The following is a 72,089-nucleotide window of genomic DNA, read 5'->3' as shown; positions in this document are numbered from 1 at the left end:
TTCATCCAGTCCTTGTGTTTGCAGAGGTCGCTGGTGCTAGGCTACTGCTTGTCAATGGCCATAGTTAGCCTGCCACTAAAAACAGTCTTACCCACTCCACAAAACACCCGAGGCAAATCTATTACGCCAGACTGTCGATGTGAATGTCTGCATTGATAGAATAATGTTTGAAATAAAACTAACCTTGCATCGCATGAATCATTGCATGTTGAGGGACTATTTTCTCATATATTAATCCGCTGCTGCCAAGCTTTCTATCAGGAAGTACAACTCGCTCAGATACAAATCCTTCAAATGCAAGGCTGGTTTTACTTCTAAAATTATTCTGTCGACACAGGCATTCACATCGACAGTCTGGCATAATAATAGATTTGCCTCAGGTGTTTTGTGGAGTGGGTAAGACTGTTTTTAGTGGCAGGCTAACTATGGCCATTGGCATGCACTAGCCTAGCACCAGTGGCCTCTGCAAATACAAAGACTTGATGGAATATTTAAAAAAGTGTCTCAACGTGTCTCCAACGCTCTGGCTAACTAGAAAATAAGGTCCTGTGTCCAAAATTCTGGACTGTCCCTTTAAATCCAGGCTCAAAACGGTTCTGTTTAAGCACTTTGAATTACTTTGTGTATGAATTGTGCTATACAGATAAACATGCCTTGCCTTAGCTACGCAAGAAAGAATAACTGAATGAAGATAGTACATTTAATAGTTTTTTTGGTTCTGATATCAGTAATTGTGAATAATTATAAAACTGTGATATTTCCTCTTAATACTAACACTAAGATTTGATATTATGGGGGAAGTTTATAAATACAGCCTTGTCAACAAATGTGAGGCATGCTGAAATAAGTTAAAATAAATTATTGATCCACTCTACACTGATCAGCTGAACAAACAGTAATATAAGAGTTCTGACAAGGCCACTCCACTCTCCCTGGCTTTCTACTGCTCTCAGCGAAGCACAAGCCAACCAAAGCGTACCCCTCAAAGTCATTAGTCCTGATGTGATGAACTCATCTAAGAGCTCATAATGGCGGGGAGAGATGCCCTGCTCTTCCCCATATACGCCACATGATAAAGAGTGTAATGAAATCAAAATAAATTGCGAGAGTGTGTGTCGGCGGCAGGATGCGTCCACAGAGGACAGGGGCAGCAGCTGTGCATGTTTGGCCCAGGTTCTGTTGGGGCAAAGCCAGCGTCGCAAACACATGACATAGACACACAGGTACACACACGCACACACACACACAAACAGGTGAGGGCTGGAGGAGAAAGAGAGACAAGAGACACTGGGCTGTAGATAAGGTGAACCGCTAACACAGTGTAAAGGGTTTAACCTGAATGTGCACTGGCCTAAAATAATACAGGTCAATGCATGAAACTCTGAACCACATGTACAGACAAATATCATTACATTATATTGTGCTTTTTTGTTTTAAAGGGCTCATATTACACTATTTTCTGATCTATGTTATAATGTTGTTTCCTCAACAAATTGAACCACCAAACTTTGCTATAAATATTCTTCCACTGGGTACTTCTAGAGATGTCATTTCCAATCTCCAGACAGATTCATTATTTTCCAGTGAGCCTGACGCATACCATTGTGTCTCCATTGGGCGGTGGTGGGAGTACAATTTTCTGTGGTAAACACATATTTGATTATTCAGGTCTCTGGGGAAAGCCTCAAGAGAGCTGGAAGTTATCCTCTGCAGTACATAAAACATTCACAACCGTTTTAAATCTTTAAATCTTTGTGTATTTTAGAAAAGTATTCTTGGGAATAAAAAGTCCCAGAGTTGTGTTTTTTGTTTCATTCACACATGTTTGAGTAACCCTTTATTGTTAGTCTGTCTACATTTCCAAAGCTCAAAATTATCTGTTCTGCCTTGTAATGTCATGAAGTGATAGTTTTCAGATTAACAGCTGCCTTTTACCTTTTGTTCAGTAGAGATAGTAATTACAGGACTGAAATTATCCAAATGATTCTACTGAAGGTATATAGAGTTTAAAAACACAATGAAGCATTTCCTGGATTACCATATGACATAATCATTGAGTAAATTGAGGAAACAACGTTATAACATAGATAAGAAGATAGTGCAGTATAGGCCCTTAAAACAAAAATAAAATATTTTAAATTGTTGTAGCACCATGGTGAATTCTTTCCACACTCTGTTTTTGAGTTGATCCTGATCGAGCCGGGTGATGTAATCCATGACATCTTATTGGGATACAGAGGTCTGCTTTGTTCTGTGCCTCCCTGACTCCTGCTCACCTGCTGCAGTCTGAGGAGGCCCCTGGGTCAGCATAAATACTACTTTATATGTGCTGAGGCTGTGATGATGAAGAAAGGGGCCCCGTGCTCTGTGTGGAAACTACATCTGAGGCGTATGGAGTATTATACAGGGGTCAAAGGTCAACGCATTCCGCAATTTTACCCAGGTGGAAACGGCAGCCCATATCTGTCCAAGCCTGACATCTAATTCTCACATCAGCATCAAAATTCACAAAACTTAATGTAGATGGTGACAGCAACAGAGATGACTTTAATGGTAGCATCAAATCTGTGTCCGCTGTATACAAAATAATACATCTTCTGTGTAAAAATGCACCGTAATGGAACAGTATGGTTAGAATAAGCCTGCTGAGATGTCATTTTGAAAACAATATCAGAGTTACGGTCATGAATTGTTGGAACTGTATGCTGGAAAAATATGCAGGGGCTCACTGTATTATATCAGTCTGTTTGTTTCTATGGGAACAGAGAAGTCAGACAAAAGACTCATTGAAATGAATCGGTAATTGTGTTAAACATTATTGTCATTGTTGTATTATTTCATGACTTTTATTTATAGAGACATGTTTGAAAGTGATAAGTGTATTGAACTGTAAGTTATATAGGCTTACAAACAAGTGAAAGTAGCTGCTCAAGAAAGAAAAGACGCCACTGGTAATATATCTTTCAACTGACAGCAAATCCACCTTTGTGATTAAATCATGTTGTGGATAGGCCCACTGGCATTAACCATAAAAATGACAAAACATCTCCAATCGGACATGTAAGGGGAAGTTCTTCTATTGAAAATTGACCTGCTTTCTTGGTCAAAAGCTGTCCTTTTCTAGGATATATGTCTAATAACAGGAAAAAACTGTACATAATGTCATAAATTGCTGTATTCATCCTCATGGCAGTATATTGACATTTATGCAGATGATTGCCATATTTACTTGCCAATTGGAAAAAAGGATCACTGCCCCCTCACACGCCTACTCGACTGTCTATCTGACGTCAAGGCTTGGTTGGCTGAAAACGTTTTAAAGCTGAATGAAGAAAAGACTGAGGTGATACTGTTTGGGGCCAGCAGTACCCTCACTGATGTGGGACTCCTCAAAAACTGTATGTCCCACAGTTTTTTTCATCATCTAAAGTTAAACCTTTTTTATCTTTTAAACTTTTTGAACAAGTTATGCATGCTTTTATTTCATCACGCCTGGACTACTGCAATGCACTTTATTCCAGCATCTCACAAAACGCACTTTACCGACTACAGTTAGTCTGAAACCCTGCAGCGCGACTTTTAACAAGAAGCAAAAGGAAAGATCACATTACCCCAATCCTTGCGTCTTTGCACTAGCTTCCTGTTAATTTTAGAATTGATTTTAAGATTTTGTTGTTTTTAAAGCTTTGAATGAAGTGGTCCCACAATACGTCTCAGACCTCATCCAAATCTGAGGGCCAGTTCCAGCTCTTGGTGCCTAAGACGAGACTTAAAACCAGGGGGACAGGGCCTTCTCTGTGGCCCCTCCACGTTCCTACAGCCCCCACAGTGGAGAGTTTTGAGTCTCATCTTAAGACCCACTTTTATTGTCTGGCTTTTAACACCGCGTGAGTTGTGTGGTCCTATTTGATTTATTTTTAATGTTTTTTTTTTTTTTGTTTGTTTGTTTTGTTTGTTTTTGTGCTATTCTGTGATTTTGCTTTTATTTTGTTTTACTAGTTTTATTATTTTAAGACTAGTAGGATTATTTTAGTAGTTTATTTTATCATTTTATTATTGTTATTATTATGTATTTGTGCAGCACTTTGGAAACTGTTTGTTTGTGAAATGTGCTATAGAAATAAAGTGGACTGGATTGCATACTTGATCCAGTTAAAAAATAAAAATTAAAAAGCAAGTCAGTTAAAGTAAGTTAAAAAAAAATGCAATTGCGGTGTCTGGATTCTGGATTAGCAGTTTAAAATTTTGTAATGTCATGTGGTCCATCACCAAAATGAAAAAGATTTATACTATAGGGAATTTATAGTCCTTTTGTCTCTCCCTGTCTACTCCCCTCACCCAGCCTTTGAAAGAAATAAGTCTCATACACTTTTGTTATTATGACTAAGCACAGTATGCATATGAAATTGGTCTCACTACACCAGTCTCCACAAGTGATGAATGGTGGAACTGCAATCTACTGGGCTGTCAATTACGCACTGCCAATCTACCACTGCTGGAAAATGTATTGGTTCAAAACTGCTCTCTGGGGACCCCTAGTGTTAGTGCCCCAAGCCGTCACCTACCTTCATTTCCTGCTACCCTGCTACACCATGTTACCCAAACTTCTTACCGAGCACAGCCTATAACTATACTATAGTTTCTTCAGTAATTATTAATTGGTGTACTAGTACTGTTATATTTTCTGGTTTTAATAAAATGTATGCTGCAATTATCCTACAAAAATGTTTACCTGACGAGCCAGAACCACACGCTCTGACAAAACTTTACAAATACAAGTGGATCTGGAGCCTTATCCTGTCTCCACGATTTCAGAGGGCGTGATTGACAGGCGGATTAAACAGTCAGAGAGATGCATGGTCCCTCCGCGTCAAAAACAAACTTGGCTGCTTAGACATAAAAAAGGAGATCTACATAAAGGACTGAGAAACAAGATGTTACAGAATCAACAATCAAAGCACTAAACTATTCAGACTGCTTCAGATAAATGATTGATATTTTACATCCAAATACCATTAAGTTCCATCTATCCTTTAAATCTGAAACCATTCAAAGTTCCCCCGGTAAGTGCTTGTGTATCCTTAGGGGTCACTGTAACTTTGGTTGGGAAACATTGCGCTACAGCCTTGTGCGGTGTTTAACAGTAAAAAGAACAAATGTTTAATTGTTGCAGCATTATTTAGTCGCATTGATGTGTTCTGCTTCACACATTCAGTGCAAAAAATAATGTGAGAACACTGACCAATTTTACTGTTTACAACATACTGTGTCTCATTATTTTTACTTCCTCAATTCTCATCATCACAACAGTGAAAAACAAAAGCTGGATGCAAATCAACATTATGTCTTGGTAAAACCCATTTCTGTCTTTCATGCTGGTTCTGCAATATGAATAAGTCAGATGGGCCAAATGTCCACTTTAAACAGTACCCCATTAAATCTCTGTGGACTTACCAGTGTGCACTTCTGAAGTGAAGGTCAGCAAACAGAGTTGTGGGTATATAAGAGACATGAATACAGATGAAACAAAAATAAAATATTCTTTGGAGATGTTATCACAAAATCTCAAAATGTCAATTTCTATTTGTTGATTTTAATGTTTCTGTTCAGCTAATTCCTACTGGGAGTCTCTAACAGCTCAGCCGGAGAGCAGTTTTTACTCAGCTGCACAAAATTTTTGATTGATTGAATAAAATTAAAATATAAACATTCAAAAAGCAGAGACCTTCACTAAGGCATAAGCCAATTTCACAATGGTACTGTAGTCTTTACATTAGTAAAGGTACCACTTTTGGAGGGGCTCAATGCTTTTTGTTTTTGTGAAAGCTGTTATTGCTTTTACCTCAAATGTTCAAGAGTGTGATGTACAATACCCAAGGAGACAAGCAGTTGCCACCACCCGGTCAAGTTACAGATCAGATCTGTGGAGAGGTGACACTGCTCACACTTAGAATGCATATTTCTAGGTATTTTTAAGCACTAAAACACCTGCAATTGAATAAATGCTAAATAAGTGTAATGCTACACTGTGAAATATTCCAGGAAAAGTAATAACATGCACTGAGACAAGCATGTGGCATAAATGTTACACAGTGTACCTTTAAAAACAATCATGATTCGATCGCACATTTCTTAAAGGCCACACTGTAAACAAAACATTAAAATCCACTTATTCTTAACTGACTAAATAAATCTAGGCCTGGCCATTGCAACTGAAAATAACTTTTTCGAAACAGAGTTTATTTCTCTTGGCTCTATTTCCTTGATTTCACTGTAATTTGCATAGCTTCTCTTTGTTTCCACTATTTGAGAGCTAACATGCTGTTGAACACAATAGCGTTGTTATGGCTCCTCAGTTCTGTCTGCTGATGACACTGCGACGAAGAGAGCGTCTACTGAAACCATCTGTAGACTGGCGGCGTCCTGCCTCTGAACACTTACTTTGGAGTTTCTATCCTTTCTCTCATGTCAAACTGTCAAATTCATCGTGTCTAGTTAGACTCTGGCTCTATTCGGCTGCATATCCCCAACATTCTTTCAATACTGGCTGGGAGCAATATTAGACACAGCCCTTCAGAAACAGTTTTTTTAAAGAATAACTTTGACTTAAAAAGAAGTTTAAAATTCTAACTTTTTAGTAACTCTTTGACACTTACTGAAGTCTCATAGTTTTGGGTAAATGATCAGTCCCTACCACAAGGAGTCTATGTCCTATATTTTACAAAGCTAATAAAAAGAAATATGTGGATTGTCAGAGCATGCATATAGAACTGCATAATGACAACTTTGATCTTATCATGTGATTTAATATTTCTGACATAAATTTGTCCAAAGGCTAAATGATGTTTGTGAATATAAGACATGTATTAAAATAAATATGGTTGACCACAACAGAGTCTTGCACCAGGTCTGGTAGCTGCAAATATTTGCTGAAATGGGCGGATTAATTAACATTCTGGAATTTTTTACGGGTGGGTATGTCGGCAGGGAGTGATTACACACTGGCGGGTCAGGTGAATCAAATGAACGACGAACAGGAGAAAAATAGTTGATGCTCGTCCAGGACGTCCGTTGTCCTGGAAACAAATGCCAATACCTGGAACGAAGGTAGACCAGGCTGAGAGATTGACTTTAGTGTATTTATTACATAAAACCCATCAGTGAAGGTGATCGGCTCACCGGCTGCTCTCCTAGTTTAGTCCTAGTTTAGACCTGGTTAAGTTCTGGTTTAGTCCTGGTTTAGACCTTGTTAAGTCTTGGTGTAGTCCTGGTCCAGTCCTAATGTAGTCCTGGCGATCAGCTCGGCAGTTGCTGCGTGTGTGTATTTATAATCCACTAATGACACGGTGTAGGTTCAGTCCTATTTTAGTTTAGTCCTGGTTTAGTCCTGGTTTAGTCCTGGACTATTGGGCTGTCAGACTAATGGGCTGACCTCAATCTATCAAGGACACAGGCGGGTAACGGGTCCAGACGGGTGCAGATTTAACTTTGATATAATCACGGGTTGACAGGCGGGTGTGGAGCTGTACCTCGCTGGTGCGGGCGGGTGACGAGTCTGCAAAAATGGACCTGTGCAGGACTCAGTTCTCCACTCAATTGGACCACAATCATTTGTTTAATTTATTCACAGATTTCATCCTCCATCTGATAATATGCAGCTTATGTCGTTACCTTTCCTTGGTGGTATGATGCTAACTGATGGCACTACTCTGTCAGAACCTCTTTTACACTTCAATCTGATTCTGATTTTAACACTATCGGACCTGAAACAACTGAATTAGTTGGAACTACAACAGGAGAAATGATTTGTGCTGTTAAACATGTAGCTCATACAATTACAGCCACAGGCTAGCTGACAATAACCAACAGTTTTTCCAGTTAGTCACTCTCACTTTTTTAATTGACAAACAAACACCTAATTGTGACCTCGTATTTATCAGAGGCTCCTGAAAATGCACTGTTTCAAACCAATTTTTCAGTTTTCAGACCGTCTTAAAAGTTTTTTGTGTGTGCTTTTGCCACTGTGTCCATTGTGTCACCCTGGTAACAGCGTAAATATTTCACCATAAAAACATGTAGAACACCCCCTGCACGATATCACAGCAAAGTATCAATATCCCCAATTCCTATTATACTGAACGAACTTTTCAAATGTTTTTATATTAACAGAATGCTGATTTAAAAATGTATCTGAGGAGGTATGTGTATGTCATAGAAATAAAACATTAATGCACTCAAGGCTAAAACAGTCTTTATAGGAGCCCATACTTTACCACCCTGGTCTTCAGGTAAACCAGCTTCTATCAACAAGCCAGGAAGTCATCAGGGATCCAGAGGAGATCTTGTGTGTCAGACGGAGGAGGACAATAGGGCTTGATGAATAGGTTTTCATATTCATAATTGGCCGTGGCTGGTGTCTGGTGTTCAGTGCATGCTTATCACAAATAGACACTGCGATAATGCTGTTATCTCAGTCCTCCAAACACACACTTGAACAGAGGTCATTAGACAGTCCAATAGCCACTCACTGTATTCGCATACGCCAGTGTCTCTTGGCATCGCAACTATTAAGAAATTATGATGATGATAAAAACACTGAATATTAGCATTGTCATTCAAGGGAGTGAGGAGTCAGTGCTTTATATGTTGGATACGCAGCCTGTTCACTCTCCTGGCCATTTGCTTATCTTTTCCTTATGCTAAACTAACTTTTCAAGCTCATATTGCCTCCCAATGAAGTGTGACATTTTGATGCAAGTTTCCATTCATTTATTTATTTATTTTTTTGCTTAAAGGTGCACTGGGCAGCCTTTCTGGTGGAGGGTCCTGTACCTACTTGTCTCATGCAGATGTTATCGCTTTGCCTGAAATGGTATGACATATCCATGTAGCATTTACTCATTACAGGGGTTTCTGTTCTATTCTATCACTAAATACCAGAAACCTTAACTTTTCAATGTACCAGAGGATTCAATTCTAGTGCCTTCTGCTGACAGTTTATAGTACTACAAAAGATACCAATAAGAAGCAAAAGTATAACGCCTTATTGTACCTTTCAAGTTTTTTTGTTTCCCTTCTTGGATTTGAAATGTTGTTTTGCTTGATGCTCACCTTTTCAACCTAGACTTGCATATTCCAAACAAACGCATTCTATCATCAAAAGTTACAAACACGCTCCACTTCTTACACACCAACAGCGCTCCCTGGTGGTAACATTATTTAAAACTAAACTCTCGTGTTGTTTTATGCCCAACTGACCCACATTTGTGTTGCCGCGCTACTGAAGAAGCCTTGACAACTGCCAGGCACAATTGAATGCAGTCGTCTTGAAAGCTCGCATCCACTGTAACACCACCTGCAAAGAATTCATGCTCGGAGAGGTGCTTGGAGAAAATTCACTTCACTACCATTGGGCCGTACGCCATTATCACAGATTTACTCTTATGTCTGTCACGGAAACAAGCATGCCTCCTCCGTTTAGCTCCAGAGGAACCACTGGAGTTTTAAAAGCAAAGCATGGTGCATTAACAGGTGCAGTGTAACAGGAACTTCTCTGTAGACTTGACTCATATTCAGGCTGTTGCTTCCACTTCATACTTGTTATTTTAGTCAAGAACAATGTGAATAATGTGGGAGGGTTTGTAAAAATATGCTTTTCAATGCTAGAAGTCTACAAGGAAAGGTGGGTGTATGTCCTCTATACATTTTTAAAGGTGCACTACACAATTTTTCTGGTGGAGGGTTCGCTACTTGCTTGTCTCCATGGGGATGTTATTGTCCATTGAATGTTCCATGGTATGACATCAAAAATACAATAATTGCTTCTGTGAATAAGGACAACTCTCCACAGATCTGAACTGTAATGTAGTGTAGTGCTGCAACCTGCTTGTCTCTTTCATAAGCCTCAAACCTTTAAATCAATTTTCTGTTGATTTCTTTTTGCACAAACAATTGCAGCCATAAAGTTTTAACAAACTGCTCTCCAGACTTCAATAAGCCTGCTTTTGAAATAAATGATTTTGTGTTTTTTTACCCAAAGTTATTCCTCACTTTAAAGCATTTCTATTATAGTAATATTCACCACAAAAACTTAGCATGCAACAGCAAACCAGCATTTTACTTCCTGATTCTTGGACGATTAAACACTAATTCGATACAGACAGCACACAGCACTTTCTTTCTTTTATCAATTTATCTGTACTGGGGCAAAACTAAAATTGTACTTCACTGTATGAAAAATATTGGCTACAGCCCCTGTCAGAAATGTTAATTATGTTGTAAACTAACTTTTGCGTGGTTTCTTGCCTTTAATGGAAAAGGGCAAATGTTTTATCTTAGCATACACATATATATTTAGCACTTATTTAATCCATATCTTTATAACATTATCAAAAATAGCATGTCTAAGTGAATATAGGAGATGTGTGTGGGCTGGGAGTCATCCCCAGTGACCTTGCATCCTCATTATTCTTTGGCACTTCAAAGCTCACTGTTGGATGACGAGCGGCTGTCTCATCTATAGCTCTGATGCTGCTAACCCCTAAATAATTACACATACACATGCACATCCATAGATACAATTTTTTGGGCCCTCTAACTTTACTAACTTTGCAGTGAGGTTTGGGAGTGTTTAAAGTCAATCGGTGCAAGCTGTATTTCCAGCCATTTCAATAATTCATAAAATCGAGCTGCACTTTTGCTAATTTCACTGGTTTATTCAGAGGGTATCATGCTATAGGACTCCAGCACGCAGGGGGCCCTTTAAAAAGTTGGATTTCTTGTCTTTTAGCTAACGGGGCTTGCTCATGCGTGCTAAATGAAAGCTGAAGCCACTTCCAGCAGAGTTAATGGCTCAGAGCTGGTAGTTGGATCAGTCTAAGGATGTGGACTATATCCTCATTTAGCTTATATTAATTTAGGGCAGATTCTTGAAAAGCAGTGGAGGACATATTGCTTACATTAGACTATTCAAGCCACCAGTATTAAGCCATTTCCTTCACATTTAAACCAACCAGGTATAACATATTGCTACTAACAAGTAAAGTTAATGACTCAGATGATATCATTATATGGCTCTCATTATGGTGAACACATGCTGGTTCTGATACAGTGGGCTCAAACAAAGCATCACAGTTGTAAGCCATATGAGATGGTTAGAGGTCTTATATTATATATAATATACTTTTGTGAGCTTTAAGACGTGTTATAAAGTTGTTACCTCCTGAAAAACATACCTGGAGTTGCATTTTGTTTGTGTGTACATCTCCAGAGATCCAAATTCTCTGTTCTTGAAGTTGTAGTTTCAACTTTAACAGCTGCCTTTTACCTTTAGTTCAGTAGAGATTGGCAATTCCAAGGCTGAAATCATTAAAATTATTCTAGTGAAGGTATATGGAGTTTGAAAACACAGTGGAACACTTCCTATATTACCATATAGCATCACAACAGAGTATTTGAGTGTTGTGAAAATAACAAAGTATTTAGGGTTCGTGTGAATTTAAACAAAACACAACTCCAGGTATGTTTGTAACAAGGAAACATTATAAGACATTATAACACAATATAGGCCCTTTAAATGTTGGTGATTTAATACTTTTGCGCATAGTTTTTATGCCCTTGTACCCACCTTTCATCTATATTTACTTCTATGGTTTTGTGTAGTAATAAATGGCAGCCACTTCACATCTCTAAGATTGAGCAAAACCTTTGTCAAGAGCATTTTTGTAGTTTAGTAAATGCCCTATTTTAACCTCAATATCAGAAACTTCAAAATTATTAGTGTTTATCATCACTGTATTTATAATTCATAAAATGGAAGAGAAAATAATTACATGCTGTATTATAATTAAAAGTGCACCTTTCAAATTTGAAAAACTTAAATTATGTAGATACAACTCTTCATCAGCTTTGCACTTTTTCATAACCTGGTTTTAATTGAGAACAGCCAAACTTTGTCTCTATCAGGCCAGACTCCTCCTTTAAGTAAATGTCACAGAATCGTACCTTTGTCTCCTGTCTCGGCTCTGTGACAGGTCGAGCGGGTGGGAGGGAGTGAGGGGGGAGCAGGACCTCGTAGGCTGTGAGCTGAGTGTCTGGCACATCACAGCACCTCAGCCTTCGGGGACACAGGCGTTTGAATAGTGCTCCCCATCCCAGGATGTTATCGAGGAATGGGAACAGGGGTTCACCGGCAAATACAGCTGTTAAAATGTTCCAGTGTAATCACAAGGCAAGGTGCCATGTACTCGTCTATGAGTTGTGACCTCTTTGCTCGGCATGAGATGGATCATATTGTAAAAATATAAGTATAAGTATATTATTTTTGCTATTTTCATTTTTCTGGTGGGGGTCAGATTGTGTGTAACTGGCATTGCAGTGTGAGTGGGGTAATATTGGTGTGAGCATGTTTGTGCTTATTTGACTGAAAACACACCTTGTCCATGCCTGATCTAAGCAGGGTTGAGCAGCTTAGTATTTGGGTGGGAATACCAGCTGCCATAGTGGGGAAGTAGTTCCTCTAGCACAGACTCAGGCCCGGGGTCCATATTTGGCCCGTGATATAATTATATTTGGCCCGCGAGATCACATCAAATATGTATTAGAGCTGGTCCGCTGGCTACAGATAGACTATAGAGACATTGTTTATTTAAAATGTTGTTATTATATTGCATTATATTTCTTCTGGATTCAATGTTTAAAACTATTATTAAACATTTATTTTAATAAGACAAGGTATAATATTACATATCTCGGAAGAAGAGAAAGCAAGCAGATATTGTTGAACATTTTCAATAAATATTTAGTTTAACCCACAAGTTTTGACCATCTGTGAATTTGAGTTTGACACTTTTGCTCAAGCACAAACTATTGCGGTGTCCACTTTACCCACCTTGTCTAGAATGAGTATGTGGACTGATTAGTGGAGGTTGGAGGAGCTTTATTTAGTCTATCCCATGTATTTAAAACATACAATAAACCTTAAATGGTCTGTTTGATAGCTCCATCCAATTAGTCTGAAAACAAACAATCTTGGCCTTCTTTGCTCAAGTACAGCAGTATGGAGGTTTGTATGGGAAACAAACAGCCACAGTGCATTTCTAAATCACACATGATCACCAAAAGGCCACCTTGGTCATCTTGTAATCACAACTCCCCCTTTCTTCCCTATCTTTATGGTGTCTAATCAGTCCCATCCTGGAATAATTGATTCCCAGTTTATGCTAATGGTATGGATCTGGAGCAGAGATGAGCAAATACTCCTCCGTGTTGTCTCTGTGTGTGACATTTAAGCAGCGGCTGAAGAAAGAGTTGGGTTTTAGAGTGATAGGAGGAGCGTTCTGCTTGGTCAGGTTATACTTGTACTAAACAGATCAGACAATGAGCAGCAATGAACTTCAGATGTATTTTATCACTGCCTGTTTAGGGACCTTCACTACTATGCATTCACTGATGAGGCTAAATGAGGTGGCACTCATGCATGCAGAGGCACAGCAATTAGGTCCCTCCCACCAAGCAGCCAGGAGCACCAGTGGCACCATCTCATTAAGATGCTCGAGACAATATAACCCAACCATAATATACTACAGTGCTTTCCCTTGTAATTAAAAAAGTAATATCTCGCTTAAAATACCGTGGACTCTATTACTGAAAAGATGAGAAAATTATCTAATGTGAAAAACAGTTGACAAACACAGTTGCTGGATTTCAGACATAGATTCTTTAAAGAAGTGGACTAAGGGAGTGTGAGGTCATCCACAGAATTTGGCTCCAGCCAAATGAGGCTCATCGAGGTCGGCATGTTATAGGTGTGAATTTGATGCTTAGTTCCATATTTGGAATTATGAGTTTCACAGCAACAAAAGAGGCAGTCTGGAGTAAGGCTGTTGAAGGTAACACCCCTTGCCTCTAGTTTAGCAGGGAGCCAGTATTTAGCAACGCTGACAATCAAGCCTGTTGTTAATGGTAGCAGGAGCGACCTTGGAGAAAGAAGGCACCTAGTTTATCTGTCATTAAAGGTCATGTCTTGATTTACAGACAAAATAGTGAAATAACCAGGACCATACGAACATTTTAAGACCAAATGACAAGTGTGACAGCAGTTACAGAGAGAGGAGTGACAGCTTTTCAATACAAAGTGAACTGGAATCCAAGTCAATGGAGCCAGAAGCACGCCCATGCTCACTTCCTATTTGTGACGCAGCAGATAGCAGGTTAGCTGTATTCATTTATGCATTCAGTCTATGACAGACCTGAGTGTTGTCCAGCTCTCAGGCCACATACAGCCCTTTGGTTGACTCTTACCAGCCCGTTTAAGCCCATTTGCAATTACAAAATAAACATATTTTATCATTTTATAACATGCATGGACTAATTGCTTTTATTTTAGAGGTGATTCTTTAAATGACATTTTTTTTTAGGCGACCTCACTTTTTCATTGCTTAGTCATAACATAAACTCTTAACAGTCAAAGAAATACAATTAATATTATGCAGAATTTAGTTAAGCATTTTGGCCCGTCTCTCCACAATATTTTCTGTGTCTCATGTGGCCCCATGGAAAAATTAATTGCCCACTCCTGATCTATGGTTTCAGATAACATCACCCCCTCTCCCCTCTTTGGATATGTCATTGCAAAGTACAGACTTATCAACAGAAAAATCTGGGTCTTGCCGCTCATATCAGAGTATGACATCATCACTAATGTAAACAAATTGTCAATTTTCCTGTACAAAAATGCCTGAGGATTTAACCTACAACCTTATTTTATGCAGGCAGCCACTGAAAAACTCCCAAAAGGATTCCTACTTTATTCGTTTTATGTATTTACCCAGGGCAAAGTGTTCATTTCCCCTCAAACACAAACTTTCAGACTGGAGTGCTGTAATGGCTCTCTGTCAGAGCTGAATGATGGATGTATTAGATCAATGTCCTGAGGGACTCCATACCTTATAGTCACAGTCAACAAGAATACATCCAGAGAAAGTATGTATTGTTAGTAAATCGACCCAATAGTAGCCAATGCCACTGTGTCAGTCCCAAGCCTATATATGGAAAATGTTGTGTAACAAGCTCTGAAACAGACCTGAAACAATAACAAATTTTGGAGTACAATATATTGCTTTGGAAAATATCAGGATAAACAAAATGAACTGAATGAACCCTAGACAGATAATAAGACAGATATTCCCAGTGAATTCTTTTCTTAATGTACAATATTCTTTAAAAACCTAAGTTGCTATAAATTAATAAATAGCAGAATTAATTACACTTTAGTTGACCCTCTACAGCTCAAAACCTATTAATAAAAAAAGTTCCCCACAAATCCAAAGAAAAAGTATACACAATGAACAAAAATGTTGTTCTTATGATAGAGTAATTATTGACAGGGCTACTCTGAAATGTACAATATTTGTTAATAATCTGATCCTTTATTTTATACCTGTCTATGACATGTCATTTTCAAATGCTAATGCCTATAATGCCAGCTCATTCATATCCATTAATCCTCCATAGACCACATCAAACCCTGCAGGTGTCACTGTGACAAAAGCTGCGGGAGGCGGTGGTCTGTGCCTCAGAAGCAGAATCCACTTCTTAAATGTCAGTCACCTGTCAGGCCACGGCTGAGCGCCTGCCACCCGCCCAGCAGGTTGCTCCTGCCACAAAAGGCAGCGCTCACTCCACTGAATTAAAGTTATTCACTTCCTATTCATAATATGAACAAATTACTCATGTGTCACTGTCCACTTCACTTAAGAGGTTCGGATGATTTCTTTAATGACAAAATATAAAATGTGTTTGTGCAGAATCAGGTTATTATTAATGGTGTTTTAGAAAGGTAATACAGAAACACATTACTTTTGGCTGGCGGATGACACTGAGCAATATTAGACTGGGAAAGAGTCCAAATCAAACTTTTGGTTCTATGCACAACTGTGAAGACATGGCCAAACTTTGGACTCAATCAGAAAATCTAAATCTGCTAAATCTACAAGACTAAGCAGTAGTTCACTGAGTATGAGTCATGCCATTACTGAGGTTGGAAATTTTTCAGAATTTATTTAATGAATGACATAATTTTTCTATCACCTGCCAACATATTTACCACAGAATGTATCTATTCATTCACACAATCTCTTTTGTCTCTTCCAGTGATTCTCTCAATGCCAAATGGGCTTTTCCAAATGGGCCAGTTAACAAAACGTGCACGCCAGGCTGTCCACATATTGTTCTGTATCTCCCAGGAGAAAACACCTGAAACAAAAGAAACACGGTGATGGCTCTATCTCATTGCTAGCTGCCACTCACACGACACATGCATCAATCACAGCAGTCACCCCCGGATCCAGCAGCTCCATGGAAGCAATTTGTCACACATCTTTAGGCGTCTGAGACATGCCTCTGTAGCTTAACCAATCTCTCCACGATAAACAAGCCAGATTTATGTTCATCTAAAGAAGAAATATTATATCTTTTACACATATGTATATTCTTATTTTACATTTTGTTTATAGTAAAACAGAATATTTATCTAAAAGGAAATGCAGTAATAATAGAAAGACTTAATTCTGTCTTACTCTTCACTGTAGCATTTCACCATAGCAAGTAGCTGATTTTCATTTACAGTGTTTTTATTTATAAGGGCAATGTAACATTTTCAACATCTGTACTTGACCCACAATCTGAATTTCACATGTAACTGCAAGAACTGTGGACAGGGATTTTGGAAAAGTGCAAACAGAAATGAACAACTCTTGAGTGAGTAATGATGAGGGAAACCCACATGGTTAACAGCTCATAAAAGTTTTTTCATAGTATATCTTCTTCAAAGGGTTCATATTCTGCTGAATTGACTTTTTGAGGAGTTAGCTTTCTTCGTGTAAAACATATTTGAAGTTCTGAGTAATTTGTCTGCTTTTCAAGAGTGCTGATGTGAGTTTTGAAAGACTTGTCCAAATGCATCGGGTCCTATTTTGAACATTTCATCACAAAGTTGAGGCCATACCAACTTGTCAATGTTCGATTAGATCTTTTATGACAAGCAGGGTGGGACCTCACATTTGTCTCCTACAGGGCTGCTGTGGCTACAATAGTAATTTATAACCATTGAGTGTGAAGTAAATTCATGAAAAATGCACAAAATTATGAAACCACTTTGAACATCTTGAAAAGCACTTTATCAGACGTATGCTTTTTATTATTGCTGTTAGCTTTATTTAAATTGTGATGCCTAATCAAATATGACTCAAATAACAAACATAATTCTTTTCATATGGCATTTTAAGTGTTGGATGCTTGAGATGAGTAATTTTGCCTCCAGATGGAATAAATCAATAAAGAAATCTATACACAGCCCCTCTATGTAAACCCTGGCAGTGCTCTATAACCCTGAAGTATATTATTCACTAAAATGTGATGCGTTGAGTGTGTAACTGCTTGAGCTGCCCGGTGAAAGCAGAGTCAGGGAGGATACATGTCACCCTTTCAAGAGCAATTGCCATTCTCGGTGGGGCCTCGGTGGGAGCAGGCTGCTGAGAGGTGCCTGTGATGGGCCCAATTTAATGCTCCATTATGCAAATTGATCATCTCAATTGACCATCACTCTGGTAATCGTATGGGCTGACTGGGTTTCAGGGACGGCTGGATGTCTTCAGCAGAAAACCACACATCAGTATCAAGAAGTAAAGAAGAAGAAGATGGACTGATAATAGGGATGAATGTATAATTATTTCCACCAATAAGACCCCAACAACTGTCTGCTATACTGTTCTATACTAAGTGCTGTTGTCATGACAGTAACGTATTTAACTTGAATGAAATACTAAGGAAAAGACTTGATACTCCACTACTACTGATTTTGATACCACAATATTAATAAAAAACACATTATGTAATTTTGTATGGTTTCTCAAAATATATCTTCTTTAAAGGGCCCATGTTACACTATTTTCTGATCTGCGTTAAAATGTTGTTTCCTCACCACAAACATGTTTTCTTTCATACACATTTAACACACAAATCAAATAGAAAACACTCCGTTCCACCTTATGATGTCATGTGGCAATACAGAAATCTCTGTATTTTTTTTTTAAACTCCATACATTTTCACCAGAATCATTTGAATCTTTTCAGCCCAGGAAGTGCCAATCTCTACTGAATGAAGGGTTAAATATGTCTGTAACTTGAAAAATACCACTACATGACATCACAGGGTGGAACAGATCATTCTGAGCTTTGGAGATGTAGACAGATTAATAATAAAGGGTTATTCAAACATGTGTGAATGAAACAAAACACAACTCCAGGTATGTTTTTGAGGAGGTAACAATATTATAACATGGCTTAAAGCTCACAAGACAATTTTTTTGTAATATAGGACCTTTAATATTAGTATCAAAATCATCACTATTCTATTCTAGATCCAATTTTGTCCTGTTGTCATGGAAATTTGTTCAGTAAGTTCAAATATAAAGAATATACTTGACATTCCTACAAAGGAACAAAATATTGGGTAAAGTAAAAATAAGGTCTTAACTTGACATGATACATCATACAGTTTAGTATGATACATTAAAAAGCCAATATTTTTATAAACCTATTTTTCAATCTTGTTTTCTTTTGCAGTTTTTCAATGATAGAAATTATTTTTGAAGATGAATATTTGGGCCTGCCAGCTGAGATTTACAACTAGAAAATGATTGTTGAAGAAGTGATGCCATCTCCTGTCACCGGGTAAATTGTGAGGTAAAATCTGAAGGCAATTGGCTGTGGATATGAAGAGTGTCATGTAACTTCTATGATGCAACTTACAGCAAGATGGTGCAAAGAGACTGCACATGTTGGGTCAAAACTGTCTGTCTTTTAAATGTTGATTGTCAGGTGGACTGATGAACCCTCCATTCAAACATGCTGGATATTAGCTCATCGCATTTAGTCAAAACAATTTCTTGACTGTCTCCATACAAACATTTCCTTAGCTCCTTTTAGTCTGAACATTTTAGAACTGACGCAACTGACGTTTTTCATGTGTCTGAAATTTCAACTGACTTCCATGCCCCAACACCTTACACAGACAGGCAAGTTTCAGAGTTAAAGCAACAATGTGTAATATTTCTTGGTCTGCGCCAAGAGAAATAGTATTACTATTCTTTTTATAGTGTTCAGAGTTTGATGTATGTTTGCGCATTTGAATAAATATGCATTATAGGCAGTCTTAAACGTGCACTATGTAACTTTTGTAGCAAAGGAGAAATTAAATTCTGGCAACCTGACAGACAAATATAAAGGCAGTGTCCACCAGCAATCTGGCCAGAAATGAAGCTTGGATGAGCTGCAAAACGTATTTGATCAAAAACTTTTCTCCAGTTGACAGAATAGAATTTCTCCTTTGCTATGAATCCTATGCTGACAACTGAGGAATTACACAAATATGTAACTTTTGCTTGTCTCCATGGAGATCTTTTTGCTTTGCCTTCAAGAAGTTTCCACATTACAGCAGTGAACTCATCTATCTTTCAAATATTCAGTCAGGGGTTCATTCAACTGTGAGCGAGGTCGTCTCTCCACAGATCTAACCCGCAACTTTCCCTGGTGGTGCTTGTTTCTTGGGAGAGCGATAAGTTTAATGCCATACTGCAGAACATTCCAGGCAAAGCATTAGCAGATACAATAATTATTCCAGCCTCATATTGTTTTTGCTACTTATTTCGAATCTATTATCACCATTTCTATTTTTGCTCTTTATTATAATTTATTGTGATGTGTGAGCTGCACTGTGTCCATATAATTTGCCTTGTGGATCAATAAAGTTTCTCCAAGTCTAAATCTAAAGAAGGTAGAAGACCCCTCCATCAAAGACCCCTCCATCTAAAAGTTCAACATATTAATAATAAAATGAGTATGCATGTCCCAATCTTGTAACTCCCTTTTATCAAAACAACTCCCACAGTCTCAAAAACAGTTATCTGCAGGCTCCACCGTAAACAACTGAGCTCTTCATGCACACACAAACCCAATGGAGCGACCAAAGCGCGACTCAGTGCAGTTCATTTCACGGCCACTGATGTCCATGTTGATAATGCCATAGTTCTGAACAGATTAGAGGCGGAGAGATGGAGGTATTTGTTTTCATTTCAATCCTGTCCAGAGTATATTCCACATGACATGCTTTGTACTTAACCATAAATTGAGTTAGATTTTGTGTTTAATAGGCTCCATGTGCTTGCCTATTTTCCCCTCTGAAGTGACCTGGAGACACATACCACACTCTTGTCTCGTCGGAATGGACAGGCAAAAAGTCAGGGCATGAGAGAATTAATTTAGTCAGAGCCTAATTGCGTTTATTGCCCATGCCTGGCACCTTCCTAATCTGGGATTATGATGATGCATTAACAGAGGCGACTGGCTGTTTACAAGGCATTTATTAGGCCGTGTCAACATAACGAGACAAATTCCACCTATCACATTAATCACTGCACTGCCATGTTGAGGTGCAGCGTGTAGCCAGGGCAGGCGCTGTAGCATGAGCCATTGATGTGTGCAGAAGAAAGTAACAAAATACGAATACCCAAACTGTTAAACCTGTGTAATAATCTCATGGTTCAACTACCAGCTATTGAAAGTTTGCAGTGACATCATGCTGGGGGTGTTCTACATGTATTGGCAGAATGTTCACCAGTTGCCATAGAGACACAATGCGCACATTAACAAACAAAGTCGAATACGTTTTAAGATTGTCTGAAAAATCTAGAAAAAAGGGCTGTGGATTAAAACAGCACATTTTGTATTTTTTTTTATTTTTTTATGAGCTTTTGATCAATACAAGCTGTTTGGGAGTTTGATTTTCAACAACAAAGGTGAGAGGGACTAAATGAAAACCTGTTGGCTAATATGAGCGATCTTGTGATTTTAATGCTATTTGAGAGGGACTTGTTTCACTGCACAAATCAGATCGTCTGTTGTAGTAGCTAAATCTGTTCTTTTTGGTCAGAGTGTGTTAAAATAAAGATCAGATTAAAGTCTAACAAGCCTCATACAGAGCAGTGCCTACAGTTAGTGCCCGTGGGGAATGTTAATGACATCAGTTGCGAAGTCTCAATACAGTATAGAATAATTACTATATGGTTACGCCAGGTATTAACTTAAAGTAAATATTTCCAATTTTGCAGTAGAAAAGCATTTTGAATTGAATAAATCTACTATCATGGTAAAATAAAATGAATGAATCATTTTAACATTATGAATAAACTGTTGGTGTGATTATCTTTGGCAATTATCACTGTTATATAAAATCCCACAAATGGTTATTATTTACCATTTTCATCACAATAAATGATATTATTGTTTATTGTCCCATCCCTAGGTTGCAGTAATGTTGTGGCTGAGGATTTAACCCCTAAGTAGTTCTGTGGTTGTGTCCTTGGGCAATACACCCTTGTTGTCCAATCACAGTAACAGTCACAGCAATGAAAAGTTTTTGACAGACACTATGGCACAAAACTTTTATTGCGCTAATAATTAAGTACATTTATTCTGAGTAAGTAGCAAGGTGGTGACATGAAACTTATGGAGAGACTGAACAAAGCTAAGTGAATTTGCAAAGGGTTAAGATAAACAAAGAATAATGGCGGGATCAAATGCATGCTTGAGTGCGCCAAGCTACAAAAACAATTTTCCACACACGACGCCTCTAATTGAAGTCAGGTCACTTAATTACATTCACAGTATTGTTTACCTATCGCCTTTTCCTCTCTCTGCTAATCTGTCTGTGACTTCTTCGTCTCACTGATTGCCATTTTATTCTTTCTTTTATGGCACAAGACTATAGAAAACACACAGCAACTAAATAAGCAGAGAAGGCAGCAGGAAGGAAACAATAATGAATGCATCTTTAATTGACAAAAGGTTGATTTTTCAGCCTGATAAGTAACATATAATCAAAACACATTGACTATTCCTGGAGTTCCATTGTTAATAACATCAGAGAGTATCTTCAAAAAGACATATTGTGCTTGTTCCCGCTATACTCCAGAGACCTGGATTACTATGTAATAATTTGGACAGGGTAAATCACAATATTGATCTAAAACTACTTAATTAAAGAAGTCTGCTAATGTCCACATTAGAAAATTGCGGTGCGTAATGAGAGCCTATGTCACTGCAAAATGTCATCGCAACAAAGAGCTACACAACTATCAACTCCTCTTATGGATAGTTACACATCACGTTAGCGAGTAGATTATTTTTTTGCTGAATGCTACCTGTATCACCGATTAAGTAAATATCTCTAAAAATTGCATAACAGGTTTGTGGGGACGGTGAGGTTAGTGCTCACCTCACAGCAAGAAGGTCCTGGGTTTGACTCCCAGACTGGGCTTTCATTTAGTAACAAGAAAAGAAACAAGCTCACGTGCACTTTTTGCAAATGGATAAGATTGCCACAAACTTTTCTTTGTGCAATTCTTTATCCATTTATATAAGTTTCAGAAGCTCGTTAATTCCACCAATCCACACTGCCTCTCTCCTGTATTGAATTGGACTGCTGTGCACTTGAGTATTTCCTATTATTTTTCACTTCATGCTTAGACATACACAGGCACAAGGGGCCACAGGTTGAATGATACTCACTTTATTCTGTCTGGCATCTGTGCAGAAGGGACATTGATTTCTTTTCCCTTTCGAGTCATCCCCAAAAGTGATGTGTGGCAATTAAAGGCGCGCCCGCCGCTCCGACCTGACACGGCCGTTTGAGATATGACAGAGGAGAGCGTCCCCCCGGCCGGGCCCTGGCGGAGGCATGGCTTTGGATATTGCATTTTGTGCCGAAACACGAAAATCATCAAGTGGTCTCGCCTCTAACCCTGTAAACACTTTATAGCTGGATATATCTCCGATTCCATTTGAAGAACTATAGCTTCTACACTCCACACCGGCATCACTCTCTGTCAAGATCTGCTGGACTCAACAACAAGCACAAGCTGTCAGCAGATCAACTCAGGTATCATTGTGTTTTCAAAGTCAAGATGGGAGAACATGATTTTGTAATAGCCCCTCCAGGTAAAGGTCTTCACTCAAGTCAACACAGGGAGGGGATGGGTTTGAATATACTGAAGAAGCACCAATGTGCACATCAATATTTTCAGAACACATTATAAGCAGATATTTTGTGTAGCAATTATTCAGCCTCAAGGTTGGTTTGTTTTCCCTTGAATAATTTGTACAGACATGACTTTATAGGCAGAGAAAAGGCTGTAACTAGCAACTGTATGAATTCACATTGTTAATCATGCACGGTTAAACCAATGTCTTGATCTAAGGTCATTTAAGGACAAGCTGACTATAAATGTAGAAGTATGGCAAAAATACAGCAAAAAGTTACTTTTGATACCAACTTTTCTCAACATTTTACTCAAGTCCAAACAGATGATGTGCCCCTCATTTACCAATGTGGAGTTATTACTTTAAAGTTTTGCGCCTTCTATCATGTATTGGAGATTGCTTTTGCAGGAGTGTTGGGAGTGGACTGTAAAATGCACGCTCTCTGCTTTTCAAAATGAATGTGCTTCAGTGATAAGGTCCGGATGAGAGAGCAGGAGATACGGCACAAAGCAGCGGCACATCTGCCCACACTGCCTGTTTCTCTGAGGAGGAGCTCACACAGATACAGCATTTTGGTGGGGCATATATACAGCCTTGTTTCCACTGTTAGCTTTGCATTGGATTGGTTCAGTCTTAAAGTGTTTCCATTTTTTTAAGTGAACCATACCAGACCATGAGGGGTGATGAGTGCCACATGTGAGGTAAGACCACTGCCCACAAAGGTCTACCCTTTTTAGACCAAGGTCTGCTTAGGGGAGCAACGCACTGCAGCCAAATGATTGGATAGCATCTTGGAATTACGAAATGCATTTCTGTGAATTGCTGATATTAACCCTGTGATTAAAAAGTATACTTCAGGTACTTAGAATTTATTTATTACTAAAATAATTGTTATGTTTGGGTAACGTCAGTTGCTCACATAGCCGACCTCTGTCCCTGTCCCATGGAAAACATTCTTTGTTAGCAGTGATTCTTCCTGGAAATAATGAACAAAATACTAGCAGCAAAATCCACTCTCACAATTCTTGCAACCTTTGGCACACCACCATAATTGCAGTATTGTGGAAAGTTCGATGAGTCAAAAAATTTGAAATGATTTGTGACTTGGGCAAACAGTTTTACAAATAGTGAAAAAGTTCTGCCTTGATTGGACCAGATGTTTATCATTAAACCTGCTTTCACGTGTATTAAACAAACACTCACACAGGAAAACCCATGTCACCCTGGTGCTTAGAGCTGATTCATGGTATTAACTCCAGAATGGAGGGCAGCGCATGCCAGTCTCTGCAGTCCAAGTCTTTGCCTCTTTTCCCTGGGAACAGCTCAGTGCCATCTGTCAGATCTGGAAAGCCCATAGTGGCTCGTGGCAGGTCTCTCCAAGTCTCCATACATGCTGCCTCTCCCCTGTCAGACAGAGCAGCGCAGGAACGCCCATCCATGACCGGCCTGGGAGCGCGAAGTGTGTCCGCACTGCTTAAAGCTTCATTTACATCCAAGAAGTATCTTGGCTGGGCTGGTATTGAACAGGGATGTTATCAGATCCTGGGATGTGCATTGGTCAGAGAAAAGAAAAGCGCATGCCAAAGCTACTTAAATGTAATGGGACATAGTCTGCCTAAGTGCTGTTTAATTGGCTGACTGCTCATCGAATCTTTCATGCCATTCTGGGCTGCAAACAAACATTCGATAACACAGGCAGAATGTGTTGGCACAAGCTGCTCTTCAGTTTAGTATTTGAGTTATCGTACAATTGTAACGTTAAAGGTGCACTATGTAACTTTTCTGGTTTAGGGTCTTCCACCTTCTCATGAAGATACCTTGACAAACCTTTTCTGAGGTCTGACACCTGCTTGTCTCCATGGAAACAGACAAGTTTAATGTCATACTGTGGAATATATAGAGATATCATAACATAAACCCATTTTGAACTTTGACAATTACTTGTCTTACTTTAACCCTCTAACCCCTAACCCTAACTGTGAGGATCAGTTAAACTTAGTCTTTTCATTAGGGCAATAGTGTAGACATTTGTAGCAATTTCAAAGCTCTAAATATGGGGTCCGTGGGGGCATCCAGCTACATTTGTATACCAAAGCACAGAGGCAGATTGTTGTGTTAGTCCAAAGACGCAAAAGCCAAAAGGAAAACAACAGTATCTTGTGGCTATTCAAGGCTTTATTGGCTTGTTTTAATGCTATCCCCAGATGAACTTGTGAATAGCTTCTAAGAGGAACATTCTTCTATACAAGACTTAAACAAATAATCTAAGTTGCCTCCTAGGAGCAGACTGTGCAGTGTTCATATTGCATTTGAGATGCCACTGATGGGGTCCACAAGTCATTTCCTCGAACACAAAGAGGACACATCCCGACATGTGACTGCAGACCATATCTTATCTTCTCTGGCCTCCACTACGCCTAATAATCTTTGTTCAGAGGGCTCATAAATCAAGTCTATGTCAGCCTAACAGATACAAGGAGATTAAAACAATGTATGATTAAAAATGGGCTCAGATCATCAGGAGTGTATTCAATTAAATAAACCCGTCAAGGCTGAAAAGTGGAGGACAAGGCTGGGTGGTTTTGGGTGGAGATAGACAGGGGGCTGTAATGGAGTGCAGTTAAAATGGTGTAAGAGACAGTGGTGAGGCTCAGGGTCTCTCAGCAGCTGTGGCACTGACCTCCAAGGCCACTGACTTTGACGACCGCACCCTCAACAACAGACATGAGAAATGCACTCAAAAACACACAGATTCACAGTATCCTGCACACTTGTGGACTCTTACCAGAAAATTTACTCCAAAGGTTCTGTGGGTGGATATGCCTGTATGTGGAAGTTATAGTAGTCAATCAGTGCTATTACCTTGTTTCACTGTTATTTGAGAGGGCTGTAGTCAGGGCTCTACTGAAAATATCAATAGGACAATATATATCATTACAGACTTCTTGGCAATATGTGTAGTAGTTACAGAGATGTGTACCATGATACATTTGAACAACACTAATTCATAAAAAAAATTGTCACATTATACACTTAATTACTTGCTCACTACTGAATTAGGGCTTTATCTGCTGGACTTAGAAGATGACCTACGACAGTTGTACTGTATTGTGTGATATTAAGGGCATTGTGAACATATCCATGTATCAGAACATGTATTGTATGAAGGTCAGAGTATCAGGATGCATACTGTATCATGGACCATGTATCAGGATATTTATTGTATCATGAGATACTTGGCAATCAGACACAATCCTAGTGGCCGTTCAGATATATGTGCTTATTAAGGCAAAATCAATCAGTTATTAAAGGTGCACTGTGTAACTTTCATGTGGAAGGTCCACCACCTGTTCGTCTCTGTGATGATGTTATTGCTGTGTCTGAAATATCCCACAGGATGACATTAAACACATCCATATCCATCTTGCTTTAATTCAGTTAAACCTGTTTTTATTGCTAAAAAATATCTTGAAAAAAATCTTGCCTGTTACTTAGCTTGGTGGCATTGCATGCTTGTTTTATAGAAGCAGACATAAAGGAAGAAGAAGTAGACTAACACCATATTGTGGCACATTCCAGGCAAAGCTCTATCACCTCCATGGAGATGAGTAATGAGAGGACCCTCCGCCACAAAAGTTACACAGTGCACCTTAAGATGTGAAAATGTGATTTTCCCCCACAAACCAGGAATCACAGTATTTATGGACCATCCTCTTGACATGAACACTCATCTTGTGTCATGCAATTAAGAGACAGTGTCCAGGCTGCCACAGTGGTCAAAGAGGACAGTCATGTAATAAATAATACAGTGCTGGTTTCTGCTGTAACTATGGAAACCTACTACACTGCTGATGCACTGCTTATCTTCAGCACGTTGAGTTCAAGTATTAGAAAAAGCTCAATTGTTGTTGAATAGTCAGTTTGTGCTCTAAAGGAGGAAAAGGCAAACATAAAAAGGAGGGTGTATGACAAATTTGGAGCAGGAAACCTGAGCATTAACTGCCATCTAGTGGCTCATCTTTTTAGTGCAGAGCAAAATACAAATTGCAAAACTTCATTGACCCATTATTTGCTTGCGACAGATACATTTAGCTATGTAGGTCCCTGTAGAAATGTTTCCCAATTTTATTTTTACATTTAATTCTCAGTAAGTGTAGGAATAGCATTTTGATCTTGCAGATCTATAGTTTCATAGAGATTTAGTGATCCTTATTAAATTAGTATCATGATGTTTTGGCATTAGTTAGTAGTGGTGATGCTTCGCCACCACTGGAGAGTTTTCTTCAACTTTACCAAAGCCCAGCAAAGCAGCTCATGAGCCGCTGACATACAAACCACCGGCAGGGTGCGCTCTTGTATCTGAATGAGCTGACCACTGAGACACACGTGACGCATGCGCAGTGAGGAGGCAGTGCACGTTCAGCGCTTCAGGAGCCGCGTGAGACTCTTGCAGCGTGTCGTGTTCTAGGCTCAAAATGTCTGGGAAGAGTTTTCGAGTTAGTGACGGGGACTGGATTTGTCCCGATAAAAAGTGAGTACATCTTGGTCACGACTATTGTGATCACATAGATTCTCGCATAAGCACAGGACTGAACATTATCAACAAACATTAGCATGTAGCTGTTAGCTTCTAGCATCCAGCGCAGAGCTTTTAGGCCGAGTGGTGTTTTGTTCACAGATCACACACGTTTTGACCTTTTCTATTTTGTTTTCTATGCACCACCGCAATAACTTTAATGAAATATAAGTACCTAATATTGCTATGAATTTAGAACACAACACTCATATAAATATCGCCTAACACGACAAACCAGTAAACCTTGCTAAATTAGCTCTATGGCTTGCACTCGACATGATGTTGATCCAAACACAAAAGTAATAGTATCAAGTTACATGCAAATCTATTCTGTGTATTTGAGTGGTAAACCAGATGCAAGATGAAGTAAGCTAGTAAAGTTTTTTTCCCCCCTTATTATTTATTTATTTTTTAAAACTAAGTACGCCTCCACAGTGTGGGTGTTTAAAGTAAACATGGCTCATAACCTATTTTTACATTTCACAGATGCGGAAATGTAAACTTTGCAAGGAGAACTAGCTGTAACCGGTGTGGTAGAGGTAAATGACTGCTATTTTGCAGTTGAGCAGGTTCTTGTCAAACCTTCACTTTAAATGCATCATTATCTGTTTTCTTTGTTAGACAAAACCACAGAAGCCAAGATGATGAAAGCAGGAGGCACTGAAATTGGTAAAACTCTGGCAGAAAAAAGCAGAGGACTCTTTAGTGCGAATGACTGGCAGTGTAAAACGTAATTGGCTTATTCATAGCTGTTTTTTATATATGAATTATAATTAAATCACTAATCATTATTTTTGGGTTTATTGCTATAGATGTGGTAATGTGAACTGGGCCAGACGATCGGAGTGCAACATGTGTAATACACCCAAATATGCCAAACTTGAAGAAAGAACAGGTAACTAATGGTAACATATCTTACCATTGTTATTGTTAAGCTCTCTGGCCATCAAAATCCTTATTGTATTTCTTTGTCAGGTTATGGTGGGGGCTTCAATGAGAGAGAGAATGTAGAATATATTGAACGAGAGGAGTCTGATGGAGAATATGATGAGGTCATTGTTTTTGATGTCTCCAGAAATTGACTTGTATTTTCAAAAATGTACTTCCTGTTCTAATTCAGTTGATTTTTTTTTACAGTTTGGTAGAAAAAAGAAAAAGTTTCGAGGTAAAAGTAGTAGTACTTCTTCCTCTAAAGAAAGTGAAAAGAAAGAATCAAAACGGGAAGAAGAGGAAGAGGATGAGGAGGAAGATGATGAAGATGGTGACCTCTCGAAATATAAGTTGGATGTAAGTTTTATTTTGGCTCAAGATCCTTTGTTTCCCAGGTCCTACTGTGAGAAGAAACATTGTTTTATGATTATTGACACCATCACTAAATAACAGTTAAATCCTTTATTTTCTTTTATTCACATTTCATTTCTGTTTTTAAAATCAAACTTTATGAATGATATATTTAAGTTAGTCTGGCATAAACAGATTAAAAAAGCAATTGATATGTAGGTTTATTGTTGTGGAGTTCAGGTTGAATTGAATGGATGTATTTATATATAAAAGTAATTTTAACTATCATTATAAAAATGGAATGCAAATACTATACTTCATCTCCAGGATGATGATGAGGAGGATGAAGATGGAGACCTTTCAAAGTATGACTTGGATGCCAGTGACGAAGATGAGGATAAGAAGGAGGAGAAGAAGAAGGGCAGTCGCTCGGGCTCGTCCCGCTCTCGCTCTTCTTCTCGCTCCTCCAGCTCCGCCTCACGGTCCAGGTCCAGGTAAACGGGTACAGGTCAAAGGGTAACAACGGGCAAAATGTCAGTATCAGCACTCTATTCCATTTATGCTTTGAATGATCGAAAGTTATTGTCTTGTAATTTTTTTGTTGTTTTCCCCCTCCCTAAAACCCACCCCAGTTGTTAGGCATTAGATATATTTCATCGTCTTTATCAAATACAAAACTGCATTGATATAAGCACAGTCAGAGGTGGAATCCATACAGAAAATGTTAGTTATTAATTAAAATGCATCATGATCAACTGTTTAAAATTGTATTGTACAAGTGGCTAAAGTACATACTCAGAACATTTGTGTCTCAGCTGGTGTTAGTTATTTTAAATTAAGGCTATGTGTTTTGTTCAGTAGTTTCCTAAGTTTTGGCTGTTTTAAATGTGCTTTTAGAAATATTTTTATATTTTTTGTTTGAGAAATAACCTGATTTTATGAAGTTGCTTCCACTTCTGACTGCTGCATGCTTTAATAATAAAGTGTAGTTGTATAGTATTTTGTCAATACCCAGTATTATTTGAGAGAGAGAGATCTGTCTTGTCACTGCAGAAATGTAACTTGAGACATGCAAGTGTATTTTTAGGTTTATTACCTCCTAATCCTGTAATAGTAGATGAAGTAACCTGTCTCTGTTTTCACAGTATTGAGATGATTGGAAAGGGTTTGTTTTGTGTTCCAGGTCCCGCTCTAGAAGCTCGTCCAGCTCCAGGTCTGGCTCTCACTCCAGGTCCCGTTCCAGGTGAATGAGGTGACATGCACTCTCCCTCTGAGAGTGGATGTGTGGGGCAGACGCCCTGCTCAGTCCTTTGGCCTAGTTTACTGTAGTTTGACATAAAACAGGCCAAACTCTTATGACTTATTTAGTAGAATAAGTTTGGCTAATTGCAAATGAATAGAAATGAACAAGATTAGAAACCCTGGGGCTTAATCAAGCAGCTCTTATCAGTATTACTCCTAAAAAGTCATTCAAGATTGTTATCCAAATTCTCTGATGTATTTGAAGGCTGTTGAGAGCTGTTAGATTAACCCATGCAAGTGGAGTTGATTGTGATCTTACTGACCTCTGCACTTGGTTTATCCTTTCACAAGATCCAGCTCCAGGTCTGGAAAGGGCTCATCACGGAAGGCCTCCCGCTCGCCCTCCTCTTCCCCTGAGAGGACACTCAAACGCAGTCGGTCCCGGTCCTCTTCTGGAGGGAGGAAACGCAGGCGCTCTAGATCTCATTCGTCCGAAAGGTTTGGGTTTATGTGGAATACCACAGTGGCACAGATCATACTTCTGTTGCCTTCTTTTGGATTTTGCAATTGACATGTTATCATATCTGGGCATTTTTATCCAATTCTGGTGTTATTATTTTGTTTAGTATTAATAACTAATGAGGTGTAATTTGGTTTACTGACCTTGTACTTCTTCCCTTGTGTTTGTGCTTGCAGGAGGCGTGGGCAGTCCTCTGGGTCATCAAATTCTGGCTCCAGTTCAAAAAAGAAATAACTTTAAAACAGCCTTTGAACACATCAGAAAACAAAAGGAACCCCGATACCATTGCATGTTGTGTTGCAAGATATCAAATGCTCCCATTCAGTATACTGTTGACTACTTTCTTAAAGTAACATTTATTCTTTTTTTTTTGTCCTTTGAGAAAATGCAGTACAACCCAATCTATTCACAAGTCTGTAACTGTAGGTGTCCAGAGCAAAACTGTTAAGAATGAATACTGTGAAAGGTTTTCACAAAATCAATTCTTCTGTGTAGTAGTGTCATTGTAGTGAAAACTTCACTTTTTAAACATGTCAGAGGAACGCTTGATGAGATTTTTTTTCTCCTACAATTAATTTTATAGAAAAAAATTGAACTATGTAGCAATGTTATTATGGCCTTTTTTGTTTTTGAAGGTAAGTATTCATATTTTTTGAATTGATGTAATACTTTTTTGTTGTCTATAGTTCAGATTTTGTTGCATTTCTTTAAGACAAATAACTACATTTTTGTCACTGCAAATAGCTAATTATTCACAATTTCAAAATAAGATTAGCAACAACTGATTACCCATCTACAGTAGTACTCAACAGTGCAATGTGTTATTGGAAAAGCATCACTATGTACACGTGTAAATAAAACAATAAAAAAAATGTTTGTCTGAAGCCTATTTACTGCACACATGTTACAAGATGTTATTCAGGTCCCCTGCACAGATGAGCGAGCGAGAATTTGTCACAATTTAGGTCTAATTTTGTAGTTAAACCTATGTAGTACCGGTGGTTGCCAACAGGTGGCGTCGAGTGCACCGTGTCGAACACGTTTAGCTTTCTCAATTCTTCAAGCCAGGTGCTGAGGTAGAAGTAACGTAACTGACTTGAGGAATGAATGAGTGAATTAAACTGACTTCTTTGAAAGAAAAGACCTATCTGCTATGGACTGTTCAAACGACTTAGATTGGTGTTCCATTTCGGTCTAATAGAATAAACCCCACACAATTATGGATTTTAGACTACAGGTACATTATATTATTTGGATCCAATAGGCCTACAGCAATTAGGCTATTATACACAAGAGGTGCCAACGTCGATAACGTGCCATTTACAATTTAAATTCTTCCGCTAAAGTTGTAGCAGCAGGTCCTCCCAAGACTGTATCTGTTTTGCAGTCAGTTTTGAAGTGCACTTTGTGTAGTAGAACAAATAAGATTTGTGTGGTGGGCGGGCTTTAAGTCCCGCCTCTCACGCGTAAAGACGCCGGTGCGCTTTTACGCAGTGCATTCAGTTTCCAGCGCCTGGAGTAGGAGTACCAATGGTTTATGTCACTCACACATGGCTTATCATCTGCCCGCGTGTTTATCTCTGCCGGCAGGATGACAGGGGATGCGTGTGATTCCCTGGAGGACTTTGAAGCGACTTTTGGAGACATGCTGAGCTCCAACATGTCCAAGACTCAGCACGGGGACAATATTACCAAGAACTCCAGCTGTAGATCCGTTTCAGTCGGATTCCCAATTACTATGATGGTGACTGGGATGGTGGGCAACTCCTTAGCACTTATCCTAGTATATATCTCCTACAGAAAGAAAGAAAACAAAAGAAAACGGTCTTTCCTGCTCTGCATTGGTTCATTGGCTTTCACAGACCTCTTTGGACAGCTTCTGACAAGCCCAATAGTAATATCAGTTTATAGAGCTGACTTGAAATGGGACCGAATAGACTCTTCTGGCTATTTGTGCCCTTTTTTCGGTGTTTGCATGACAACTTTCGGGCTGTGCGCACTGTTTATGGCCAGCGCAATGGCAATAGAAAGAGCCACAGCCATTACAAACCCGCACTGGTACTCTAACCACATGAAAACCAGCTTGACCAAACAGACTTTAGCTGTCATATGGTGTCTTGTGTTGCTTTTTGCGCTTTTGCCCATCGTTGGAGTCGGAAAATACACGCGTCAGTGGCCCGGGACTTGGTGCTTCATCAGCACGGGAGACAGAGAGGTTCCAGGCAACATGTTTTTCGCCATCACTTTTGCAGCACTTGGGATTTTCTCGTTGCTTGTTACACTTTCGTGTAATGTAGTGACAATACGGGGCTTGATTTTACGGTGTAAAACGAAATCTGGCACTTCCCATTCCTCAAAACAGTGGGAAAGGCTCACTACAGAGACTGTTATTCAACTGTTAGGAATCATGTGCGTCTTGCTGATATGCTGGTCCCCTTTGCTGGTAAGATTTCTTCCATGACATATTTGTTTCAATAGTTTATAGCCAGAAGAAATGCGTATCTGTTTCTTTCACGTGTTGGCGTGAAAGACAGCTGCTTTGCCCGAGTAACATTGAATTTATTGTTTTATGAATGCAGTTTTATATCTCTTTTATAACGCAACATTTTATTTCCTCTCAAACCATACCAATCCTGAAACAAAACCCCCTTTGAAACACATGCTGCTGTCATGTACAATTATGGGCCAATCCACTTAGTAGAGTCCTGTTGGAAGGGTCTGCTGGTAATGCTGAGGTCTTGCATTGTCAGTTACATATTTATTAGTCCCTCTGTGGATATTAATAGAAACACACATGTCTGTAGGAGCAGCATGCATACATGTGGCATGTGGAAAGTTACTGGTGGCTGCTAAGGATTCATGAAAATTGCAATAAAGAGAGGATAACCTTCTGAATATTAAAGAAGTGTGTGTGTGTGTGTGTGTGTGTGTGTGGGTGTGTGTGTGTGTGTGTGTGGGTGTGTAGGTGTGTGTGCGTGTGTGTGCATGTGTGTGTGTGTGTGTGTGTGTGTGCGGCGCACGCCTGTGTGTGTGTGTGTGTGTGTATGTGTGTATAAAAACAGATATATAACTCAGCCCAGCCCATCTGCCCTAGACAGTGTGCAGTAATTTGTTTACTGATTATGTATAACGATCAGGCCTAAATGTTGCCAGATACTTACCACTGTAACCCTCTTTAAGTAAGCTAGAATCTTACTACCTCCTCAGAAACATACCTGGAATTGTGTTTTGTTTCCCTCACCCATCTTTGTCTACATCTCCAAAGCTCAAAATGCTCTGTTCTATTTTATAATGCTGTAGTAGTTTTCAAGTTAACCTTTTACAGTTAGTTCAGAAGAGATTAGCAGTTCCAGGACTGAAATTATCCAGTGAAGGTGTATGGAGTTTAAAAACACAGTGGGACTCCTGTATTTCCACATTACATCACAAGGTGGAACAGTGTTTTATGTTTGAGAGAATAAGCCTAAATATTCAGTGCATGTGTTTTTTTTATGTGTGAATGAAACAAAACATAACTCTAGGTATGTTTTTGATGAGGAAACAACATTTTAACATAGATCAGAAAATAGTGTAATAAGGGCCCTTTAAGATTCTTGGGGACAGAAACATCTTTGGTCACAAAAAAATATAAACCGCACAAAAGCTTAAGGTAATGGCAGCATTTTGTGGCTTGTGGATCATAGTGTAATGTGAAAGAGTTTTCTTAGATTTCCATTTTATATCCAGCTTTTCCACAACCACTGAGATTTTGTTTATCTCTTGCACACATGTATGACACCATCAGAAAACATTGCGTTTTATTGCACTAAAGTCCAAGCAATACTATATTCCATCAAAAAACAAATCTATTTGAAAAGCACTAACACTTAAAGTGTTCTTTCTGTTGCCTCTGTAAGAAACTTGAAGGTCTCATACAGAGGCCTCTCTCTGTTGGGTTTATAGAGTATTGTGTGTGCAAAGCAAATCACACAAAATTGAAGTTTTTTTGAGACCTGGTAGTTGAAGCTGATGAGAAAACAGAATATATGGTGTTATAGAGAAAAAATAAAATACAGGCACTCCAGAAAAAGTAAAAGTTGCATGAGGTATAGTTAAAGGTGTTTATTTCAAGACTCTCTATGTTACCCCTAAGGATGAGGGTATGCTACTTGCTTGTCTCCATGGAGATATTATGTCTTTGCAGAGAATGTTCCACAGTACAGCATTAAACATATCTGCCTTACATTGTTTTTAGTTCAAAGTGAATTATAGTTTAAAAGTACCTCAAAAAACATAAATTCTTGCCATGTGCAGGCTTGCTTCTCCTTGTATCCGATCTTCTCTCTCCATTGTGATTACCAAGTTAATCAAGGCAAAACAGAAATATCTACCTGGAGACAAGAAGGTGGTGAACCTTCCACCAGAAAAGTTACACAGTGCACCCTTAAATGGCCAAAGCCAACATGTTTTGACCATACACAGTTTTCATCAGAGCTTAGAGTCATAAAAATTGTACCGTGTTATATGTTTTACTCTAATAAACCATATTGTAACTCATATATTGTCCAAATCCTTTTGAATTATTATACTATTATATTTTCACTCTCCATACGTTTTGCAGGTGTTGATGCTAAGAATGATCTCCACCCAAACCTCCTCCCACGAGTGCAACCCTACCATTGGAAACAGCATCATACACTCCGGCCGGGATTACCAGTTAGACTGTAACTTCTTTCTGACTGCCATCCGCCTGGCCTCCCTCAACCAGATCCTGGACCCATGGGTGTATCTGCTCCTCAGGGAGATACTCCTTCGGAAGTTCTGCATCATGGCCAACGCTGTGTCCAACTGCTCCATAGATGAACGCAAGGACACTCAGACCAATCTGGATGCTCTAAACAAACAAAACCAGGACGACGAAAGCCTTCAAAAACCACAGACAAGCTAAGATGAAGGTTTTAAACTAAATTTATAACTTGAAGATGTTGGATACAGGGAAACCATTGCACTCACTGGAGTAATGGAGTGTTTATTTTGGGGGAGCCGTGCCCTCCAAAGCTAATGAGAATGTGGAGGCATGACCAGTTTCTAACAGCATGCTTCTTCCCCAGCCATATACACAGATCTGCCATAACCTTTATACTATCGGAAATGTTCTGTGGGTACTGTATTGTAGCCTTATTAGGGATGGGACAAGATACAATTTACACAAGACTGACAAACTGAAACATGTGGAAAAGTCTCTTGTGAGATTTTTCCACATTTAGCTTTGATTTAAAAAAATGTATCTTCTGCCTCATCTCATCTTGCAGAAAATGTGTCTCGTCCCATCCCTAAGCCTTATACATAGCAATGCCTTGTGTATTGTGACTTCTATCTGAAAGAACCAGCATAAATGTCTAATAACTACTATACCACTATAACTCATCTGTTGAATTGCACCAGCTGAACAAACCTTCACCCTCCACATGCATCACCTGTTGTCAAGACCTGCAATTTTGGAGACACAGAGGCGCAGATGTCTTATGCTTCATTTTTACTGCTTCGAAAACATTTATTTTAATCAAAAACTGCTCTCTTGTTGCATAGTAACATGTGGTGTAATGAAAAGAAGTAATTTTTTTCCCCAGCAGGTCATGTCCTGTCTAATCAGTGCACCTTCAATTAAGGTATATTTTGTAAATATGTGTAAAACTTGTATATAATTGACAAAATATATTTAAAAAGAATGTGCAATTTACAAAGGGACTGTGCAAAGACAATGCAAATCTCTATTTATTTGTACAAAAGTAAAATGTCATCTTATGTATTTATTGTTGCAATGTTTTGGCAGTTTGAAAGTTTATTAATCTCTCCCAAAGAAAATATTTGCAGCGTTATACTCCTTCTCGAAACAATTCTAGCTTGAAATCACGTCAGTATGTCAAGTTTTTCATTTGTTAGTTGCTGCATAAACAGTGCTACTGAAAATGTTTTTAGAGCAGACAGCTGCTGCTTGGAGCACTGTTATTCAGATGCAATAATTGGACGACTACATGCTTGGCTATAATCAATAGAGAATCATATATAGGATTACTCACATGGCAGATGATTTAAAAAATGTAAACATGAAAGGATCGATCTATGATAACACTAGCACAGGATGTCTGTTCTTTCTTAAGCAGCTTCAATGGAAAGAACATGAGGTACATTCAGTGACTGTGTGGAAAAACACATAATATGCGATTCATACAATACAATATGACAAATATTACAATATGGCTCACGTGCTAAGGCATTATTTATGTGTTTAAATGCATTTATAATTTTGTCCCATTTCTTTTTATCCCCAGAGTAACACCAGGCAATATAATATGACAAATGAAGGGAAACTGTGTAACATTTTAGATAGAGAATTCAAATGTTTTCTTCTTTTAGTTGTAGTTGCTTTGACTGGAAGTCTGCAGAAATTGCATAAATATCCACCAAATGTATTTGAATAATTGAATAAACAAGTTAATACCATACTGGGGAACATTCAAGGCAACACAGATACGCAGGTGATGGACCCTGCAGAAAATTCCATCCAACTCCTCTAAGTATTTGAAGGATATTTCAATTTTACTAAATGAAATTACAAACTGACCCTAAAACCAGACCTTGATCCTACCTCTGACTTAACAGAAGACTTACTGTTTCATAACATTTTACTCATAGACATCTTATTATATAATCTAGTGCAGTGTTGTTTGTCAAGATCATCTGCTTTTGACTTTGTTACCATGGCAACGGGTGCACACTCCAGTTGTGCTCTTTGCCCAGAACCTTGTCCAGTCTTTCAATACGTAAGTGATAATGATGCTATAGGAAATCATTACATAAAAGCTCACGTGAGGATGTTCTGTTCACTGTTATTGGTGACAAATGACAGAGTGCATTTTCCCATTGATTTTAAAGCCTCCTTACCATAGTGTCATGTGGAGAGGGTACATTTACATGGACTATATTTAACCACTGTGCGTTTGGTTTTTGCTTGCAGTGTAAGCTCTTATACTGACTGAAATTGCCTCTCATATTCAAGATCCTAGAACTAGTGCAAGAACCAGAGACAGCGCTACTATTAGACAGAAGTAGGTGGCTGCTTAGGGCCCCCAAACCTGGAGGGGCCCCCAACCAACTGCCCTCAGTGCCACTAATGGCCAAAGCCTCAGAGCAATCTGATTTTCTCTCAATATGACATTAAATAAGAGTAGTTTACTTTTAAACAATAATCATAATAATAAAATAATCATATGTATTGGATGTAAAAAAAAAAAATAATCGTACTAGCAACGTCTCAAGAACAATGGGGAAAAAGAGATAATATATATATGTATATAAAAAACAAAACAAAGCAGAAAAATGGTGCATTATAGTGAGGGCCCCAAACTCAAGTTTGCCTAGAGCCCCCAAATTGCTAACTCCACCACTGGCAAGAACTAAATTTCTCATCAGTGACATTTTGGTTCTATTACAGTAAAAGAAAAATTGTGTGTTGTGTAATCCATGAGTCATATGGGTATGAACCATGACAAAAGAAAAATTCTATTCTGTCAACTGGATAAAAAGCAAATAACAAAAAAAAAAAAAAAACATTGTTCAATTGGCAGAAAGAAAAATAATTCAAAGTTTGCAACTTGCTTTTGAATATCAAGAATTGTTCTTGGAGTTGCTCTACATAACTTTTCTGGTGGAGGATTTGGCACCTGCATAATCATGGAAATGCTATTGCTTTGAATGTTCCACAATATGTTAATTTAATGTCTAAGTGAATAAATGCAAGATAGATAATGTGCTGTAACTCCGTACTCTAGTGTTGAACATTTCAAGCAATAAGCCACCAAAAAAGTATACCTTTAAAGGCTCTATTTTAAACAAACTTAACTCTTGTGAGAATTAAGCCATGTTTGAATGTTGTTACCTCCTCAAAAACATGTCTGGAGTTCTGTTTTGTTTCATTCATACAAATCTCATGACTAATGAGTAATCATGAGTAATCCTTTATTATTAGTCTGTCTAAATCTCCAAACTCAAGTTAACAGCTCCTTTTACCTTTTGGCATTTCCAGAGCTGAAATTACTCAAATGATTCTAGTGAAAGTGCATGGAGTTTAAAAATGTCATCAGATGTAGAAGAGAGTGTTTTCTGTTTGACAGAAGAACTCAAATATGCAAAATTGTGAACATGTGAATGAAGCAAAACACAACTCCAGGTATGTTTTTAATGAGGGAACAACATTATAACATAAAGCAGAAAATAGCATCACATGAGTCCTTTAAGAATACTTCTGCCATTGTTTTTGTTTGTTTGTATCCCATTGTAATTGGTTAGTGCATGTTCTGCCCTACCTACTCTGTGACTGTGCATTCTTCACTCTTATTTCGGCTTTTGCTCACTGCCCGCGTCGGTTAATATACTCACTTAAAGACCAACATCTGGCATTTAATCCATGCAATTAAAACTGTGATTAGATTCATTTGTAAGAGGCCTCAGGATATGGGCAGTTTACAGCGTCTCTATCGTTTTTCCACGTGAATGTACAGTTCAGTAATGAGGTCCAAAGCAGAAAATGTCTCCATGATTAGTTACATAGATTTTCACTGTGCTCCGACCGCTCTCCTGTGGAAAACTCTGGTATTTCTTCTTCTCTCTCTGGGTGTAAATGGTTGACAATTTATCAGTATATCTTTTATCAGTCAAATAATAGTGCTAATCTATTGTAAGGTGGTAGATGATAATCTAACCCTTGCCTTTGGCTGGTTTTTCCCTTCTTCAATCTTAGCAACTTCTCTGTATAACATTATAATAGTTAGCATAGATTTTAGACCAGTGTAACGGGGTTACTTCAGAGACCTTCACTGTCAAAACAAAACAAACAAACAAACAAACAAAAAACAAACAAGCAAAACACCGAAACAAAATAAAACAAACATGGAACAGGCACAAACGTTAACTGGCTTGTGACTCACTGTGTTTGTCGATGAGGTGATATGGTGTGCCGTTAAATTGTGATTAGAAAATGATTTTACAAAAGCCCTTGACTAACTGCTTTGAATCCACTTGTCAGTCAATATTTTAATGTAAAGTTGCACTGTATAACTTTGGTAGAGGGTCTGTCACCAGCTTCCCCCCAGAAAAGTTACACAGTACACCTTTAAAGACAGGAATATACTGTTTATCACTGTGCAAAGCAGATGCTAATCAGAGAAGTGTAAAAAAAAAAAAACATTGTGAAGCTGTTCTCACCTTGAACTTAAAAAGAAAAATATCACTTTCTAACACAATGTACTGCCTTAAAAGCATGAAGAAAGGCTTATTTCATAATGATATAGTTTAACATTTATTTAGCCTGAATAATTCTTAATAAACTATTGGTTCATTATGTTTTTCATGTTTTCATCAAGGTGTAGTTAATATTAAGTAAACTGAACTTGAATATTGACGTTTTAGGAATAAATTGAGAGTACATGCTGTTGTGCCATGAAGGAGCTCTATGCCAGTGTTATTTCTTAATTTATTTATTATTTGCTGGGTTTAGTATTAAATTACTCTTCTTTCTTTCTTTCTTTCTTTTTTATTTTTTTTATTTTTTTGCATTACAGTTTTGAGAAATGAAATTTCAAGTATTGACTGACTGGAATGCAGTGTAGAACAGGTTCAACTCCTCTTTCTTTCTCTTCTGAGGTTGCAGCAGAAATGCCTTGCCACATTCTGCAGCCATATGTTTATGAATTAGGTGCTATGTCAGATGCCCTCCCTAGATTTGTAAAGTTTAGCTTCATTGTCACTTCTATTTTTTTTTTAATGTACAATTGTTTTTGACCTTTGAAGCTTCTGAATGTGAAACTCTACACTTGGAAACCTGAGACACGATTCTCAGATGAGGGCTAGTATTTCAACACTTTTATTCTTTTGACACGCTCCAAATACTGAGCGTTCCACGAATGTTTGCGAACGTCACTGTAGATAGATATGTTTGTTACAAATGCCCTTATGTAATATGTTCCAGAAGAAACTATCTGCAGAGCTAATCTAATGTGTGTGGTTCCTTCACTGCTCGAACTGTTCAAAAGAAATGCACTTTTGATTCATTTTTGGATTGGCGTTTGTGCCAAGAAAGAAATAATGTTCCTTGTCCGACTAAAAGCATGCTTTCTGTGTGTTTTTATCTTGTTAAATGGGATTACAGTGTACACATGTAAAAATGGAGCATAAACTGAACCTCTACATTTTGCTAACTGTGCAGCAATTGCACCAATGTATTTATTGTATAGTCACATGTAAGATACAAGACTGAAATAAAGGAATGTGACTTTTTCTGTATCTCTGTGCCTAAATGTTCTGCTTCAGGGAGTCAAATCAATGCAGTTGTCCATTGTGAAGTTTGTGTTGTTGGTTTCTGTTCATTGTGGCTCAATAAAAATGTGACTGTCACTCACTGTCTGCAGAGAAAAAGGCTGTGATTTCAGTGTCCTGAATCAACTACATATATATTACACTGTGGGTGTTACACCTGCTCTGGCTTCAGTTTGATACATGGGATTTACATAATGAGTGGTTGTTACATTTTGGCTGTTGTGCATCAGGATAAAGGTCAGATTGTGCTGGTGCTGTCAATCGGAAGGACCTGGGGTTGCTGTCACTCCCAGAACGTAATAGCATAGATTCAGATAATTCAGAAATGCATTTTATATTTATTTAAACTGAATGTTGTATGTTTATCCTCGAGGGAAATACGCTAGTCAATAGTAAATAATAGTCAATCACCGAGCAGAAAAAAGTGCAAGAAACAGACAAATGCTCATAAAAGTAAATAAAAAGTAGTGGCTCCTTTAATTCATTCCAATGTGGAGTTAATGATGTTAATAAGAATCAAGCCTATTGATATTATACAATAGCATCCATAGCCCCAGGAAATGTTGATGGCATCGTGTGAATGCTAACTGAAGGTACTGCTCAATCTGAAGCTCTATTACTCAAATTGGACTTCATCTGATCTTTTTTCTAACACAATCTGACCATAAAGACCTGACTTAGTTGACTCCACAACAGAGCTGATTTGTGCTCTTAAACAAGTCTCTCAAAAATTGCAGTCACAAATTAGCTAGGATTAGTCACTCTCACCTTTTTGATGAAAATCAAACATCTAAACATGACCATGAATACTCATATTGATGACATTTCAGCATAGACTGAATCAGTTTTCATGGAATCGCTTCAATAAACTTCGAATTTTGACTTTGACTCTCTGTAACTGCTGCTGTGAGCCTTGTAATTTTGGTTGTATTAACCTGCTCCATAAGATTCTGGTGCTTTTATTTTGCTATTTTATCTGTTAATAAATGTCTATTCCTAATATGGAACTTGGCTTCAATTTTGCTCCTGTAACTGCAAGCCTCGTGAGCTTCATTTGGCGAGAGGTGAGCCAAACACTACGGGTGACATCACACTCCTTTAGTCCATGTCTTTATATAGTCTATGGTTTTTCTATCTTTTAACTTTCTTGGCAATCTTTGCTAATGTATACATTGTGTTTCCGTAGTAAAAACATGTAGAACACCCCCAGCACTGTGCCAGTATCATTACAAAATTGGTCTTTTGAACTAAAGATTTACAATAGTTCACATCATTGTACTAATTCAAACTAGTCTCCTTACGCCCATATTTGGACTTGCACAGTTACAGATGGTTTTGCATTAGGCTTAGAACAGCTCAATCATGCGTTCCATCACCTCTCAGTCCCTCTTCAGTTTGCAGGTGCCTCGTGAAGACATGATTTAAAGTTCTGCCCACTCACTATCTGTGTAAAATGAGCCTGAAGACGAGAGGCAGCACTTGCAGCTATCAATAAAAGCTAAAGAGCCATACGGATAACATCTGAGAGTGATTTTAAAGCTTTAATTCAATTAGTCATGAGGAGTGTGTGAAATAAGCACCTGCTGATTTTTATAGGAGACATTTTATTGCTGAGTAAGGCCCCCGTCTGCATCTGATAAACTCTGTGGGCCTATTAAACCTTATCATCTCGTTATTCATACCTGTGGGCAGCAATGGACCAAACCAGGGCAGAATCTCCACAGGCACCAATTCAGAAATCCACTTATCTCAAAATGGTTTTAAATAGAAAGAGAGATAAAAAGATGTGTCAGGGACTTATTAGTATTGGCCTTAATGGACTATAGTGCTCTTAGTTAAATGTTTCGTTATAATGCCGATTCACAAATGATAAAAATAAAGTTTTTTATAGGTGGAGGTCAAATAATATGTATCTGTTGGAATTGTTGTTGGGGTGGTAGTGAAACACATAAAACACATGCAAAAAAGCCACTCTGCAGAGGAAAATCATTTCAACCACTTGTATCTGTGGTCTTATATTTTTGGTCATTACCCAAAGCTCCTGACCATAGGTGAGAGTAAGAACATAGATTGACTGGTAAATCAAGAGCTTTGCCTTTTGACTCAGCTCCTGCTTCACCACAACATTCGGATACAGCAACTGCATCACTGCAGACACTGCGCCTGTCAACTGAAATATAACAGCCACAGAGAGGAGACACATAGGAGAGAGGACCTACGTGGAAACAACAAAATAAAGAACACTTATGGGATACTCATAGTTATGTCTACTAAATGGGCATCAGTGTGCACAATAAGAGTTGGGTACCCACTAAGGCTAGCAGCTATAATAAATTATATTTTAAATAACAGCGTAAATAGATTAAATACAGCCAATTAATAATGCTATATACAAAAGGACACTGAGGAGTTTTTTTTTTTTTTTTTAGAAGAAGACAGTCCTCATTAATACCTTGGACTTAAGACTTTGGGTTGGGGGAAGAATGCTTGTATTTTTTGGCCAGGTAAGTCATTTTTAACTAGTTGTTCTCTCAGGGTGGGGACTCTTCTCATTGCTATAAAAGGAGTCTCTGAGAAGACTGTTTTATATTGTTTGTAAGGTTGCTGTATTGCAGAGATAGAAATGGCAATAAGGCTTGGTCAAGGATTTCTATTTATCTGAATCGCTGATGCATATCGCTCTCTTGTCTGGTGAAGTCTACGGAGACACTGGAATATTCCATATGGAATATTGGAGATGAGACTGTTGCGATGGAAGCTGTCAGCATGGAGAATCGGGTTATGTTCAGTTGATTTTCTGTAGATCAATGAGAGTAGCCATCCTTCTGAATCCACCGATATACTGAGATTGAGAAAGTAGATTTTTTGTCACTGTAGTCCAGAGTCAGTGTAATATTTGCAATATTATGCAAGCCAGTGAAGACTACGGCAGTTTTCATTTTGCATACCGCATTTGGTTTGAGTAGTTAAATATGCAATTTAGCACCAAAATTTGAAATTAAGACAAGGTTGGCAAACTAACCAACACCTATATGAACAGTGAAATCCATTGCAAAAAGATGGTGCTAAAAAATGAATTTGATGTAAGATGAGTATAAAGAGTTGACCCTTACTCCCTCCGCCAGTTTTCTTACGGAGATGAATGCCTGTTTACTCTAAATGGTATAATTGCTCCTCCCCAGCCTCTCAAAGAGAGTAGAGGCACGACTTAAACTGAATTAATCAGGAGTGATGGATGCTGCCGATTACTACTTGTGTGCTTTTAGGCTCTGCTTTGAAGACACAGTCTGAGCCTGGCTGCTCATGAATAAGTCTTTGATCATGGGAACAAAGTGGAGAGGTTTTGTGGCCAGCTGAGGTGACCTGAGTGCCTGTTGGACTACAGGTGACTCTTATGTCTTCTACTGTATGCCCTTCACTAAACATATTATGAGCTTAAATAATGTCACCATGATAAAGATACTACAGACCCCTTCAGAATGACAATGTCCACACATGCATGCCTGAGTATGTTTGATTTACAAATGGGTTTGCTTTGTCCTGTGGGACCAAACTGTATTTACATTCTGCAATAAAACTGATGAAAGGGCTTCAGAGCTCATTTCTGGAGCAAGCTCACTACAATGTCTTCATTAATATTGCACAATTCAAATGTAATTCACATCATTTAATAGTAAATAAGTCTTTGACACCTTTTCATATATAGTGAAATGAATTTTGACTAAAATATAAATGAGGGCTAGCAGTTGGAAGTGTGCTCATCCATCAAAGGTTGAAGGTTCAAATCCTGCTCCCTGCTTAAACATCAAATACCTTGTCCCCCTACTAGTGGTGCGATTCCAGCATCTACAGATGAATACTGTTGTACTTAGACAAGAGTCCCCCAGTGTCTGTGATCTCTTGTGTATATATATATATATATATATATGTATATGTGTGTGTTTGAGTGGTAAGTTTGTTGATGTAAAGTGCTTGGAGAGCTTGATGGTAGAAAAGTGCTATATAAATTGCCCATTTAAATAATTTAAAATGTAAAAGCATAAAAACTACAACATATCACAAAGTTAAGTCCCTGATCAGATACAGTACTTTCCTGTTCACTTTCCAAAGTGCACTGTGAGAAACTAGTGCACTATGTTTTAGTCAGTGGACATTTAGACGCCATTAAAATATTAAAGTACCTGCTATACATAGGACCATAATGTGCTTATTTATGTGATAAAAGGAAAACCAAATCGATGAATCTGATGGTTAAAAACACTCCACACCATATTTCAAACTGTCACTGTACTGATTAATATGATCAATTTGTTGCTGTTGTTTGTTGTTGTTGAGACAAAGGTATTCTGTCTTCCTTGTCTTGTCCTATGTAATATACATTGTTGTCCATCCAGTTGTTTGTACCTGCTCTGTTGCTCTCTCCGTTAAAAAAAAAAAAAAAGTAAGTAAAGTAAACTATATATCTGTTTGCTCCCCTGTGATGCCAGTCCAGCAGAAACACTCCCCTTTGATCAATACAAGTCAAGTCAGGTGACCACACCGGTATCCATACTATTACAGTCAGGGCTCTCCTACTCTACATCTCAGAATAATGGAAAATTACCATAGTACTTCACAATTTAAAATATTATATTATATATTTTGGTTAGCAAATGACCTCAAAATGTTGACTCTAATAAAAGCATATCTTTATTCGTCCCACAGTGGATGAAATTCCAGCAGCAGGGGAAAATATAAGAAATATTCAATCCAAAATTTGAAAAATAATCAATTAAAAATGTAAAATAGACCTAAATCTAACCAGTTTAAGAATATTTAGAACTCAGGCACAAAAATATGTAAAGCCAATAAATTATAATACTGTGCAAGTAGAAAATAAAAATAAAAATAAGGCTATTATAACTATTACATACAGGACGTGGCTATAATAAACCCATGAATAGTCTGCCTTGATATTCCCATCTTAATGTATGGAATGTGATGATAACTAAAAAAAAGAATTGATTAACTCATAACCACAGACAGCGGGTTACATGTGAGTCTGAGGAGATGATTAGATGAAGGAGACACTGATGGCGGAGGTGCTTTTGGCCTTGGTCAGAACGCCAGAGGCTTCAATCGATCGTACAATGATATGAGATCTGACCAAGTCTCCCTCAGACACAAATATTTACACTCAATGAGTTTTATTAAAGCTGTAATATAGACAGTATATCAGATAGAGTGTGGGATGTTGTTTTGTCTGTCTGATTAAAGTGGCAATAAAAAATATGACTTGCAAATGGTAAAAATGTTAATATTGGCTTATAACAAAGTAAATAGAGTAGTTATGGATGTTTATGCAGCAGCTATATGCACTACCTGTCAAAGGTTTGGACACACTTTATCATGTATTTTCAAAAATATGAATGGACAAATATGGAATACTGTTTTATATTTTAGATTAAAAAACAGACACCCTTTACTTTGCTGTTTGCACTTTTGGGCATTTCTTGACCCTGTCATTCTTGACCATTTCAGGAGATTTCACCAAGAATAAAGAGTTTTTTTTTGTTTTTTTGTTTTTTTTTCATTTGTCACATAATTCCATGCATCTTCCACCACATATTTCATGCCTCTGAATGTATATTAAATGAAGACAGCATTAAACATGAAAAAAAAGTGAGAGAGTGTGTAAAGATGGGTTCAATAGTGCTCTACCACTAAATGAGCTCTAAAAAATAGTGTAATACTTTTTATTCTGAGTATATTTGAGTAGGCCTAGTGACATTCTAAAGGGGACATGTTATGTAAAAACGATTTGTTTGAGTTTTTAAGGCAAAAGTGAAATTCAGTTTGTCGACTGGATAAAAGTTTATTTGGTTGAATACATTTCACAGCTCATCCAAGCTGTTTCTTCATTTTTGGTCAGAATGCTGTTGGACACTTCCTTATATCTGTCTGCAGGGAGGAGCTAACTAATTAACTAACACACCTACTTGTTTACAGTTTCTGTTAGGTAGTTAGAACTATTGAACTGCACTTAGTGTGGGATCATATTAGCATAACTGTTCAGGGCCCTGATGGGTGCTTTCACACCTCTACCGCTATTGTTCTCTTGTTTGTTTTGTTTTAGGTTTGAGGATGGAGTTGTAAATAGGATACGGATGGTGTCTGAAACCTCAATTTCTGTTTAAAGATGGAATCTCTTTCTTAATAAAAATAGCTTAAACAAACAAGAGAACAATAGCCAGGTCAGGTGCAGAGGTGTGAAAGCACCCATTATGGCCCTGAACGGTAATGCTAATAAGACGCCACACTCAGTGCAGTTCAATAGGCCTGACTAACTAACAGAAACTGTAAACAAGTAGCACACCTACTTAGTTTCAGAGTAGTTAGTTAGCTCCTCCCTTCAGGCAGATATAAGAAAGTGTCCACCAGCATTCTAACCAGAACTGAAGAAGCAGCTTGGATGAAAGGCAAATTCAACCTAATAAGCTTTTGTCCAGTTAACAAATTGAATTTCTCTTTTGCCATGGATTCTATCTGGACAATTGAGGGATTATTCATACATTTTGAGTTTCTAATCCACTTTATAATGGTGTTTTCTCATTATTAGTTTACTCAGAGTTGTATTTCACTTGATTCATTCATGTTTGAGTAATCCTGCATTGGCCTAGATTCAATCCTTGAGTGCTGAAATTTCTGTTTTCACCTACCACCTGTCTCCACCCACAAAAAATTCAGACCCTCTGCTATACAGGCAGAAACAAGTTCATTTTGTAAACATGAGCCGTCTGTTTCTCTGTCTCCTGTGTTCCTAGAGGATTAGGATGGCACATGTTTTTAACACATGACACTGAGTATCATGGACCTCTGCTCAGTTACCGTGGTTACACACACATTTCGCTGATGAAGCTGCTCCTGCCAGGCTACAGCCATTCCTTCGGCTAAATGAAACTTTAATGGGTTGGAGTGAGCTTGTAATGCACCATTTAAAATCAAATAAACAAAGCAATGCTGTTTGGGGTTTACGGTTTCAGCTCAAAATGATGAAAAATGTCGCCAATTTCATCAAGAGAAATAATGAACTAATCATGTTTTCACTTAGGTTCTAATGTGTTCTTTCAGTTTGAGTTGTGGCTCCTCCAGAGAGAGCCAAGTTCAGCTTCAGTAAGAAGGTACAAATAAACATACTTTGAAGATACGCATGCAATTATCCAGGCAACTTGATTAGGAAGAAGTGGTTGTCTTCATTCAGCTAAATATATTATATAAAGGCCTACTGGTCCTGTTAAAAATCATCAAGCATTTTATAAGGAAACAGGCAATTTTGCGATATTCCTGTTTCATGTAATACAATCCCATATGTCTGTATTTTCTATGGCTTCCACTGTCCTTACTAATAATACTTATTAAAACAACTAAGTGTGTAACTGAAGAACTATATGCCACATTCAAACATTTACAAAACAAGATCCACTGGAAGTTCTGTTTAACTTCCAAACTTTTGATTCCGAGGTGCTGGCCAGGAAAATGTCTCGGTCAATATGCCCAAAGTCTGAATCAGCAGGTTGGCTGGGATCGCCATAGCAACTCTGAGGGTAACTGTAACAGACTGCTAATTATGCCTACACAAAATGCCAAAGAAAATACGTTTACAAGAGAAAGTCAGACCTGGTTTTTGTAAACATGTTTATTTGTTTTTTACTTTAAAGGTGCACTGTGTAACTTTTCTGGTGGAGGATCCGTCAAATGCTTTTCTCCATGGAAATTTTTTTGCTTTGTCTATCATGGGGACCAAAACAGACAAAGTAGTATCCATAGAGAGGTGACCCCAATCACAGTCAGAATGCTTGTTTGTTTTTGTTGTTCCAAGTACTTTTGAGCTATAAAATCATATGTAATTGGATAAATGGAAGTGCTGTTTAATGTCATACTGTGAAATATTCCAGGCAGAGAAATGACATCTTGATGTGCACAGTTATTAGGCAAGTTGCATTTATGAGGATTCATTTTATAATTGAACTACAGTGCTCTTGGTCATTCCTAACTGTTAATAAACCTCAAACCTGAATGTTTAACAAAGTGATGTTTTGGCTTTCTTAGGAGAAGAAAGCCCAATTATTGGGTAACTATTACTGTGCAGAATTATTACGCAACTAAATGAAAAATGAACATTTTCCATTCTCACTTGTTTATTTTCATCTGTCAAAATAGTAAACAACTCAAAATTTGCAAACAAACATTTCTGACATTAAATAAATAAATAAATCAGTGACCAATGTATTCACCCTTCTTCTCAATAATGGTCATAAGCTTTCCATTCAAAGGCTCTGTCAGTTTCTTGATCTTTTGACAATCAACTTTTTGTGCAGCAGCAAGCACAGCCTCCCAGAGACTGTTCAGAGGTGTACTGTTTTCCTTCACCATAAATCTCCAAGAAGGGCCCACAAGTTCTCAATAGGGTTTAGTTCCGGTGAGGAAGGGGGCCATGGCATTATTTTTCATCTTTAAGTCCCTTACTGGGCTAGCCATGCAGTGGAGAACTGTGATGCATGGGATGGAGCATTGTCCTGCAAAAAATCATGGTCCTCTTGAAAGATTTTGAGACTCTTTCCTGTACCACTGCTTGAAAAAAGTGTATTCTAAAACCGATAGTAGGTTTTGGAGTTAATTCTGAGTTCATCTTTAACCTGAAAAAAAAAAAAAAAAAAACTAAAAAAAAAAAAACTACAAGCACATCTTTAATAATACAAACCCACCCCCACCTCCACCTTGCTGCTGTCTAAGGTGAAGAGGAGCTCTGTGCCCATTCCTGATCGAGTCACAGGCCTATGCATCCGGTTTGTCAAGGGTCAATATCATCTCACCAGCCAATAAAACCTTTGAAAAATCTGTCTTCAGATATTTCTTGACCCAGTCTTGATGTTTCAGATTGTTTCTTGTTCAGTGGTTGTCAGGTTTCAGCCTTCCTTACCGTGGCCATGTCTCTGAGTGCTGAACACCCCAACACTTTGTTCTTCTGGGCACACAGGTAGGTTGCATTTCTGGAATACGACAGAGCTGAAGGATGATGGGTCCCTGGTAGCTTCATGTTTGATTCCTTTCAAACCTCTTGCAATGAATTAATTTGTATCTTTTTTCCCCTCAACAGATTTCTTGTGACATTGTTGACTATTTGCAACTAAATGTTTGATGGTTCTGTAACCGTGCCCCAATATCTTGGTAATTTCAAAATTGCTGCATCCCTCTGATGGATTTTTGACTTTTCAGAGTCAGTTAAATCTCTGTTTTGGAAAAAAAGTTCCCTGATAATTACTTCACACCTTGATATAAGATGCTGATCTCCTTAGACCACACCCTCTCTTGTTTGACAAATACACATCTCTTGATATGCTTAATCCAATAAGAATTCAAGTTATACAACCTGGATTTGGAGAATGTGCATAAACATCATGATATGGTCAAAATACTCACTTAGCTAATAATTGTGCACACAGAGTAAACACTATATTTATTAATTTTTTATTTTTATTTTTTGAGGACATTCTTTTTCAAATGACATCAAAACACTCTATAGACCAATCATATTTAACACAGATGGGGTTGCCAAATGAAAATGTAGATTCTGGTGATTACGATGCAGTAACTGAATCACTGGCTCATATAAGATAATCACATATTGAAAACAACAAAATGATCATGTTTTTGTATGTTTATGAGCTATGTTCTTTTTATTGCTCACAACTGCTCATCGCTCCTGTCCGTTCCTTTTTCTAGTCAATAGGGCTGTTTGGACTGTTTGACCTCAATCAGCACTTTCATGATGTTGCAAAACCTCCTTATACACAAACAGATTAGTTACCATCTGTATTGACAACCGCTGCCAGACTAAAGCCCAGTACACAGCCTTTTAACACTTCATTTATATTCAATAATAAAAAGAACAGAGACATTGTAAACACTTCTTTATGTGTCCCTGTTGAGCACTGCACAGCAAAAGACCCGCAGTAAAAGACAACCACGTAATAAACTGAATTTTAATGAGTGTGTGTCTCCTATGGAAAGAAATGTCAATATGAGCATGCATTGGATGTTTTTTTAATTCTTTATGTCTTCTTTGCTATTTTTTCACTTCAAAATATCTCATGTAAGAGTGTTTACATAGTACATTTAAAAATAGTCTTTCAGAGCAGTTCCACTCTAGCACTCATCCATGTATCCAGGTGCCTTGAGAGTAGTTTGTTGCTTCCTGCAGTCTGGATGGCGCTGGTTCAGTACTAAAGTCCAAAATCAGACACATGCATCTCGATTATGGTGCTGCCTCCACCCCCTCTGTCCCTGTGCTCTTCTGCTTTCCTCACATCATAGTGCACTTCCAGAGTTTGTGTATTTCGCAAGAGTAACAATCAAGAGGGTCTTAATTGTCAGGTAATGTGACCATGTTCCTTTTCATAATTTCAGCTATGAAATATTTTGGAGACTTTTTCCCATTCAAAATATGTAATAATGTGTTTTTAATTGTTAATCGCTATGCTAATGGTCCAAAATTGTTCATCATTCTGGACCCATAAATAGTGCACTGGATGTTATTACTATTCATTCATTCTTTGTCACATTCTGTTGGTACCGGTGCCACCACAATGGCTGCCAGTCAGTGCCAAGTACTTTTTGTTCAAATGAGCAAGGTTTAGCAAGCCAAGGCAGTGTGAGTATGTTTATACCTTGAATTGTCTAAATGTAATATCTGTTCATTTTACCTCTCTCATTTTTTTCATAGTTGTGTTAGGACACATTATTGTTGCGTATTTACTGGCTTAACGGCAGCATGTAGAAATTGAACAAAAGGGGTCCCAGAATCGACCCCTGGGGCACCACACAGGTTAGGGCCATGTGATCTTCAGGGACAGGTGAATATACACAGGGTTGAGTTTAGTTTTACTCACATATGTTAGATTTGTTGGTCCTTTATTATTAGTCTGTCTACATCTCCAAACTCAAAATGCTCTGTTCCTCCTTATGATGTCATGTAGTGGTAGTTTTCAAGTCCACAGCTACCTTTTACTTTTAGTTCATTAGAGATGGGCAATTCCAGAGCTGAAACTATCCAAATGATTCAAGTGAAGGTGTACACAGTTTAAAAACATTGGAGAACATGGTGTAGCAGAGTGTTTTCTGTGTTCTCTGTTTGAGAGAACTCAGCCTAAGCACAACACCTGGTATGTTTAACTACGTTTGTTTAATTGTATGTCTATAATGGAGCACTCTGATCTCAAATCCCAAAGCTCTATGTTCACTACTGTAGGGTCGATGTGCTGTTATGCTGCTATTGTCAAACTGTAAACTCCAAATATATTGATTTAACCATGTCAGCTAAAATGCTTTGATTCCTATTTTGTTGGAAAATGTTACATTTAGCTGCAAATGATCTTTTCGAGTCTGAGGTAAACATATTTCAGGGATTACATTGTTTGAAGTGGAAAAGTGTACAAAGGAGGGTGAATGGACCCAGTCCTTAAAACCTCACAGCAATGATTGGGTTTTTGAAGTGGGCTGTACACAAGCATCATTGTTTACGTCAATGATTCTTAAATTGTATGGTATCTTTTTCCTGTGGGTTTTTTCTTTCTCCATTCAGCCAACCCCTCTTTTATAACCTCTTTTTGATGACTTTTACTCTTTCACCACATACCCAAATCCCATTATTGGTATTCCTCTGCTAAGCTCTAACCTTTCTTGTTCCCGAGTTTTGTTTCTCCAACTTTATCTTCTAATGTTAAAACTGCAAGCAGCAATAAAGGCCCTTCTCCCACTTGCAACCCCAAGAAACCCACCACTTTTGTTTTCTCTGTTTAGTTTAGATTTGTTAATGGGATGATCATCTCCTGTATGTAGTTTTTATTCTATTTTATTTTATTATTATTATTATTATTTTGCAGTTGTCATCATTACACAATACCTTGGCGTAAATATTTTATCTGACATATTCTTCCTTGACACATTTTACACAGATTTCTAAGTTGTAGAATGCTATCCATCACTGTGGCCATTGATTCTTGCTTAATCAAAACTCTCATTACCATAAGGAATCATAAAAGTCTATGGAGCCTGATAGAAGCAGAAATATACCGTCCACCACACTTCACCTGTAATCATTTATCTTTGGTCAGGAATAGGCTGTGCCCCGGGTCATGACCTCTGCAGCGGTAACAGAGAAGCCAGGTGAAGGTTAATCTTTGTTCCTTGCACAGCTCTGCTTTATGTATATGTCCAATAAACAGGGTTATATATGAACACGTCCTGTTTATATTAAATTTGCCCACATTAGCTGTCATTTATCCACCCGCTTGAGGGTAGGTATGGTCAAAAAGATTCCTGTAATTAATGTTGGGTTATATTTTCCATGTAGATTGTATTTCAAGAAAAAATTAAGCTGGCAAGACCTTATGATTATGCCACAGTGGAAAGTCAGCTTGGCATTGCATTTAACACAGTTGTTGAACAATGGTATGGCCAAGACCACAGATAATTTATTTATTTACATCATTCGTGCTTAAGAATGGAAACTGACAATATTTCTTCTGGCAATCTAACAGCTAATGTGGTTCCTTTTATTCAAGCTTTTGCAGCTATTGCCATGGAAAGTTCCAATTGTGCATGTTATATGTGGCAAGCAGGAGTCAATGGAATAGTATCAATTTATTTGGAATTACAGCCCAGACAGGAAAAGCTAAAAATAAATATATAACAGATGCCATGCTAAAAGATCCCAGTAGATACTAAATCAACTTTCTGAGATTTAGTACTGTAACTTTTCTGGTGGGGTCGTCTACCACATCCTTGTCCACATGAAGATGCTATTGCTTTGCCTGTTGTCTTCTACATTAAGACTGATTTTCCTCTGTGTAGAGCTTGTTCCTGCTTAACATTAGAGTAGATCAGACAACAGTGGCCAAAAAAAAAACAGAGCCTCAGTTTCACAAAGAGTCCAGCCATTTGTTTGTTTGTTCAGAAATAGATTCAGTTTGTACTGACTCATTTTAGTCAGACGTTTTAGGAAAAAAAGGCCAAAATGGTATTACGCTTATCTACCTTGCTTTTATTAAGTTACTGGTATTTTATTGCAAAAAATACTTTGAAAAGCATGCATACTTGCTGTGCACATGGTCCACAGATGGCCTGGTGTCATCACCTGTCTCCATGGAGATAGATCATTTTAATGTGCTATTGTGGAACATTCCAGTCGAAGCAAAACATTTCTATGATGGAGACAAGCCAGCAATACATATTCAGTTTAGCCCTAGATTTTTTATTTTTTTCATCTCTTTTAAACGGTTTGCATACTATATTCAGCCTTTGCCTTCCTCTCCCATGCTCTACACTTTGATCCACCTTGTGATGTCAAAAGGTTGTATTTATAGAAGTGTACTCAAATGTATAGGCAATACCCCTTATTTGGGAGGACACTAGAGTAGACCATTCACCCTCTGTACACACTGCTCTCGAATAAGCCCTTCATTGATATTCTCTGGGCTACGAGTGTTTTGGCAGCACCTGTGTTCACATAGAAGCTATAGGGCCATTCCTGGCTGCTCAGCACATAGACAGGAGCAAATTAAGCAAAGGCTGTAAATTGTGCAGTGATTCTCCTGAGCCTATGGGCGAGGTGACAGAGGAAAGAGGAGACGCCACACACACTTTATCAGCAGGAATCTGACACCACATGGAACAAACAGTCCGGGAGAGGATTGCTTTGGATTGAAACTGATTTCTAGACTTTGTAGGATCATTGTCTGTTACTGAATGGAGCAGTGAGTGCAGGGTTTATTAATGCTGGTGGAAATGTACTGATAATGTGTATGTATAAAAATGGTGATTCAATTTAAAGGTGCACTGTAACTTTTCTTCTGCCACCTGCTTGTTCCCTTGGAGATGTTATGACCTGAAATCTTCCACATCTACCAATTATTTCATTTTCTTTGTGCTGCAAAAACATACCTTTTTACAGTGATCAGGTTTGTGGTGATGTTAAAATGATAACATCTCCATGGAGCAGGTTGCAGACTCTCCACCAAAGAAATGTTACACATTACACCATTAATTTGGTTGATATACTAGGATATTTGACATATCAGTGTTGATATAATTGCATATTTCAGTGCTTTGACGTTTCTATTGCTGTAAAAAATTAGATGAGATTTTGTCTTTTGATGTTTTATTCAGAAAACCTTTACTGGTATTGAATCTGTCATCGTCAAAACAGATGCTTTCAAAAACAATGCATTCTTCAAAGCTACAGAATAACACATGATGCAGCTGAAGCAAAACAGCAAAAACAGGTATCTCTGTTTTGAAGAATTGCCAATTTTTTTTTTCATTTATACTTTTTTTTTTAAATATTAATGATGACAATGTAGAGTGAATTTTATCAAGAAGAGGCAGAATAATGTTTTGATAACAGTAAAATACATTTGGTTTTTGAAAATATTACTACACTAAGAGTAAACTACAAGCCTCTGATGACTCAAATGGCACTTATCTGTTTTTGCAAATGAACTCTTTACCAGCCATTTGAAAATTTAACAGATTTATTTTTCATGTTATAACAGTCTCCCACAAGTAAAAAGTCATTAAATCCTCGCTCACCTCATCTGTCTGCCATTTCCTGCTGTGAAATACGGGGTTGTTCTGTGTCTTAAAGCACGTACTATCATTGTACTTCTATAACAACATCCTCTTTGACAGATCACGTAATTATAGACAACATTTGCTTTTGCTCACAGAAGATTCTACAAAAATACGTCTTCTATGCAGGTTGGGGATGATGGATACTTGTTTCGCAAAAACAAAAATGCCCAAGAATTTCAATATATGGCAGTATGAGTACCCGTCTTCTTCCATCTCTGCATAGACATTTGATCCCCTCCTCATTTTAGCATCCAAGAATACAAAGAAAGGAAGCAGGGAAATTACATGCAGCAGGATGTTTACAATATAAAGCGTGTCCTATTGTACATACATGTGTTACATACATATGTCCAATTTCCGTGTGTCCAAAGACAACATGTTCAAAAAATAATTTAATCAGTTTTGTCTGTCTGCTCAGCCTCAGACAAAATTAGATGAGGTGATATAATGTTTTGAAGAGGCATTTGTGAGACAATACAAAAAGCAACTATTTCATACAATAAAGGTCCTCTATTATGTAAAATTGACTCTTGAGAGTTTTAGGCCATGTAAGAATGTTGCTCCTCAAAAACATACCTGGAGCTGTGTTTTGTTTTGTTTGTTTGATGCAACCCAGTATTATTAATCTGTCCAAATCTTCGAAGCTCAAAATGCTCTGTGATGTAATAGTAGTTTTGATGTTACCAGCTACCTTTTACTTTTTGTTCAGTAGAGATGAGCAATTCCAGAGCTGAAATTATCCAAATGATTCTGTATGGAGTTTAAAAACACAGTGGAGCACTTCTTGCATTACCAAATGGCATTACAGGGTGGAATAGTGTTTTTTTGTTTGAGAGAAGAACTCAGCCTAAGTATGCAGGATTTGTGAGTTAAACATGTATGAATGAAACAAAACAAAACGCAGGTATGTTTGTGATGAGGAAAAAGCATTATAACAGATCAGAAAATAATGTAATATGGGCTAAATCATTCACCGTCTCAGATTTGTGCTCTACATTCTTTTGCCTTTTTAGGGCTGAACGATTTGGGGAAATTTGTGATTTATGGTGATTTGTCTGACACGCATTGCGATTGAGATCAAATTTGCAATTTATGTTTTAATAACAGAATTCTGTTCACATTGTAAACACATCCAGAAAAATTGCCAAAAAGGAATTTAAAAAAATGTTTTTATAGGATCCAACCTACACTATTAGCTGAAGGGATTTTTTTTTTGTTTGTGGAGGAAATTGCAATACTTCAAAAATTGCAGCCTTTGCGATTTGCTAATTGCGTCCATTCAAATTGTGATTTTGGTTTGATTGTGATAAATTTTGCAGCTCTACCTTTATATCTAATAGTTCTTTCATTAAATTTGATTAGCCCTCTTAGTGGTTGTAAGGATACATTGTTCCAACCATTTCCTGCAGCCAGCCTGTCCTGTATGTAAATATACTTTGACCTTGTACAGTAATTTCCCTTTGCACAGACATGGCCTAAGCATAAACATGTCCCTTAACAGTCAACTCCAATCTATTTGCATTTTTATACAATTGATGTTATTCCTCCCACTTTGCTTGTGTCTTCAGTCGATTTCCTTTACACACACTGAGAATACATTTTCCCTCTAATGGTTTCTCTATTGAATTTTCCCATTAAAATTCCATATTGAACAACCCCTGAAATTATCATACAATGCACATTTCTGATACATTAGTGATTCATCATTGGGCTGATTGTGTTTTACAGATTTGCAGGCTCTGGTGGTGAATAGGATTATTGTACGCTTTGATGCTCGCCTAGGCTCATAATGTAATTTCCACAATCATACTTCAGTCCATATGGGCTGATGGCAATGGACACATGAAGACCAGTGATGACTATTTCATATTCCATAACCATCCAAATAAATACAGAGTTGATAGACCCTACAAAGGTGAAAAGGTTAATCATCTGTCATGCAAGAAAATGCAATAAGAGCCATGAAGAAGAATTTAAATGTCTATATGTACTACTATATGCAGAGGCCAACATACTGTGCACCTGGAAAATGCACAAAAAATTGTTACAACATAAAAAGTATTTATATAGCAAATCTTAGATTTAGACTTAGACTTTATTAAACCACTTGGGAAATTCCTTGGTCACAGTAGCTCACACATCACAATATATTATAATAACAAAGAGAAAGGGATGCCACTTTTTAAACACTAGACCTTAATTTGTTATAAAACATGAACAAAGACTAAAGAATGATTCAGGCCTGTAACTACTTAAAGCCACAGTGTGTAAAAATCGAACAGAAAAATAGAAAAAAATGTTTTTGTATATTAGACTGAAAAATGTTGAAACCCAGGCATCCTTGTGACATGGGCTTGCATCTCCACAAACCTGACTTTTCTTTGGCCTGGAGAAGAGCCTGCTCCTGATTGTCTGAATGGAAACACTTTTTGGTTAAAATATTCCACAGTATGGCATAAAACATATCATCTCTATGGAGAATGTTCTGAAGTATGGTTTTAACTTTTTCCATGGACTTATGCAGGCGAATTGCTGCCTTTTTTAATCAAGGTTAGTATGTCGGAGTTACTTTTAGAGGAAGCCTGAATCATTCTTTATAAAGCTTTCTTCTATTAATATTATGAATTAAACAAACAAAATCTAAAATCTAAAAAACAACATTTTTTTTCTATATTTATTTGCCACAAAAGGACAAGAATAACCTGACCCACGCCAGATTGATATGTGTGTCACTCTTAAATTAGTCCTACACATTATCAGTCTGGAACAGCTCTCGCTGACAGCAATCAGAGATGTGGAGCATCATGACGTTTATTTGAATCTGATCACAACAGCAGAACAAACCAAAAATAAGTGTTACATCCAGAAAAGCACAGCCATCTTGAATGTCCACAAATGCACAAAGTGCTTATCTTGTGCCTGTTTTTCACAAACAAAATAACACTGAGGCTAAAATAGACTGAAGTACGTCTGTTGGCGTCACCATGTTTGTTTCGATTCATTTGGGCTTTTGGCCTTTGGCTTCTGCACAAACCTCAGTGCTGCTCTGTGATTGGTCTGCTCACCCAATTAACATGACAGCAGGCGCAGTCCAAGATGCAGTCTTGAGAGTTTGTGAACTCACAAATATTGGGAGAATCCATCTTGCTGTGTGAGTTTAGGACGAGAAAGCAGACAGTAAATAAATATGCACTGGCCCATGTCCTTCACAAACTGCTGGACACATGCTTGTTATGTTTATTGTTTTCTTGTTTTCATCCATCATTGGGTTAGTGCTGCTAGTACAAGATTAGGGGTATCACAGAGCAGAGGGAGGGAGCACAGCAGGACTCTGACAAACTAGAGCTCCTAATGGACATAATCATGTTTGGCTGTAGTGACATCATTATCCCACTGAATCATGTCACAGCCTTTATTGTGTTCTACAGGATCATGTGTGTGAATGCTTTTAACAGGGCTATAATATGTTTCAGTGCCTTTCTTTAGTCTTAAAACACTCTGAATGTATTCATCTGTAAAACCACAACCATGGAAAAATCACTAGTTTAGTTTTCATTAAATTTCAGGATCTATTATTTCCCTTTTTGTTCTCCAAAGTCTTAAAAAGGCATCAACAAGTCCCAATAACCCTTAACAACAGCACTTATGAGAGCTATTAAAATCAAGTGTTCTATTGTTGAGCTAAGTGAGCAGTGAAAGGCAATCAAGGAATAATGTATCCATTGTTTACTATAGCCGTGACAAATTAGGCCTAATCACCTGTCCCATACAATTAAGAGTTACAGCCTGTTTACAAAATACTTTATTACTACCATCTGTGGAAGTTGAGAACCATTGTTCAGTGTTTGAATCGTGAAAACAAAATATGGAAGTCAACAATAAACACATTTATCAGTTTGCTGGTTTGCTTGTTCATATTTACAAAGCGCATAAATATACTATTTTGTTTTGATCATGATCAGAAGCTTCCAGGGGTCAGTAAAGCAATACTGAATGTGCAATCTGTAACTTTTTGGAGGGGGTCCACCATCATTTGTCTCCAGATGTTATTGGTTTGCCTGGAACATTCCACAGCATGGTTCTAAGAATATTTTAGTATTGTGGCCTGGTGGCATCACCTAGTTGTCTCCATGGAAATAGAAAAGTTTAGTGTCATACTGTGGCTAACATGTCTCACCCCAGATTGATATATGTATCACTATGAATTAATCTGGAACAGCTTTCCCTAAAGCATTTGAAAAACTTGGAGAATCATGACAACAATTAGGATCTGACTGGTCAAAGTGTCACAACAGTGGAACAAGCCTAAAAACGAAACTATTGTTATATCCAGTTAAAAGAAAAGTACAGACATATTCCCTGTCCACAAATGCACAAAGGACTTACCTTCTGCATGTTTGCAGTGCAAAGAAAACTGCATGTCTGTATTGACACTAAAATAGGCTGAAATAGACAAATATCATGAGAATCCATTTTACTGTGGAAGATTAGCAGGTGGCAGGCCATCCATCAGAAAAATTACACAGTGCACCTTTAATCGGTTGTGATATTGGGCTATAAAAATGATTTGCTTTGAATGTGAATCTCCCATTTCAGGGCTACATTACATTACATCGTATATAAGATGCTGGTTTGCTGTGTGGCCTGTTTTTGCCACTGATTGTTGCCATTGAACAACATTATTTGTAAACTCTGCCTATTTTAAATACTGATAGTGACAACTGACCAGCGAGTGTAAAGCATAGTGCAGCATGTGTGAAAAAAGAAATGATGTACACAGCAGATTTAAGTCATAGTGTGAGCTGATATCTGCATATATGTGAGAAATGTTTTGTGTGATCTACAATTCAATTATGGTCCCTGCAAACTTTACGAAGACATTTCTTTCACATGACATAAGCATTTCTTTATCGATCTATTGACACCTACAAATAAAAACTTTGACTTTGTTTATTTGCATAACTTACCTCAAGCAATTCCATCTTGAAGTTCAGTGACGCCAACACAATGACCACGCACACTCTCCATAAACAGTGAAAGATATTTTAGTCATCTTAATCTGCCCCACCACTGCTTACATTCACTCTATCTCTGTCCAGCTCACTGCTGCACACTCAGACCAGTCCTTCTGTTGTATCCTGCCAAGACGTTGTAATGGCCTCTAGGGACTTTTTACTCCACAAATCGTACAAGCTGATGGTGAAGGCCAAGTCTGAGAATGCTGACTCATTTAAAGACGAGAATGCGTGATTAAATTTTAAATGAGACTGCCGTTATATTTGACATGTCATACAGACGGCTTTAATAGTGAAATATTCAAGCAGAGCACATGCAACCGCGTTTGTAATGATTTCTGAATAGTTTGAGGAAGGGTATTGACATTTTGCAGAAATAAAATCAGATTATAGTGACGCAGGGTTTGTTTTGTTGGCCTTTTAGTTTAGATTTATTTATTTTTTTTAAACTTTTGATAATATTTTGCTTAAAAGTGGCAGTTCTTAATTTTTGTTGAAGTATTTGTTCATAACAGTTAAACTGTACAATCATTATACGTACAAAATTAATTGGGCAATTTCAGAAGAGCATCTGGTTTCAAGTTTTCAGTGAAAGAAAACAGTAATTTCCAACAAGGTGATAAGGCCCCTATTGTTTCTAAATGAGTCCCTAGAGTTGAAGACTAAAATACAATAATTAGCGAGTAAGTAATGGCACTTTAAAATGTAATATTTTTGCTAAGGAGCACTTATATGTAAACTTTTCTTTTGGAAGTTCCACTAGTCTTTGGAGTTGTTATTATAAGTCATTGCCTCTTTAATGTTCCACAGTATGGCATTAAACTAAAACCATTAATTCCTGCAGTGAGTGGGGTTGCCTTTCCACAGATCTAACCTGTATCTTTACCTGGGGTCACATACTTGTCTCCGTAAAGATAGATGAGTTTAGTGCCACATGTGGAACACTTCAGACAGAGTAATTTTATCTCCATGGAAACAAGCAGGTGTAGATCCTCCATCAGAAAAGGTACACAGAGCTCCTTTAAGGCACAGTTTGTTGGGTGGGAGAAGAATGTTGGGGTCACCAAAGTATCCACTGATACACTGGCAGTCACTGAGAGAAAACCGATATAGGTCAAATGCATTACGTCTGTCTCTCTGTGGCTAATATGTTATGTTCTGTTCTTGGCTCAATGCATTTCACGGCACAAAGGATGGATGAAGTGCTTTTCGTGGAAAGGTCATTGGATTTATTGCACCTTTATGGAAATTAGCAGTGCACTTTAGCTCATAATTCTGTCTTAATAAATATTTAAAAGCCCTTGAGCACACTTATGTTCTCCTCACATAATCATTTACTTAAGGAGTGCATTGATGTATTTTCTTCATTGCCATTATGAGATTGCGAGTGTGATTTTCTTGCTTCGGTCATGCTGAAAATATCCTGGGAAGTTAGCAAACAGCATGAGCATTAGAGCAGTTGACCGACTCGGAGGGACCACTGCCAAACACAAGTTTATGAGGAACATGAAACCAGCAACACAACAAAAACCATAACCTCCACAAATCTAGATATTCAGAAAAAAAAATGGGGAAAGTGTAAAAACTGAGAAATGTTATACTATTAATTAAAGTTGATAAATCATTTAGAACAATTTTTATGAGCTTTGAATAAATTATATTGTTATAATGGTGTTCTCTCATCATTAACGCCTTTAATGTTTCATTTTGAGTTTTGATGCATGAATCAGTGGCTTTGGGGCTTGAGGCCCATCTTCACCCACAGCTCTGTACTTACTTACGATAACTGAAAATAATTTAAACTCCGGGTTATAGGGTTCAAAAAGCCACACTGAAGGGGCACGTTATCTAAGATGTGCAATTTAGAGAGTTTCAGAAGTTGATGGACCTTGTTTTTTGTTATTAAGCTACTTGAGATCAGTTTTGTTATTTACAATGAACAAAGTGTAAACTATCTACCTAAGTTATAGTGTAATATTAAATACCAGTAAAAATATTATATGGCTTCTGCCATCATACAAAATAATACATCCATAAACAACATTTGATTAAAGTCTAGATTACGACCAACTGAGTAGTTTAATATGTTTGTCTTCCCTGGAGCTATAAGAAAATTAAACATTCCAGGAACTGGGATTTTTATATTTGTGTACTTTCTCTTTATCAATCGTTCCCAAAATATATCATCCAGGAATTTAATCACGAGCCACCAGTAGTTTGAGAAAAAAGACAAAAAAAAAAAAAAAAAAAAAAGACTGCACCCTGTAGACAACGGCAGGGTTTGGAATTATCATGGGAGAATTAGCATAAACCTTCAAACAGAAAAAGAAAAGTGTTTTACACACTGCAGCGATTTACATGTAGCATTTGTGTTTAGGGCTTAAGGCTTAAACAATGTAAGTCTGAATATATTAGGCCACAGTAAGTATGTATACTGTGCTGTAGCTTATGCTCTTACAGTATAAAAAATATTATTATAAGTTTCATGTCACACTTCATTTAAAAAAAAGGATCACTCTTGTCACCAGTTCAACAACATTCCAGACCAAAACAACTATTATTTTTACAATTTAAAATTCCTCTCGAGTTGGGTCCATATATCTTAATCTGTGCCAAGTCTTATGTTGATTGATTATGCTGATGATGAGTTTTAGTGAGGTGAACTTGCATTGGAATGAAATAGAAAGACAGACTGTAAATATTGGACTGGACAGGACTGAAATTATAGCTTGAAATAGGGGAGGAGAGTGTGACGAGACATTCAGTAAATGTTAATTCAAGACAGAAATACACCTTTATTTATTTATCTAACAGTTGCATAAAAGCAAAAAATGCCCACATCTATGCATCAACAAAAAAAAAGCCTGTTAAAAGTATCACTTGTGTGGGAGTTCGGACATAATATCCTATAGAATATCATTAAAATAAGAAATTATAATAGTAATGACAAACAATATATACTATAAAAGGAAAACATATTTATTTGGGAGTTTGAAAATGTCTCTTCCATAACACAGAGACCAGCACCGAACCTTGTAATCCTGCAGCCTAGATATACACAAGGTCTGGAATTCTATTAGCTTCTCTATTACAAAGATACAATAGGTGGACTCCAACATTCTCTGTGTACTGGAAATATCATATGTAATCTGGGAGCGGGCCAAAAGCTCTTTATATGCTGAGACTCAACCTGCCGCTCCCAATGAGATCAAAACCTCCCCTCTATATCTTATATGATACGAACTACTATAAGCTACTTTTGCTAAGAATGTGTATTCAAAAGTACGATATCTTGTCCACAACAGTAACTTAATTAGTTTTTGCACTTTCCTGATAAGGTATGGCAATGTGTTCCATTAATCACTGTCAGAAGGTTTTTGCACAGGCTGAATTCATTTCCAAAACAGTCCTGCATAAAAACTTAAGTAAATGCTAAATATTCCTCCCTGGATTATTGCGTAACAAAAATGCTTTCATTGGATCCCTGATGTGTGTTACCGTTGGGAATATTTAATTAGTCCCAGTAGAATTTAAAGGTCCTGTATTACGCAAAATGGATTCTTGTAAAGTTTTAGCCATGTTAGAATGTTGTTACTGCATCAAGCGCACCTGGATTTTTGTTTTGTTTCATTCACACATGTTTTTAGTAACCCTGGAAGTCTATTTACAAGCTCCATATGCTCCATTCGGCCTTTTCATGAAGTTTAGCTTTCAAGTTAACAGCTACCTATAGTTTAGAAGAGATTAGCAATTCCAGGACTGAAATAATCAAAATATTCAAATGAAGATGTATGGACTTTAAAAACACAGTGGAGCACTCCCTGTATTAGCACATGACATCACTAAACTGATGATGATGAGTGTTTGCTGTTTGAGAGAAGAACTCATCCTAAATATGCAGGATTTGTGAGTTAAACATGAGTGAATGAAACAAAACACATCTCCAGGTCTCTGAACAAAATGTAGCCCTTACTGAAAAATGTAAAGGTGGGAAAGCTCTACCTCTTCTTTTCACACAGCTCCAGGTATGTTTTTGATGTGAAAACAACATTATAACATAGTTCAGAAAATAGCATAACACGGGCCCTTGAGCAACACTGAATCTTTGATGTGTGCTACCATTGGGAATATTTAATTAATCCCAACGGAATTTAATACATTTTCCAATGCTTTCATCCTGTGTGTAAAATGCTACGTTCATGTCACTACTACTACTTCGTATACTCCCACTGTTTCACAAAGTGCACCTTACAAATTGGACTTCTCAAATCCATCTGAGCCAAAACCTTTCTCCAGCTGTGGGAATATAAATGTCCGGTATACGTGTTGGTCATTACTCCTTACTACAGTGATTGATGCAGTGAGACCACACAAACAGAAGTGCATCCATCTCCTGCTCCTATAGCTCCATGACAATTCCACTGCTGCCTGGTAACACAATGTTCCCAAAGCACTGGTATTTTTCTCTCTTTATCAGCATAAAGGGTTTGTCAGCTCTGCAGGGTGTAGACATATATTAGGGTGGGCTACTTTTCACTAAGGCCTTTTCACACTCAAGCCTCATATGTGTACACCTGTATTTTTATTGTGATGGGGAAATATCTCAGTGGAGGCCACAACTGTAAAATGGAGGACATGGATTAAAATGGCCGTACTAGATTTTATCTGTATAGTTATGCAAAATGTGTTTCATCACAGATATATTGTAGAAATGAGACCACTATGTGCTGTCAGTATCTAATAAGCTCTATTCACGCTTACGTCACAAACCAGAAAGACGTTTGGAAACATGTTATTTGTTCTGGCGTAGTTTTCCCCTCCAACAGCAGAAGACATTGTGTTAATTTAATGCTAATGTTCACTGTTAATTGCTGTAGTGTTAGAAATGCAGCACACTTTGTAGAATGGCTGATATAGCAAGATGTAATCTATGGTCATCCTTTTTTGTTTTTTTACAGAAAGCATTGCTTCTAAGTATTTTACTTTAAATGAGAGTCTTAGAGACCATATTTTCACTTACTTGTGTGTATGTATACTTAAAAAGAATACTTTTGTTAGATTTAGTTTTGACTAGGGATGGGCATGATTAATCGATAATTGATCATTAAGAATTTCGTCGATTACGTTAATTTTAATCGACAAACCGAATGTAGGTTGCTGTGCGTAGCGTGACCAAACAGGGGTCCGTACATGTGTCTCTCTGCACTCAGAAGGAGCGAGCAAACACAAACATTCGGTCAGTCTGCAACGTACCGAAGCACAAATGCGTATTTAACGATGACTTCTAAAAGAAAGTCCACGCTTTCCGTTGCGTTCGGGACAAGTGTGAGGCCATGTGCACAATGTACAAAGCAGGAACAAATGTTTCGGTGTCCAGTGGGAAAAAGTTTTATCAGGTGAGAGTCGCGCAATGTCGATGACGATTCCCCAACTCCCACCTCCCCGTATGGTGTCCTGGTTTTGACAAATCTGGTCACACTAACCTGTATTCCACTGAGTCATGTCTTTTAATCCAACAGAAATTGACCGCATCAGCGACACAAGAGCTGTAGTTTTATCTTCGCTGAGTTTATGCAAATTAGCGATGCGGTTTTAAGTTTCGTTTCTGTGAGTTGCGCAAAACTGAATTAAACACATTAATAATTAATAATGTCAAACGGATTGATGTGGCTCTAGAGTCGTTACGGTTTATATGTCGTAAAGTTGAATTTATTGATGCAGATTAGTAGTGCAGATAGTAATAATTATGATGATAATTTTAATATAAAAACGTTAATGATTAATCGATAATCGATCGTTAATTCTTCCGACGATCGATTAAGAAAATTTCATGGAATGCCCATCCCTAGTTTTGACCAATGTTATGTTTATTTCTTTTCTGTTGTAGTTTCATTATGTCGATCATTGACGGCGACGTCATTGAAGTGGACAATACACCTGTCAGTTGTTGAGGAGTTTATCTATCTGCATAGATCCACTGTCTGACAAAATCTAGGAAAAACGGCCCAGTTTTCTTCATCTACATGTCATTAGTGTTTCGTTATGTTTGGCTAATCAACAATTATAATCATACCTCAGTTTTCATAATTTCCCCATAGACACACAACTTCGAGCGCGCTGGGTACATGTGATTAGAAGAGATGAGGGTGCAAAATTCGAAATGATTCCAAACAGCACGTACGTATGCAGTCTTCATTTTACCACTGATCACATTTACTTCAATGAGTTTATCACAGTTGGGAATTACACCAGAAGTTGTCATCACATGTTTCCCAAACGTCTTCCTGGTTTGTGATGTAAGCATGAATAGAGCCTGAAGTGTTTTATCTTTTGTGAAGTGCGCAGTTAGCATGATAGTTGTTGTTGGTACAATTTCTGTGACTGCAAAACTATAAACTCATCATGGTAATGATTATGATGCTAGAAATGAAAAGTAACTTTGGATCCCTGCAAACTGTTAAAAACAAGATAGTTGTGTTTTTGACTTCTCCATTCTTTTTTTTATTTATTTATTCGTGGTTTAATCTGCTGTCTAATCGACTGCTGTCTAATCTACTGTTGCCATTACTTTTGTTGCGCAAAATACTACACCCACCTTGCCTGTGTAGGGATGTGGTGAGTGAGGGATTGTTGTTTGTGGCTCAGATTGACAGCCATGTTTTATTATTCTACTCCAGCTGTTGCTTCAGTAGCTCACCACTATAGAATCTGAAAAGTGAATCAATAATACCTGAAATTGTCAAACAAATCTCAGAAGGTTGCATTGACGTTGTAGAATTTGAAGATAGTGGACAGAAGCCTATGTAAGTCTGTGGGAGATTTAGTGTTTTATGATCCACCTTATCATTGAACTTTATCATTAATTGTTATGGATTTTTATTTGCCACGTTAACCTTAAGTCTAAAAGTCCTTTCAACTGATAGTGTTTGGGGTTGAATAATAGCACCACTTTCTGAAGCTACTATGAAAAATAATTGCACTTTTGTTTATTTATAGATTTTAAGATATGGCAGTATTGGTTTCTTATGGATAGGCCCAATATGCACAGAGATATTAACCCTAAACCAAGTCAACAAATCTGCAATCTCACAATAATCAGTGGAACAGTGGAGCTATAACTTGTCCTCCAGCTCCAGTTTAAACTGTAGTCATTATTGTTGTGATATTATGTACAGCACCAACCTTTTTTCTGTATATGATTCACAGTTTTTATCTTTCCTGTATTATTTGTTGATTGTTCTGTTTTTAATATAAGCATCTTTAAGTGTCCTGAAAAGCACTATATCAGGGATCTCCAACCTGTAGCTCAGGAGATACCAGTAGCTCTCCAACCCCTTCCAAGTAGTTCCTCAAGAGATTTCTGAATTATATGCATATATACAAGCTGGGAAAAAAAAAAAAACATGCATCATTTTGATACTTCACTTGCACACTGTTTTATAAGCATCTAACAGTAACCATCTAAGGCCGGCGCTCTTTTATTTACTAAATTTCTTGTGAATTTCTTGTGAATTTCTTGTGGCGCCACCTAGTGCCTCCGCTCAATTTCATTTCTCTCCAGGAACTAGGTCAGGAATAAAAATTCAATAGACGGTTTCGCAAAAACCAGAAGTGCAAGTTCGGGCACCAGCCAATAAGTGAAGAGCCATATATTCAGTGCTGTCAATGATTCCTGAGATCTAGGATTTAAAGCCAGAATAAGGAGAATGTTTGGTGGATTTGATCAAGGTGAAAGACGTTATTGCCCTTCTTCCTACGGGATTTGAGAAAAGCTTAATATACCAGTTATCCCCGTTAGCAGAGTATTACATATATGACTACCAAATAGCAGCGATTAAGCGGTTAAATGTTAAAAAGTATCTGCTTACCATCGAGTGAACGACTGAGGTCATACGGTTTCTATGAAAGTGAAACCGACTGATGAATCAGGCTAAAAATGAATGGCTCTCTGGTGCTTTTTGTTTTGTAAAGGTAGATCACTGGAGGAAAAATGTTGGAGACCCCTGTACTATATAAATATATATTTATTATTGGTACATGAACCCACTCTATAATGTAACACGGTCTACAGGTAATCTTTAATAACAATGCAAGTCAGGCAGTGTGTGGGTCCAACAGCCATGAAGCAGCTTTTATTTACAGGTTGAATAAAATAAAGTTAAAGTTGATTGATATGTGGTAGATGGAGATGCCACTGCAGGGGTGAGGCTCTCCCCTAAAGCTTGGGTGAAGGAGGCATGCTATATGTGCACTTCAAAGCTTCAATGTGAATAGTACAATATAAACTCAAAAACTATCATAAAACGGCAACCAGCACTGAGCCTGAGGGCACAGTGCAGTTAATATCACAATTACATAAATCACAGTTATACAGTAGGATAAAGGTTAACAGCATACCTCCACAATCTGGACTGTTAGGACCCTTTAAAATTATTGTTACAAAAGTACAAATTCGACTTTTGACAACAAGATTAACATTTTCAACAGATACATATACAGCAGAGTTATTTGGCTCACAAGCCTGCTCAGGAAGAGGAAGTGAGCTTGTGCACCTCTGACTCTTATGGTCTCATGTGTCACGTGACAGACACATGATCAGCTACCTTGCCACAATAATTCATACTTGATATTAAGATTTAAATTAAACATTTTTATGCTTACTGGAACTGATTATTCTCACCTGCAAATTAGACCCAGACTTTGATAGCCTTCAGTCCATTTGCTCTGAACAGCAATAAACGGATGAATTATTTATTACGGAATCAAAATCTGACTGGAAATCTCTTCATATCACTCAACTCCACTTAGACTAGTACACTTGCACTTTGGTAGGAGTGCTCCAACACTTCTGTAATTATGGTTTCACTATGTAACTTTTCTGGTGTGAGGTCTATCACCTGCTTTACATTGAATGATTTCTTATCTTACCCTTTCAAAGATCTGATATGTAACTTGACCTGGTGGCGTCACCTGTTTGTCCTTATGGTAACAGATACATTTAATGCCTTACTGTGGCACATTGTAGACAAACACATAGACAAGAGACAAGCAGGTGGTCGACTGTAACATCAGTAAAGTTATATAGTGTACCTTTGAATGAGGAACATCCAAGAACTTCTTAGTGTCAGGCCCATAGATAAATGGACACTAACCTGCTTGACGCCGTGTTCCAAAGAGGAAATGAGCACTGGGGAGCTTCTGGCTCCATCGACTCTGCTCCAAATGAGTTTACCTTGAGAAATTGTTTCTTGATGTAACTGCTGCAGTGAGCCTCATCATTTTGGTCTTAAAATGTTCCCGCTCTACATGATTCTGGTGTTTTATTTGTCCTTAAATAAATTCCTATTCCTAGTATGGGACTTGGTTCAAATTCACTCTGATAGCTGCTAACCCTGAGAACTTCATTTGACTCCACTTCTGTATACAGTTCATGACCAAGTCACAGAATGGTACACAGAAAATTGCATTAATAATCCACATTACTTACTTATCTATTTTCCATTCGAAACACCTTTTAGGATGTTCTGTCCATCAGAGCATTGCCCTCTGTCTCCTGCGCATGTGTTTCTGTATCATCTGAAGTCTCTGGGTCCATTAGTGCGATGTGCTGTTCTATTGGAGGAGATTGGATGCATTTTGGGCTTGTAATAACCCCATGAGGAAGATGATCTCACTTGGCATGGCGCCATGTCATCTGCACCAGTCTCCTTGGAGTTACCTTTCCACAGATTTATAGGCCCCACTGTGGTCTAGCTATAGCTTGTGGAAGCTGGGGAAATAGTATATCGTCCTTCTCATACTGAATAAAGATAGGATAGATCAAAGGCAACTTTCATTTTTAAAGACCTAGGGGTAAAATCTTCTCAGTGTTAAGAAGCAAAGGGAGCCCTAGAGGAAAGATGATTATACAGGCTATGGCAGTAATATGCATTTTATACACTCGACAAGCAAACACAAAAGCTAAAACTACAGTTTGCATCCATCCTAAATAGGAGACTAAAGATCTGTCAGCAGCAGTGTCTGTTCAACAAATAAAAGTGATTAGCATATTGATTTCCCATTAGCCTAGCACTCAACAACAGACACTGCTGGAAAGTACTGTGGCTAAAATTAAGACAAAGGTAGGGACTTTTACTAACAAAGTAAGACAACAATCTTAAACCTAAATAAGAGAAACATAAACATATCTGCTTTTCATTTACTTTGTGTTGACTGAAAGAAAATATTTACAGTTTAAGGAATTCCACTTAAAATGTTTACATTTATACAACATGTATAGAACATTTTTAGTTGCAAATATTAAAGATATATTTCTTTTTGATTTACCAGTACCACCGTGTCTCGATGGAGATGCCTTAAATGGTCCATAGTATGATATTAAATGTTGGGTACAAGCAAGAGATGCCACCAAATCACAGTTACAGGTCAAATCTGTGGAGAGGTAACCCACTCATGCTTACAGCAGGAATGCAGGTTTTTAACATAATGAAAACATTTCTAATTTAATTGGTACATGTAGATAGAAGTTCAGTGTACTGTGGAACATTTCAGGCAAATCAGTAACATCTCTATGGAGACATATTTGCATAATGCTATATAATTTTGTATAAGTTTTGGGATACTTTTGCAGTTTCTTTGTCCAAGCTGGTGAAAACATGTCCAGCTGTGTAAATATTTCCAGTGTGTCCTCCCTGGAGAAATGGGGTAGAAAAGTCCATTTGAAGGTGCAGTGCTTTATGTCCACAGGCCGGAGCAGCGGTCAGCATCTTGTTACGCCTTTACGCTCGTGTGCTCCTGTGGTCAGCGTGTCAGGGTCAGTAGTGGGTTGGTTCCAGTGGTGACACAAAACAGACATCAGTCATTCTGAAGAAGCCTGTTAGGGACTGGACACAGCAGGACGTTAGAGATTACAGGCCTGAAATATTAGGCACTGGAGCAGAATAATCACTGAATTAGTATGTGTCTCCTTCTTGAAGAATAGATTCATTATAAGCAATGGCTGTTATAAAATATATTCTTATTGAAAAAAGGACTATGAAAAAGAGATACCAATAAAACCTGTTTACCAAAAGATTTCTCATACTACTGTCCAAAGTACTAAATTATATACTATTGATACTTAGCAGCAGATGACATCAGTGTTTCCTGGAAGTGTGAACTCACTGAAACTCTGTTACTCAAGTTAGACTTTAATGTGAGCTTTATTTTAAAGCAGTTTGACCAGAAAGAGCTGACTTGGTTGGAACTACAACAGGAGAGATGATTTGTGCTCTCAAATAACATTACAAGCCCAAGCTAGCTACCATTAGTCAACAGTTTTTCAGTTAGTCACCCG

The 72,089-nt window shown here is 37.8% G+C and overlaps 2 protein-coding genes across 3 annotated transcripts; both read left to right on the top strand.

The window, feature by feature from the left end:
- The first annotated feature begins 27,473 nt into the window (after positions 1 to 27,473).
- Positions 27,474 to 31,059, top strand: zranb2 (zinc finger, RAN-binding domain containing 2). Of its 2 annotated transcripts, XM_020924775.2 has the most exons (10): positions 27,474 to 27,628; positions 28,160 to 28,212; positions 28,295 to 28,403; positions 28,486 to 28,568; positions 28,649 to 28,725; positions 28,811 to 28,960; positions 29,282 to 29,448; positions 30,138 to 30,197; positions 30,548 to 30,694; positions 30,893 to 31,059. In XM_020924775.2, the coding sequence occupies exons 1-10, from the start codon at positions 27,573 to 27,575 to the stop codon at positions 30,948 to 30,950; spliced, it is 960 nt and encodes a 319-aa protein (XP_020780434.1). In that variant the 5' UTR covers positions 27,474 to 27,572; the 3' UTR covers positions 30,951 to 31,059. The 2 variants fall into 2 exon arrangements, with proteins under 2 accessions (XP_020780434.1, XP_055021093.1); XM_055165118.1 differs by having other exon boundaries at positions 30,548 to 31,059.
- Positions 31,060 to 32,307: 1,248 nt separating this feature from the next.
- Positions 32,308 to 36,150, top strand: ptger3 (prostaglandin E receptor 3 (subtype EP3)). The gene is made up of 2 exons (XM_020924629.2): positions 32,308 to 33,159; positions 35,317 to 36,150. Exons 1-2 carry the CDS (start codon positions 32,308 to 32,310, stop codon positions 35,641 to 35,643), a joined length of 1,179 nt encoding a protein of 392 aa, XP_020780288.1. The 3' UTR covers positions 35,644 to 36,150.
- The last annotated feature ends 35,939 nt before the right edge of the window (positions 36,151 to 72,089 follow it).

This window comes from Boleophthalmus pectinirostris, unplaced genomic scaffold (assembly GCF_026225935.1).
Source record: "Boleophthalmus pectinirostris isolate CB_2022bp ecotype Guang Dong unplaced genomic scaffold, ASM2622593v1 HiC_scaffold_7, whole genome shotgun sequence".
Classification (NCBI taxonomy): domain Eukaryota; kingdom Metazoa; phylum Chordata; class Actinopteri; order Gobiiformes; family Gobiidae; genus Boleophthalmus; species Boleophthalmus pectinirostris.
This window is presented reverse-complemented; position numbering and strand designations above follow the sequence as displayed.

Coding starts and splice junctions, on each gene's coding strand:
- zranb2 (XM_055165118.1), top strand. CDS start 27,573: ATGTCTGGGAAGAGTTTTCGAGTTAGTGACGGGGACTGGATTTGTCCC. Junction 28,961..29,281: donor TCTCGAAATATAAGTTGGAT/GTAAGTTTTATT, acceptor CTTCATCTCCAG/GATGATGATGAGGAGGATGA. Junction 30,198..30,547: donor CACTCCAGGTCCCGTTCCAG/GTGAATGAGGTG, acceptor TCCTTTCACAAG/ATCCAGCTCCAGGTCTGGAA.
- ptger3 (XM_020924629.2), top strand. CDS start 32,308: ATGACAGGGGATGCGTGTGATTCCCTGGAGGACTTTGAAGCGACTTTT. Junction 33,160..35,316: donor TATGCTGGTCCCCTTTGCTG/GTAAGATTTCTT, acceptor TACGTTTTGCAG/GTGTTGATGCTAAGAATGAT.